We start from the raw sequence: 57,238 nt of genomic DNA on the forward strand, positions 1-57,238 counted from the left end.
TTGCAAGCAGCCGCTGTGAAGCACAAATGTCACTGGGAGGGCTGAGAGGCCCTTCTCTGTTACATGGGACTGAATTTCTTGAATCTCATTTTCTTTCTCTAGGTGAAACAGCTCCAACAGATTGAGGGTTGGCGGGGGGCCAGAGGAAGGTGACAATGTAGTAATTGACTAATCAGTAATTTGTAAGCATGGAGAAGTTTCTCCAACCTAGGTGTTTCTTGCCGGCAGCCTTGGCAGAACAGGGTCATCTAAAAGCACCAGAAAAGTGGGGACCAAAGGCAAATGGCCAAGAAAGTGTTGAAGGGCAGGAAAAGTGGAGAAAACACAACAAGGTAGTAAAAATGTAAATGTGTGTACCCTATCACTGCTCTAAACGGTTTATGTACATCAAAACTGGTTTTCAAAGTCTGCCCCATGGATCCCTCGGGGTCCTGGGTCTTTTCAAGGGGGCTGTGAGGTCAAATGTATTTTCCTACACTAAAGTTACTGCCTTTTTCACTGTGTTGACTTTTGCACTGATGGTGCAAAAGCAGTGACCATTAAAACCACATCTTAGTGTGAGTCAGGTAGCGGCACCATACACTTTCAAAAAGAAAATCATTTTTTTGGCCAGGTGCAGTGGCTCGCGCCTGTAATCCCAGCACTTTGGGAGGCTGAGGCAAGAGCATCGCTCTAGCCCAGGAGTCAGAGACCAGCCTGGGCAACACAGACCCTCTTCTCTCTACCAAAAATAAGTTAGTTGGGCCTGGTGGCATGCTTGTGTGGTCCCAGCTACGTGGGAGGCTGAAGTGGGAAGATCCTTTTGAGCCCAGGAGGTTGAGGGTGCAGTGCGCCATGGTCACACCACTGCAATCCAGCCTGGATGACAGAGCGAGACTCTTTCTCAATAACAAAGGATGAATCTTTGACATTGCATAATGAAATGTGTCAACAACTGGAAGATCTGCTCACTAGACCAATATTTGCCAAATATGCATATGATGTAACAGCATCATGCACAGGTACCAGACCTTTTCAAGATGCAAGATGGACCAGTGTGACAGAAGAAAGTGTATTCAGTCTATCACTTGTTGGGCTTTGGTGCAATATCGAAGAATATCCAGTTTTTTGTGAAAGGCAATTAAAATACTTCTCCCTTGTCCAATTACATATCTGTATGTGGCCAGATCTTCATATTCCAGAACATGCTGTGGCCAGGCACAGTGGTTCATGCCTGTAACCCCAGCACTTTGGGAGGCTGAGGCAGGAGTATCGCTTGAGCCTACGAGTGCGAGACCAGCCTGGGCAACAAAGACTCTGTCTCTACAAAAAAAAAAAAAAAATTGTTTAATTAGCAGGGTGTGGTGATGTGTGCCTATAGTCTTACCTACTTGGGAAGCTGAGAAAGGAGGATCCCTTGAGCCCAGGGGGTTAAGGCTGCAGTGAGCCACGACCATGCTGTTACTGGCGTTGAATCTGTACAGGTCTGCAACAGCCTCAGTTCTCACCTCCTCAGAAGAAAGAATTCGACTGAGGGGCATAAAGCAGGAGAGACCAAGGCAAGTTTTAGAGCAGGAGTGAAAGTTTGTTAAACAGCTTTAGGCCAGGCGCAGTGGCTCACGCCTGTAATCCTAGCACTTTGGGAGGCCAAGGTGGGCAGATCACTTGAGGTCAGAAGTTTGAAACCAGCCTGGCCAACATGGTGAAACCCCGTCTCTACTAAAAACGCAAAATAATTAGCCGGGCATAGTGGCAGGAGCCTGTAACCCCAGCTACTCAGGAGGCTGAGGCAAGAGAATCGCTTGAACCAGGGAGGCGGAGGTTGCAGTGAGCCAAGATAACGTCACTACACCCCAGCCTGGGTGACACAGCAAGACTCCATCTCAAAAACCAATAATAAAAATAAAAAGCTTTAGAGCAGGAATGAAAGAAAAATACACTTGGAAGAGGGCCAAGCAGGCAAAGAGAGATCCATTGCAGGGTTGGGCCTTTCAACTTGGGGTTTTATATGTTGGCATACTTCCAGGATCTTGTGTTACTTCTCCCCTGATTACGCCCCTGGCATGGGCTGTCACATACACAGTGGCCTGCCAGCACTTGGGAGAGGAGCAGGGCAGTGTGTTTACTGGAGTTCTACACATGCTCACTTGAGGACTTCTTCCCTTACCAGTCTAGCATTCCAGTTAGATGACGCCATTTTGCCTCTTAATGCGCATGCTTGAGCCCACCTGTCCAACTTCTGAGATGTTGTCGGGAAGCTGCTCATCACCAGTTTCAGGTGTTTTCTCTCTATTGGGAGACTGCCCGTCCCTGGCACCAGCTGTGACCAATTATTATTTTAGGGAGACAGTTAACAACTGCCTGACCATCACCTGAGGGTCAGCTGGCATCACCTGAGGGGGCAAAGGTTACGGGCCGGTCTTTCTGACCTGCTCATGCCTGACTAGCTACCTACTGTTAACAGTGTCACTGCATTCCAGCCTGGTCAACAGAGTGAGACCCTGACTCAAAAAAAAAAAAAAAAAGTGTAAAAGAATCCTGAAACCGAAACATTTGATCCTCATAATCTTAGTCATTGACAAGTCCAAGAGACACTGCATAATTTGAATGGACCACTCCCTTATGGAAATAAACTTTTTAACTTTATATAGTTTTCAGTATAAGCAGCTGAAAATGTGCACTTAGCAGGAGGTCTTATTTATCACACGATCTTGACGCCTACTGCAAAGACACAACTGAAGCCAGCAGTGTGGTCTTTCAGCTCCTCGGCTCCCACTTCGTTTGCAGCAGCTCATCCTCCCTCACCTCCTGTGAGGGGCAGAATTCTAAAGCTGTGCTCCCAAGAGCCCATCTGGTTATTCCTTCAGGCACTGATCTAGATACTGTGAGAAGGCACTTCGTGGATTTCATTAAGGTTACCAATCAGCCGACCTTAAAAGAGGACAATTATCCAGGTGGGTCCAGTGCAGTCACACGAGCCCACAGGGGCTCATGGATAAAGGTGAAAGATACAGCAGGAGACTCAAGAGAGGGCGGCCTTGGCCAGGTGCGGGGGCCCACCCCTGTAATCCCAGCACTTAGGAAGGCCGAGGCAAGTTGATCACTTGAGGACAAGAGTTCAAGACCAGCCTGGCCAACATGGCGAAACCCCGGCTCTACTCAAAGTACAAAAATTATCCGGGCATGGTGGCAAGTGCCTGTAATCCCAGTTACTCAGAGGCTGAGGCAGGAGCATCACTTGAACCCAGGAGGCGGAGGTTGCTGTGAGCTGAGATCACACCACTGTACTCCAGCTTGGGTGACAGAGGGAGACTCTGTCTCAAAAAAAAAAAAAAAAGAACACCCTGAGGATTCCACATGCCATTGCTAGCTCTGAGATACAGGGAGCATGTGCAAGGACTGAAAGCTCTGGGAACTAAGTGTGGCCTCCAGCTGACAGCCAGAGAGAAAACAGGAACCCTGATACTACAGTCACAAGAAACTGAATTCTGCCAAAAACTCAAATACACCTGGAAGTGGCTTTTTCCCAGAGCCTCCCGACAGGAACCCAGTGAGCCAAGACCTTGATTTTGGCCTTGTGGATCCCACAGCAGAGCAACCAGCCAAGGCTTCTGATCTACAGAACCGTAAAGATAATAAATTTGTGTGGTTTAAGTTGCTATGTTTGTGAAAATTTGTCACAGCAGCGATCAGAAACTCATACGCTTCTGTCTTGCCTCAGTGGGGGAGAGGAGAGGGAAGGGTACCCTCCTCCTGCCCAAAACAATTCCAGTGTCCCACTGATTCCATCTCTCAGAGCTTGTTTCCTCATTTCTGCATCTGAGATTGTCTTTAGTGCTCCTCAGGATGCATTCTGGACTTACAGTAGGATTGCACTGCCCAGAGTCCTTGTGGTTGGATGGGGTTCTGTGACTAGTGAGGGTCTCAGAATACAACACCCCAAAATGAAGGCTTCAGAAGCAGCTCTCTCTGACCTCCTTCCCTCCTGTTTCTGGCCCTTCATTCTGCCTTGAAGCTGAAAACCAGAATCCCTCTTCCCCTAGGTGGTCACAGAAACCAGAACCTCTTTCCCCCAAAGCCAGCCACAAAACCTAAAAGTATTACTCCAAAACCACCCCCTGTTGCCACTTCCCTGTAAAAACTGGCCATAAAGAAATTATCTGACCTATCTTGTTTGCCTGTAATTCATAACACCTCCATTCCAGAGACGGTCCTGTCTGATAACCAGAAGGAAGAAATGCTGCCCTGAGAGGCCAAGAAGAGTCTCACCAGGCCTTGCTGGGGCCCCTACTCAGTCCACTGGCATTAGATCAGACCCTTTTTCTCCAACCATATTTCCACATGCTGCCCACATTTTGTTGAACCTAAGCATAAAAATGGACAGTTTTGTGGCTCATGACTGTAATTCCAGCACTTTGGGAGGCTGAGGTGGAAGGATCACTGGAGCCCAGGAACTCCAGCCAATCTTGGTAACATAGTAAGAGTTCATCTCTACAAAAAACTTAACCAGGTGTGGTGGCACGCACTTGCAGTCCCAGCAACTTGAAAGGCTGAGGCTGGAGGATTGCTTGAGCCCAGGAGTTGGAGGCTGCAGTGACCCATGATCACACCACTGCACTGCAGCCTGGGTGACAGAGCGAGACCCTGTCTCTAAAACAACCAATCAGTAAAAGACAATTTCCCCTGTGCCTTTGGGTCATCGGTCATCGTTCTGATGGCTCCCATGTCACATAAAACTATGATCAAATAAATTTGTATGCCTTTTTTCCTATTAATCTGCCTCTTGTCAGTGACTTTCAGAGGGTGATACGGAAGTTTTCCCTTAACCCCTACACTAGTACAGTCCAGTGTCCTGTGGCAGCAGTATGATTTCCAGGTTAGAGCATGTACATGTCAAGGCAAGACCCTCCAAGGCTTGCTCTTCTGAGCACACAGCACAGTGCACTATTCAAGGCAGTGGCTGCCCCATCCGCTGAGGCTCTCCGGAGGTGAAGATGATCTAAGTCCTCTGCCAACATGCAAGGGACATGGAGCATGGTAAGAATCCAGCTCTTTGCTGGTTTAGACCCTGAGAATAGGCTCCTCCTGTCTGTAAATCTCTCTTACCTGCACACACAGCCTCCCCTCCTCTGTTAGCACTTTCCAGCATGCATCTCACCTTAAAAAGCAAAAACCAGCCAAGCACAGTGGCTCACACCTGTAATCCTAGCACTTTGAGAGACTGAGGGAGGAGGATCACTTGAGTTCAGGAGTTCAATACCAGCCTGGACAACACAGTGAGACTCTGTCTCTTTAAAAAAAAAAAAAAAAAAAAAAAAAGCCAGGTGTGGTGGTATGTACCTGTAGTCCCTGCTACTCAGGAGCCTGAGGAGGGAGGTTTGCTTGGGCCTGGGAGACAGAGGTTGCAGTGAGCGGTAATTGGACTACAGCACTCTAGCCTGGGCAACACAGTGAGATCCTGTCTCAACAAAAAAAAAAAAAGAAAAAGAAAAAAGAAAAAACCAAAGCATAGGAAAACAAAACCCTTCAATTGTGTCCCCTGGAGCCATTCCCTTCCTGTTCACTCTGTTTCTCTGCAGCACTGTTGTCAGTCCCCCTTCCTCTCCTGCCTTCCACCTTCTGCTCCCTCCACCCACAGCGATGGCCTGTGCACCCCGCCCTTCATAGAAGCCACCCGTGCTGCAATCACTGTGTTCTGCTGCTGCAAATCCCCGGGGTGCTCTCTGAGTTGCAGTCCTCTTTCTCACACACACAACCTTTTCCTGTCTTTTTTTAAAAAAAAAATTTCTCTTCCTTTTTGAAGCTCCTTTGGTGACTTTCCTGGAGCTCTGCCCTCAGTTGCTCCTACATCTCTGGCTGCTCCCCACCTCTGGCCATCCCCCTCTGCGGTTGCCACTTAATATGCCTTCAGGGAGAACCACCCTGGGTCCACCAGCATTTACTCAAGGGTGAGGCATGCTGATGACACTTCACCTACTGTTACCAGTGTGAATCTGAAGGGTCTACATCAAATCAAATCCTTGCCTCCTCGAATGAAAGAATTCAGCTGAGGGTCATAAGGCAGAGGGACAGACTGAGGCAAGTTTTAAAAGAGGAGTGAGAGTTTATCAAAAAGTTTTAGAGCAAGAACGAAAGGAAGCAAAGTACACTCGGAAGAGGGCCAAGTGCCCCATTCGGTCCGTGACTTGGGGTTTTATACACTGGCATGGTTCCCAGGTTTGCATTTCTTTTCCCTTCCAAGGGAAGACTCAAACTCTTCCCTTGGAGCAGGCTGTCCACCATCTTGCATCTTAGGGTGCATGCTTGGGTCTGCTTGCCCAAATCCTGAGATCTTATCAGGAAGCTACTGATCACCAGCTTCAGATGTTTCTCTCTATAGGGAGACTGCCTTTCCCTGGTGCTGGCTGTGACCAAGTATTATTTTAGAGAGACAGTTTAACAACCACCTGACCATCGCCTGATGGCCACCTGACATTCTTGGGGAGGTAGACCTCTCCTGCACTGCTTTTGTCTTCCTGACTACCTACTCTAACACTGCACCCCTGCAGAGTTATGTTGTTTTACTGAGTTTACAGCTTTTACATTGAGAAAAACTGAGGGTCAGAGAAGTACATTGCCCAAATCCACAGCAAGCTAAACATGAAGCATGGACACATCCAGCTCTTCCCTCCTGAGCCTCCTCTTCTCACCCTCGTCTTCCTCACACTCTCCCTCTGCCATACCTGCCACAGCCACCTCATGGATGACTCCCAACGTTATAGAGCCACACGGGGCTCATACAACTGCCCCCCACAACAAGCCTCCACACTCCTCTTCGTAGGCCACCAAAGCCCAGCTCTGTCCAGAGGCAGCGCACCCATCCCTGGCTAAGTGAGTCAGGGTCTAATCCAATCTGGTCACCAATTCCCCTTCAGCTGATGCCCAGGTCCTCGGCCTCTCCCACGACACAGGGGGCACACAGCTGGGGGATTCCCCTCCCTTGCTAAAACAGAGGCGCAGGAAAGAGCTCCTTCCTTCCCTTCCTGTTGTGCCTGGGATTTGTAAGGCCCTAGGGCCCAGAGAATGCAGGCACCAACCCGGGTCCTGACACCAGGAAACCCCCAAACCACCTTGGATCCCTGGAGGACTGTGTGGGAGATACTTAAATGTTACCCTCTTAGCCACTGTCAGTCGGGTTTTCTGTTATTTGCAGCCCAAGAAAACTCAACTGATATTCTAGGCTGAACCAAAATTAAATTGTTTCCTCACAGCCCGCTTCTCTTCAGGATTCTGTGCTGGATAATCTGTGCTGAATAATCTCTAAGCCAACCTCAGGGTCTTGCTTCTTGGTGTCCTCTCAGTCTCTGCAGTAAAAGCAGTTGCATCTTTCAGCAACTCTCCACTCTGCTGCCTCGGTCAGTGTATTAGTCTGTTCTCACGCTGCTACTAAAGACATACCTGAGACTGGGTAATTTATAAAGAAAAGAAGTTTAATTGACTCACACTTCAGCATGGCTGGGGAGGCCTCAGGAAACTCACAATCATGGTGGAAAGGGAAGCAGGCACATCCTTCTTCACATGGCAGCAGCAAGGAGAAGTACAGCACCAAGTGCGAGGAAAGCCCCTTATGAAACCATCAGATCTCGTGAGAACTCACTCACTTTCATGAGAACAGAAGGGAGATAACTGCCCCCATGATACAATTACCTCCCACCAGGTCCCTCCCATGACACGTGGGGATTACGGGAACTACAATTCAAGATGAGATTTGAGTGAGGACACAGCCAAACCATATCAGTCAGGCTCACATCTCTGCTTCCTGCTGCTGTACTCTTTCCTTCTCCAGAGGGGCCCAACTTTAATCTTTCTAAAATGCAAATACCATTGATAACTTCTGCTGCTCTCATCTAAAGGCCTGAAAAGCACATCCCCACCTTGGGACTCAGAGAGGCCAGCCCTAACAAGACTGGCTGCCCTTTTACAGAAGAAGGGGTGGGGTGGTCCTGAGGCCACAGGCATGCTTCTTGCTTGGTCTTCCAGAACAGGAATGCACTGAGTTTGCAGGTTGCTGGCGCCCCAGGACTGATAAGACTTTGCCCACGCTGGCCAGGCATTGGGATGAAAACAGCCCCAATCTGGAACTCAAGGAGAATTAAGGTCTCACCTGATGGAAGGAGCGGCCTGCAGGACCCAGCCCTGCATGGGACGGGAAAGAAATGGCCTTTTTGGTGTCTGCAGACATGGAGAGGGGCTAAGCGAAGGCACAGATCTAGGCTTGAGGAGTTTGCCAAGTAAATAAATTATCCGGCTGTAATTGAGAAAAACCATATTAACCAAGCGACCAAGGCAGCTGTCAGTCCACAGAGGTTTATTTCGCCAAGGTTGAGAACACGCCCACGAAAACAACCACAAGCCACAGAAACATCTGTGAGCTGTGCTTTTTCCAAAGGGGGTCTGGGGCACGGCAATATTTAAAAAGGCAAGGCCAAGCAGGAGGGAAAAGACGGGGGAGGGAGGCAGTGAGGCAGATGCTCGCATTCTTGTGAGGCTCTGAGTCTCAGTAAATCTACATTTTACACATGAAAAAAGAAAGCACAGGAAAAGTCAATTATGCATTTGTCTCTGGGATGATTTCTGGTCTTTGTCCTCTCTGTGAGGATCAGCTGGTAACTGACATCGTCAGGGTGAGATCCAAAACACTTGTTTCAGGGCTAGTTTATGGTGGCGGGGGGGGGTGGATATAGCCTGAAAGATCTAGCTGCTCACAAGGAATTTCTGTGTGAGCGCTTTGGGAGGGAGGCCATCTGGGGAGATGTGTGGCCTTCCATGGTTGTGGGATCCTGGCTTATGGATGAGGCTGTAACACGGGGTTGTGACATTGCAGCTGTCTGTTTGGGAAGGAAAGGAAGGCAGTATTGCGCAGTTCCCAGGATGAACTTTCCCTCTGGCATAGTGACTTTCGGGTCCTGAGCGTCTATTTTCTTTCACAACCAGCTGCAGGGCTGCCATAAGGCAGACAAACAGGATTAATGGAAAGTCAACAGGATGCAGTTGGGGATGCGAATCTTCCTCGCCAATGTAGACTTGCAGGTGTGGCCAGTGACTACCCTGCTATAGGGTTAGCGCTCCTGGGGAGGTCAACTTTTCATTTCATTTATAATTCACTTAAATTAAAAAACTGAAGCAGTGTAAAATATTTCTCCTGGGCTGGGCGCGGTGGCTCATGCCTGTAATCCCAGCACTTGGGGAGGCCAAGGTGGGCGGATCACTTGAGGTCCACTTGAGACCAGCCTGGCCAACATGGTGAAACCCTGTCTTTACTCAAAATACAAAAATTAGCTGGGCGTGGTGGTGGGCACCTGTAATCCCAGCTACTCCGGAGGCTGAGGCAGAAGAATCACTTGAACCCGGGGGGCGGAGATTGTAGTGAGCCAAGATCACACCACTGCCCTCCAGCCTGAGTGACAGAGCAAGACTCTGTCTCAAAACAAACAAACAAACAAAAAACTTCTCCTGAAAAAATGACAAGAAAAAATATTGTGGAAAGCTCTGTTGATCCCACCACACTCGGATCTCTGTTCAGTGTGTGCTAGACCCTCTGACCTCGATGCTGTCAGCACTGAGATGACAGTGACACAAAAGCCAGTGAATTCACTTAATTTAGATTGACGTCATTTTGAAACACATACACTTTTGCTTCAAAGTCAAATCAGTTATTCTAAAACAAATGAAGCAGTTTTGTCAATGTGGGAGGTGAACTGTAAAGGAAATGACTTTTGATGCTAGACTCAGTTATCGGAAAACTTAAATATGTAAATCTACTTTTCTCAACTGTAAATTTTGTGAAATCTAAACACAAATCAAGTACTTTTTTTTTTTTTTTTTTTGAGACAGGGTCTTACTCTGTGGCCCAGGCTGGAGTAAAATGGCACCATCTCAGCTCACTGCAACCTCCACCTCTGGGTTTAAGCGATTCTCCTGCCTCAGCTTCCCAAGTAGCTGAGATTACAGGTGCCCACCACCATGCCCGGCTAATTTTTGAATTTTTAGTGGAGATGGGGTTTCACTATGTTGGCCAGGCTGATCTTGAACTCCTGACCTCAAATGATCAGTCCACCTCAGACTCCCAAAGTGCTGGGATTACAGGCATGAGCCACTGTGCCTGGCCAAATCAAGTACTTCTGATGGAAAGTTAGCATCCAGATTGAGATATGTGTAAGCAGAAAATACACACCAGATGTCAAAGATAGAGGACCAAAAAAAAAAAATACAAAATATCTCACTCATGATTCGTTATATTGATTACACACTGATGGAACATTTGTGATAAATTGGGCTAAAATGCCTTATTAAAATTAATTTCACTTGTGTCTCTTTCCTTTTTTTAATGGGGCTATGAGAAAATTTAAAATTACATACATGGGGAAAAAAGCTAAAGTTGCCATTTTTTCCCCTTACCTTCATTTGTCTGTTTGTCTAATAGTCACTGAAGAACAAATCTTTTTAAAGAAGTATGTGTGTGACTTACATTATACTTCTATCTGCAGTGCTGGTTCAGAACACCATTTGACCAAAGGACTCAGCAGAGGGAGGGCTGCCCAGGCCCCAAGCTCACCATGAAGGATACAGCCACACCCTTGGTTCATTCTCCCACGAATTTTAGACCCTCCCATCTATGTTGAAGACTCTGGCTACTGACTACATGCTCACCGATACCGTTCCAGGGCAAAAGCCCAGCACATCTCAGGGGTTTCCTAGGAGGCCGGATGAATGTGTGAGGCCTCCTGGGAGCAGCCCTCAGCAGGCAAGGGCTTTGGCTTGTTGGGGTCCACAACTAAGTGTCCACAGTAGACCAGCCCTGCTCAGGCTTGGATTCTCTCAACATTAGGCAAAGGGTCTCCCCATACCCATTTGACAGATGCAAAAACTGAGGCTCAGGAAGCTCAAGTTTGGGAATTCTTTGAATTTTATGTTTCCTGACCATGTATTTGAATATAAGTTGGACTTTCTCATACTAGAAGCAGGGATTAGTAACACAGTTTCCAGTTATCCAACTTCTACCAGTTCCCCAAGGTGGTCAATCCAGACATCTGCCTTACAAAACCGCCTCCTGGGACCACCTCCCCATGGACAGCTGGATACCACCTGCTTGACTTGTCCCACTGACCCCCACACCCACATGGGCCGTGCTGATATCCTACCCACACTGACCCCTCTCAGTCACAGCGTGAGTCCCCAGGGCTCATGCCTGCTTGCTCTAAACCCCCCAGTTAGAACCTCCAGGGGAAACCTGCTTAGATGACACCCTGGGCCCCAATAAATGCTTTGGCTCACAGCTCCCTCTCTCTCTCTTGTTCTCCACCTTCTGGTTGAGCCCATGTGTCCTGGATGGCTCCCCCTTTTTGCTGGCCCTGCGAAGCGTGCTGCCCTCTGTTCTCTGGATCTGTAAGCAATAAACTGCTTCTGTCATTTCTTGGGTTCTGATGAGTTGCCTCCTCTACCCCATCCTAACTTCTTTCCTGGTCAGGGCTCTCCGGGAGAGTGGCTGTCTCCGTAGGAATAAACTGGACACAGGTCAGAAGAGAGCCACAAGGGCATGTGTCAGGATAAACAAGCTTCCCGTGAGAGGGACACCTGGCCACAGGTTGGACACTTAGGAATCAGATTGTCTGCCAGGACAAAGAAGGATCCCATGAAAGGCACATGGGAAACACCCACGACCACATCCCCAGGATCCCCGTCAGGGCAGGGCTAGAGTTTACAGCCACTCTCTCCTGAGAAGGACGTCAAGACAAAATTAGGGAAAAAACTACAACATCAAGTCACTTGCCCAAAGTCACACGTACGCACCCCGCAGGTGCAGGTGCAGAGTTTCTCACCGGCTCTCCCCTTTACGCCACCACCAGAAACACAGGAGATATTTCTGAGGTAGCCTCAGGCCCTGGGACCCAAAAATGCCAGTGCTTGGAAATCCACTGCTTAGGAGACAACAGCTGGGTGACAACTCTAGCCCACCATTTTCTGCTATCTTTTTAAAGAAGCTGCAAATTCAAAAATTGAAAAAATTAGTTTATTAGCTTAATATAATTAGGTCAATGGAATCCTGTTTTGATCTCAATACTTCCCATATTGCAATATATACATGTGACAAATTCAGCTGTTTTGTGGCATAGATAAGTGTCTAAGCTGCGCAGTTAGTCTACCCCAGTTTATAGTTCATGTTCTTCATGGCTTTGCAGCATTTGTCACTTTCTATGATGTGTTCAAAGACCAGAAAAGGCCACACTTGACCTGTCAGCTGGTCCTTGAACAGCTGTAGGTTTTTTTTTTTGAGACAGAGTCTCCCTCTGTTGCCCAGTCTGGAGTGCAGTAGCGTAATCTCGACTCACTGCAACCTCTGCCTCCGGGTTCAAGTGGTTCTCCTGCCTCAGACTCCTGAGTAGGTGGGATTACAGGCACATGTCACCATGCCCGGCTGATTTTTGTATTTTTAGTAGAGATGGGGTTTCACCATGTTGGCCAGGCTGGTCTTGAACTCCTGACCTCAAGTGATCCACCCGCCTCGGCCTCCCAAAGTGATGGGATTACAGGCATGAGCCACCGCACCCGGCCTGTAAGTTTTAACTAATAGTTAGGGTATTACTCTATCATTCTCTATCATTCAAATTCTCCAGGTACTGACCTGGTTTTTATTTTATTTATTTATTTATTTATTTATTTATTTATTTATTTTTGAGACAGGGTCTCACTCTGTGGTCCAGGCTGGAGTACAGTGGTGGCACAATCTTGGCTCACTGCAGTCTCCACCTCCTGGGTTCTACTGATTCTTGTGCCTCAGCCTCCCAAGTAGCTGGGACTACAGGCATGCACCACCACACCAGGCTAATTTTTGTATTTTTTGTAGAGATGGGGTCTCACCATGTTGCTGGTCTCAAACTCCTGACCTCAGGGGATCCACCCACTTTGGCCTCCCAAAGTGCTGGAATTATAGGCATGAGGCACTACACCCGGTCAGACCTTGTTTTTAAATTATGATTCGATGTATGTGTTAAAAATTAAATTATTTCATGCATTACTTCTTACTGAATTTGTGTTTCAAATGAAATAATGAATTTTAGTATTCCTACACTTATTTTATAAAAGTGAAAATTAAATCAAATGATCTAAGTATTTCCAAGCAAATTCTGGGATGAAAGCTATTCTAGGAAGGCTTGCCCTTGATTCTTGCTACATGTACTTGTTCAGCCACTCAATTAAATTCCTTCTCGCCTCATCAATGTAGGGCTTGTCTGCAGGTGAGCAATCTTCTCTCTTCCGATGCACGAACCCATGAGTCTGCCCAGAAAATGTTTTAATTTGATATTCAACTTTGCAGTGTTCTTTCAACTTCTGAGTCAGCAAAGATACCTGGTGTGCAAAAGATTTCATGATTTTAACCCTTTAGTGATACTTTCCATTCTCCAAATCTTTAGTGAGTGTTCATAACAGAAATTTAACGTCAATGCTTTAAATTAGAAACAAATTCCACAGTTACACTGAATTCTTTCCCACTAATTTTTTTCTTTTTAGACAGGGTCTCACTCTGTTGCCCAGGTTGGAGTTCAGTGGCGCCATCTCGGCTCACTGCAACCTCTGCCTCCCATGTTCAAGTGATTCTCCTGCCTCAGCCTCCAGAGAAGCCAGGATGACAGGCACCTGCCACCATGCCCAGCTAATTTTTGTACTTTTAGTAGAGACAGGGTCTCACCATGTTGACCAGGCTAGTCTCAAACTCCTGACCTCAAGCGATCTGCCTGCCTCCGCCTCCCAACATGTTGGAATTACAGGCGTGAGCCACTGCGCCCGGCCTTGATTGCTAATTTTATAACTAACACAGTTCTTATGTCTGGCAAAGGAGAGATTTCAGGGCAATGTAAAAATGATACATCTATTATTTGAAATAATTTGCATTAATATATTAGTCACTAATATTATAACACTAATTTCTAAATGACTGCTTTTTTTTCTTAAGAGTCAGGGTCTCACTCTGTCACCCAGGCTGGAGTCCAGTGGCACAATCGTGGCTCACTGCAGCCTCCAACTCCTGTGCTCAAGCAATCTTCCTGCCTCAGGCTCCCAAATAGCTGGGACTACAGATGTGTGCCACCATCCCAGCTAATTTTTTTATATTTTTGTAGAGAAGGGATCTAGCTAGACTGCCTAGCCTGGTCTCAAACTCTCAGCCTCAATCAATCCTCCCACCTCAGCCTCCTGAGTTTCTGGAATTACAGGCATGAGCCACCACGCCCAGCTAAATGACCGCTTTTGAACCATACTTTTCTTCTGCTTTTTCCTTATCAACTGACTTTGTTTAATAAATTCTTGTCTTTAAGGTCACAGACTTTATTGTAATTTGTGGGTTAGCATGGAGGTGGGACAAGAGGTCCTGTTTCTCCACCAGGTAACCAGGCCATGCTGAGAATACTTCCCTCAGACATTTCCTTAGGCATGTTTTGGGAAGGTTATACTTCCACAGTGGAATTATATAAGTGGAATTGAATAAAATCCATCTTTAAAATGTTAATGTTGGAAATATTTGGAGCAATAAATGCATCCTTCAAGACTTCCCACTCGCCGCAGAATGTCAAATCGTGCTATTAAATATATAAATGAGGCCAGGCGCGGTGGCTTACGCCTATAATCCCAGCACTTTGGGAGGCCAAGGCAGGCAGATCACCTGAAGTCAGGAGTTCAAGACCAGCCTGGTCAACATGGTGAAACCCCGTCTCTACTAAAAATACAAAAATTAGCCGGGCGTGGTGGCATGCGCCTATAGTCCCAGCTACTCGGGAGGCTGAGGCACAAGAATGGCTTGAACCTGGGAGGTGGAGGTTGCAGTGAGCCGAGATCGAGCCACTGCACTCCAGCCTGGGCGACAGAGCGAGACTCCATCTCAAATAAATAAATACGAAGAGAAAAGATGCCAACTTACGTCCTTGAGTGGAATCACAACATCATTTTCAGCAAAAATGAACAAGGTGGGGTTCTTTAAATTGTAAATGTCTTCAGAATCCTTGACGATGCCTGAAAAATGAGCACAGAGGCATGATGTCTGATCCCCACACTCATGCCACAGAAAACTGCAACATTTGGGCTTGATTTTTCAAAGTAAAATCTCTGCTTTGTGGGCTTTATTTTCTTTTTTAGCCATTCCACAGAAGTGGCCCTACTTGTAAGATTAGCATAAAAGAAGGCCGGGTGCAGTGGCTCACGCCTGCAATCCCAGCCCTTCGGGAGGCTGAGGCAGGTGGGTGGCTTGGGCTCAGGAGTTTGAGAGCAGCCTGGGTAACATCGCAAAACCCTGTCTCTACAAAAAATACAAAAATAAGCCGGGCGTGGTGATGCGTGCCTGTAGTCTCAGCTACTTGGGGGGGACTAAGGTGGGCGGATCGCTTGAGCCTGGAAAGTTGAGGCTGTAGTAAGACATGTTTGTGCCACTGCACTCCAGCTTGGGCAACAAAGTGAGACCCTGTCAAAAAAAAAAAAAAAAAAAAAACCCAAAGCCTGGGCGCAGTGACTCAAGCCTGTAATCCCAGCATTTTGGGAGGTCGAGGAGGGCGGATCATGAGGTCAGGAGTCCGAGACTAGCCTGGCCAACATGGTGAAACCCTGTCTCTACTAAAAATACAAAAATTAGCCAGGTGTGGTGGCACGCGCCTGCAATCTCAGCTACTCGGGAGGCTGAGGCAGGAGAACTGCTTGAACCCGGGAGGTGGAGGTTGCAGTGAGCTGAGATCATGCCGTTGCACTCCAGCTCTGGGCGACAAAGCAAGACTCCGTCTCGGGAAAAAAAAAAAAAAAAAAGAGGATTATAAGAGTAAAAGAGAAATTTATTTGGTCAGATCTTCCTACTCTCTACCTCCCCACTTTATGGACTGGGAATCAGGCAATTAAATAATTGAATGAGACCTCGTCCACTGCTTAGTATGGAAAGATGCAGAGCAGCCTGAGGAATGTCCCGCTGGGATGTACCTTCATTTACAAAGAGGATCAATTTTAAACCTTCGCTTGAGAAGTTTCTCAGGTCTACACAAGTCCCACACGTTCTGGCTTAAATGCACTGAGTAGTTCTGTTTGTAAGAGGAGCTGTCTTTTGAATGGGTATTTAGACTTGCACCAGACCACGAGTGTGGAAGTGTGGAAGTGCGAAACTGCCTAGGCCTAGCAGGTCAGTCTATAAAAATCAGTTTTTGGCCGGGCGAGGTGGCTCACACCTGTAATCCCAGCACTTTGGGAGGCCAAGGAGGGTGGATGACTTGAGGTCAGGAGTTCGAGACCAGCCTGGCCACCAATGCAAAACCTTGTCTCTACTAAAAATACAAAATTAGCTGGGTGTGGTAGCCCCAGCTACTCAGGAGGCTGAGGCAGGAGAATTGCTTGGACCCAGGAGGTGGAGGTTCAGTGAGCCAAGATCGTGCCACTGCACTCCAGCCTGGGTGACAGAACAAGATGCTGTCTCAAAAAATAATAATAATAGTTTTCATCTTTCATCTCAGCATTCATTCGAGATTAATTCTGAAATTAGAAGCATGCTCTGCCTGACCCAGATTGTCTGAAAACAACCTGTGGGTGTGTCCACTTCTATGGGAAAATAAGCAAGTAAAAGATTTGCAGCAAGTTACCATTTTAAGATAAGAAGAGGTAAATAACAACTTTTTTTCCACTTCCTGCTGGCAGCAGAAGAGCTAAGTAACAGAGAGAGCCTCCTTCACCTGTAACTCCTCTTTAGGAGGCAGGGAGCCACGGGAAAGGTGGTCACGCTCCCGTCCCCACTCTAGCAAAGCTACTTCATGTGGACGGGCCTCTTTTGATATGCCTGGGCCTGAGCCCGGCCACGCTCTGCAGCTCACGCACTGCACGACAGCGGCCAGAAGGTGGCGCCGGGGAGGCATCCACTTCTGACCGCCTTTTGCTAAATCGCGCAAAAGCATGGTCTGGACAAAGCATCTCTCAGCTCCATTGTTCCCAGAGGCAGCTGGCCACTGCCTTTTGATTTATGTCCTTTTGCGTTGTCCTAAGTCAATATTTAAAGGGGTTTTTAACTCTAAAAGTAGTTGAAAATACCACAGTGAGGAACCATTAAGCCAAGAAAGAATCATTAGTGTAACTTTATGATCCACTTCAGATGGTCCCAGGCCTAACGATGGTTCCACTTGTCATTTTTTGACTTTACAATGGTGCACAAGCGACACTCATTCAGTAGAAACTGTTCCCCAAGTATCCAGACAACCATTCTGTTTTTCACTTTCAGTACAGAATTCAATAAACTGCATGAGATATTCAAGACTTTATTATAAAATAGGCCTTGTGTTAGATGATTTTGCCCAACTGTAGCCTGATGCAGGTATTTCGGGTCGGCCAGGTGAGGCTATGATGTTTGGTAGGTCAGGTGGATTAAATGCATTTTGGACTTGGGATATTTTCCATTTATGATGGGTTTATCAAGACTTAGCCCCATTGTAAGTAGAGAAGCATCTGCATTATTTTAAAGGCTGTATTTCCTATGTCTTTTTTGTTTTCGTTTATCTATTGGTCTGAATGCTTCTATATCATGAATTTAGCAAGCAGTTTCTATACAGATATAATGTTATTTCATTGCTGTAGTAACTTTGGTTTGTTTTGGCCAAAAATGTATAAATTGCTCTTTACATTTTAGAGTGTGTTTTCCTTGGCTTTCTTTCCTCTTTTTTTTTTTTTTTTTTTATTTTAAGAGACAAGGTCTCACTCCCTGTCACCCAGGTTGGAGTGCAGTGGTGCATTCATAGCTCACTGCAGCCTCAAACCTCTGGGCTCAAGTGATTCTCCTGCCTCAGCCTCCTGAGAGGCTGGGACCACAGGCACGTGCCAGTATACCCAAGTAATTTTTTTCTTTTTCTTTTGACAGAATCTCACTCCGTTGCCTGGGTTGGAGTGCAGTGGCACGATCTTGGTTCACTGCACCCTCCACCTCCCGGGTTCAAGAGATTCTCCTGCCTCAGCCTCCTGAATATCTGGGACTACAGGCACCCGCCACCATGCCCAGCTAATTTCTGTATTGTTAGTAGAGACGGGGTTTCACCATATTGGCCAGGCTGGTCTCGAACTCTTGACCTCACGATCCACCCACCTCGGCCTCCCAAAGTGCTAGGATTACAAGCATGAGCCACCACGCCCAGCCTTAAAATTTTTTATAGAGACAAGGTCTCTCTATGTTGCCTAGGCTGGTCTCGAACTCCTGGGCTCAAGCCATCTGCCCATCTTGGACTCCCAAAGTGCTAAGATTACAGGTGTGAGCCACACCGCACCTGGCTGCCTTTGCTTTCTTTCTGTCTTTAGCGTGTGTGCATGTTTGTGTACAGTTAGAGCAATTTGTATCTTGGAAAAAATCAATCTTTGTCTTTCTTTCTCTCTTTTCTTTTCTTTTTTTTTTTTTTTTTTTTTTTTTTTGAGACAGGGTCTTGCTCTGTCGCCCAGGCTGGAGTGCAGCGGCATGATCATAGCTCACTGCAGCCTTGACCTTCTTGGGCTCAAGCGATTTTGCCACCTCAGCCTCCTGAGTAGCTAGGACTACAGGTGCACGTGACCACACCCAGCTAATTTTTGTATTTTTTGTAGAGACAGGGTTTTGCCATGTTGCCCAGGCTGGTCTTGAACTCCTGAGCTCAAGTGATCTGCCCGCCTAAGCCTCCCAAAGTGTTGGGATTACAGGCATTAGCCACCACCAGAAAAATATTTTCATAGATGTTGCTCATAAAAATCTTGTGTGATACTGATCATCACTACATAAAAAAAAAAAAAAAATGCTATCCCCTTCATCCTAGGTGAAGAAATGGAGAGTTCAGATTAGGTGGCTTTCCCAAAGTCACACCATTGGGACCCAGGCCTCTTGACTCCCGGTGACATCCTCTGGTTAACTGCATGACAAACCTCCACCTCTATTTTCAGATTCTTAAAGCCCATTTCCATAAGATGGGCAGTCTTCACATTATTGGGGGTTGTGTTACACTGGATGGGGAGGCTTGTGATTGCTGTCACTCTTCCACACCTCCCTTTTGCATGGAATAAAAATGCACAAGGCAGATTTACCATAGACAGACACCCCTGCCCTGAATTCTGAGTATTTCATCATCAAATGATGGACAGCAATTCCACCCCAGCAGAATCCCACGATGCCAATTTTCTGGGCATGACACTGTTGTTTCAGATACTTCAAGATAGCACTGATCTCTCTAGAACAGAAAGAAAAAATATTCAAGAATAAAGCTTATTTTGTGAACCCCTCAAAGAGCTGTGCTGATGATAACAGGGCTGTATCAGCAACTGTTTTTGAAGTTGCCAAGGATTCTTCTTTTGGGAGCTCCATCCTCACTACCTCTGGCCCAACTGATGCATCATCCCAGCACGTCTTCCTGCCAAGCCCAGCCCTCCTCCAACTGCCTGACAGCTACAGGCAAGCTGGGCTCTTCCCAAAACACAGATCCAACCACCTCACTCCCAGCTGAGAGCTGAGCAGTCTTCCACAGCCTCGGGATGAAGGCCACAGCCCACAGCATGGTTCGTAAGACCCGAGTCCACGATCTGCTCCCTGCAGAGTGCCCCAATCTCCTCTGTCCCCTAAGTCTCCCAGGAGAAGAGTCTCCTCTCTCCTGTCTCCCATGACCAGCCATAACTACAGGCAGACGCCCAGACACTCTCTGATTTCACACGTTCACTCTCTCCCCAAAACTCCCCACTCTGCATTGCTCGTCTCCTCCCCCCGCCGCCCAGTGAAGCCAAATTTGGAAAGCCATCAGGACTATTTCAGCCATGAGGGGACCAAGAATAGTGGCCCTTGTCTGGCAAATGATTCATGTGCAAACTGATTGTTTGCAACTCAGAACACATTTTCAACTAGAAGCAATGTACCAAAGCGGAGGTGGGCTGCACGCACATGTTTATTGCAGCACAATTGCAAAGATATGCAACCGAAGCACCCATTGACCAATGAGTGGATAAAGAAAATGTGGCATATATACACTATGGACTATTACTCAGACATGAGAAAGAACAAAATGATATCTTTTGCAGCAACTTGGATGGAGCTGGAGGCCATTTTTCTACGGGAAGTAACTCAGGAATGGAAAACCAAATACTGTATGTTCTCACTTATAAGTGGGAGCTAAGCTATGAGTAGGTTCACAGAGGCACATAGAGTGATATAATGGACTATGGAGACTCAGAAGGGGGAGGGTGGGAGGGGGCGAGGGCTAAAAACGTATATATTAGGTAAACTGTACACTACTCAGGTGACAGATGCACTAAAATCTCTATTTTCATAGATGGTGCTCATAAAAATATTGTTTGATATTAATCGTCATCACATAATGAATGCTATCCCAGCTGGGTGTGGTGGTTCACACCTAGGGTGAGACCCCATCTCTATTTTATTTTAAAATTTTTAAATAATTTTTTTCCTTTTTTTTTTTTTTTTTGAGACGGAGTCTCGCTCTGTCCCCCAGGCTGGAGTGCAGTGGTGCCATCTCGGCTCACTGCAACCTCCGTCTCCCAGGTTCAAGCGATTCTCACGCTTCAGCCTCCCAAGTAGCTGGGACTACAGGCGTGCGTCATGACACTCAGCTAAGTTTTTTGTTTGTTTGTTTGTTTTTTGTATTTTTAGTAGAGACAGTGTTTCACCATGTTGGCTAGCTGGTCTCAAACTCCTGATCTCAAGTGATCAGCCAGCCTCAGCCTGCCAAAGTGCTGGGATTACGGGTGTGAGCCACCACGCCCGGCCTAAAAATTTTAATTTAAAAAAAATCCTAGCACTTGAGACCAGCCTGGCCAACGTGGTGAAACCCTGTCTCTACTAAAAATACAAAAATTAGCCAGGCGTGGTGGCAGGCACCTGTAATCCCAGCTACTCGGGAGGCTGAGGCAGGAGAATTGTTTGAACCTGGGAGGCGGAGGTTGGAGGGAGCCGAGATCATGCCACTGCTCTCCAGCCTGGGCTCCGACAGAGCAAAAACAAACAAAAAAAATTTCTCCTTTGTGCCATAGAAGGGATTCTATTGACCATGGAGAAGTCCTACCCCGAGGTAAGGAGTAGTGTCTGAAAGGTGAAGCCCACCCAGCTCTCACCTCCCTGGCCCACGCCGCACACATGGCCACATCTGCAGATAACTCACCTATCGATCTTCTGGGCATTTCTTGTTTTCAGCCACTCAGGGAAGATGGACCAGTCGCCAGAGGGGTCCCAAGGCTCTTGCCCTACAAAGAAGTCTGGAACAATGGTTCTGCAAAATATGGACATGAATTGATCTTAGTTTCAGAGTTGCTTGACTCAGTATTTTGCGTGCATTTATTTAAAAACTTGCTACGTTGGCGATTCTGGCTCAGAGAAAAAGAAAAGTAGTGGGTGTGAAGGCCAACTTTGATCGCAGCAAAGCAGCCACCTGGCACCGGGCCAAGCCATCTTAGGTTTCACAACCGCAGGTGCACAGCGTCTGGCAGCCTGCTGGTAACCCAGCCCTGGCAATGAGAAGGCTATCCACCGGGCACACTCCCATGGGATAGGCTGGCATGGGATGTGGGGGCACCTGGGGGAGTGGGCCTGATGCGGGTGGCTTTGAGGGCCCCTCCTGCCCCTCTCAGCCAGCCTGGGGGGACTCCTGGCCTTTCACATGACCCTCAGGCGGGAGGGCACACCTGGCTAACTTGTCCAGTCAGTATGACCAGGCAATGTTCCCAGCCTCCACCAAGACGCCGACGAAGCACAGTTTACTATCCAGAGGGTATGTTCTAAGACGGGCAGCAGAGCGCAGACAAGCCTGGCCCCAGTCCAGGTCGCTCTTCCATTGCAAGTCAACCCAGAGGGATAGAGCCAACCGCTGGGGTCGAGTCCTGTTTCCCAAAATAGAACTGCCACCTGGTTGGAGGAACAGGGCTCCTCCTACAGGGGTAGAAGAACACTGAAACTGGAGTGAGAAAATCCAAGTTCGAGGCTCAGTACACCCCACGCTGCTGTGTGGCCTTCACATGTCACCACTTCTAGCCTCATTTTCTCATCTGACAAATAAACAGCACGCTTGCACTGCCTAACCCCAGAGGATCCTCTCGAGGGCAAAAAAAAGCTGTATATATGTGAAAGGGCTTTGTAAAACAGGGGTCTTTCCTCATCTTTTACGTCCCGACCCCTGCTAAAGGACCCGCCGTGAAACAACAGAAACAGCAGTGCCATTTGATCCGCGGCTTGGGCCAGTGATCTGGGGCAGCCGCAAAGCGCTCTCTTTATGGCCTGGTTCCCTAATCTGCAAAATGAGAGCAATAACAGCTCCTCCCTCAAGGGGCTGCCAGGAGGATTAAGGACAATGAGCCCAGTCATGCCCTTAGCACTGCGTCTAGCTGAGCAACTGAAACTAGCTATTTATTTACTTATTTATTTTTACTGGGCTTGCCCCTAGAAAGTTAAGTCCCCTCACATGGGGACGTGAAAAAGGAAAACTTCAAGGAAGGTCTTTTCATTCAGCACCGACTCTGCATCCAGCCAGGTGGGCAGGATTCCTTTAAGCCAGTTTCTCTTCCTAGAAAAACAAGGTAGGCTCACCCTCGGGTTTCCAGCTTCTGTTTCTGTGAAAACAAAGGAAATGCAGCCGTGCACCAAGCTCAGGGCTTGCTGGGTTGACGCTTTCCGATGCTGGAGAGGAAGGAAGGTTCTGGCCCTCCTCTGCGCTTTACACCGAAGCAAATAAGAAGCAATCGGGTATCAGCCTTGGCCAAAGGTGGCCACAGCCACTTGGCCAGACAAAGAGGTAAACTTGGGGAGGGGAGCAAGGTCTCACTGTGCCACTTCTGAACCCCAGTCTAATTCAGATGGCGCCATGACCGTACGTGTATGGACCAGGAGGAGCCTTGGACACCCCGCTCTCCAAATGGGCCTGTGAAATCTGACACGAGGCTGAGCTGCTTGAAGGACCAAGTCACGAGTCCATTTGAGAGCTGGTGAGGTCAGCCCAAGATGTCCAGTGCCTGTGTCTGGCCGAGGCCCCACACGGGAAAAGAATTCTCAATGTCCAGCAAGTCTAGAGGCCAGGTACTCCTAGGAGGACTGGAAGCCCAGGGATGGGGTTAGGAACACCAGGTGGGTGTTGAATTTCCCAAGACATTTCTCATCTATCTTCACCGCAGTGAGATAAGTTTCTAACGTACAGTAGATACTGTAGAGTCAGACCGGTGTGGTTTTATTTATTTTGTTTTATTTTTATTTTTTTTGAGACGGAGTCTCGCTCTGTCGCCCAGGCTGGAGTGCAGTGGCGCGATCTCGGCTCACTGCAAGCTCCGCCTCCCGGGTTCACGCCATTCTCCTGCCTCAGCCTCCCGAGTGGCTGGGACTACATGCGCATGCCACCACGCCCGGCTAATTTTTTGTATTTTTTAATAGAGACAGGGTTTCACCATGTTAGCCAGGATGGTCTCGATCTCCTGACCTCGTGATCCACCCGCCTCGGCCTCCCAAAGTGCTGGGATTACAGGCGTGAGTCACCCCACCCGGCCAATTTTTTGGTATTTTTAGTAGAGACGGGGTTTCACCGTGTTAGCCAGGATGGTCTCGATCTCCTGACCTCGTGATCCGCCCGCCTCAGCCTCCCAAGGTTTTATTTTTTAAAGGGAACAAAATAAGCCACTGAAATTTATACGAATTTAAACAAAGAAACACAACTTTATACATACGTGTATCCATTTCCTGAGATCATGTCAGCCATATATCTGGTATTGGGCAACTGCCAGCCAAATATATCTTGAATGACAATCACAGCTTTGCCTGCATCAACGGGGGATTTGGTGACATAAGCCTTGATGTGCTCGACTTGAACTTCACGGCCTAGCCCTCCATACTCAAGTCTGTGGCCGATGTCACACGGACAAGGATAAGCTTCGTTAGCCATTGCAGAGATTTAAGTCGGGCTATGGAGAGAGAAACATGCGTTATATTCTGAATGCTGCAAATCTAAAGGCTGTAAATGGTAAGTAAACCTCAAATCAAGGTTATAGAAAAAAATGCATTTTAACTACATCTATGGTATTATGTAAGAAATCAGTGGTAACTTCTGGTTCTGGCGACACTGCAGAGTAAAGCTATAAACACTAGAAATGCCAGATTGAATAACAACAACAACAACAACAACAAATAGCGATGAAAGAACTCATAGGGAAAAGGGACTCTTCAGGGGCCAGGATTGGAGAGGAAACAGAAAGCCAGAGTGAGGGTGACACCCACAGATGCTGACGGGGCCCTGTGATGCTGCGGGACAGGGCCCGACCCAGGAGCACACCCTAACAGTCAGGTGCTTAGGATTTTGTGTCGAAGTGTAGAAAAAGGCATTGAAGCACATGAGACGGGAATTTGTAAGAGACCCACACCTGCAATGTCGAGCCGCAAAGGTTCATGTCTCAGGGAAGGGGGCCAAAGCAAAAGGAGAAGAGCTCCATCCGCCAGGCTCAGGGGTGTGCGAAGAAACCCTCTCCGTCTAGATTCTGAGTGGAAGAAAAAAAGGAAAGCAATCCTCGGCCAGGCGCGCTGGCTCACGCCTGTAATCCCAGCACTCTGGGAGGCTGAGGCGGGTGGATCACGAGGTCAGGAGATGGAGACCATCCTGGCTAACAAAGTGAAACCCCGTCTCTACTAAAAAACAAAAAATTAGCCGGGCGTGGTGGCGGGCGCCTGTAGTCCCAGCTACTCGGGAGGCTGAGGCAGGAGAATGGTGTGAACCTGGGAGGTGGAGCTTGCAGTGCTGAGATAGCACCACTGCAGTCCGGCCTGGGCGAAAGGGCGAGACGCCGTCTCAAAAAAAAAAAAAAAAAGAAAGAAAGAAAGCAATCCTCAAATGTACACCATGCTGCAAAGTAGGAATACCTGGCTGAGAAATTAATACAATTGACCCCGGGCCAGTGAACCGCCTGGAACACCAGGCAGAGGCAAATGCAAATCCACTTTACCACAAGACTTCCACAATCCAGGCCAAAAATACGACCCGCTGAAGAGCAGCTCATCAGCAAAACCTATACACAAGAAGGCAATCCAAATAAACAAGAATCAGCAGACACAACATCCGGGAGGAATTTACAATGGGAATGGGGTTTGAAATTCACCTAGAAACACTTGGTGAATCAAAATAGAAAACAGGAAGGAATTAGGAAATTAAAAACCTGTTCATTAAAAAGCAGGAAATGAGGCGGTGAAAGTGGGAGAAGAGTAGAACAAGGGATTTGATTTGTAAATGACTGAACAATCAACTGAGATAACTCACCGCCATCAGGCCTGCCTAAATTTAAATAAATGGAAACAGATTAAACTCACTAGCTGAGACAGATTCTCAACTTGGATTTTTTTGTTTTGTTTTTTGAAACAGGATCTCGCCCCGGCTGGAGTGCAGTGTCACAAACACAGCTCACTGCAACCTCGACCTCCTCCCTGGGCTCACATAATCCCCCCACCTTAGCCTCCTAAGTAGCTGGGACTATGGCGCACACCACCACAATCAGATCCTTTTTTTAGAATAAAAATTTTATATAGACAAGGTCTCATTATATTGTCCAGGTTAGTCTCAAACTCCTAGGCTCAAGCAATCATCCCACCTCATACTCCCAAAGTGCTAGGATTACAGGTGTGACTCATCATGCCTGGCTCAAATTAGACTTTTTAAAAATTAAGATTCTGGACCAGGCATGGTGGCTCATGCCTGTAATCCCAGCACTTTGTGAGGCCGAGGCAGGCGGATCACAAGGTCAGGAGTTCGAGACCAGCTGGCCAACATGGTGAAACCCCTGTGTCTACTAAAAATACAAAAATTAGCCGGGTGTGGTAGGCAGGCGCCTGTAGTCCCAGCTACTTGGGAGGCTAAGGCAGGAGAATCGCTCGAACTCGGGAGGTGGAGGTTGCAGTGAGCCGAGATTACGCAACTGCACTCCAGCCTGGGCAACAAGAGCGAGACTCTGTCTCACCAAAAAAAAAAAAAAAAAATTAAGGTTCCATCAAAAAAGAGGAACTAGGAACACTAAACCCAAAGACATATGTAATTCCCTTCATGAACAACTGGAGAACAGAGTCTTTACAAGCAGATGTGAACTGCCTGCATATTAACCCACAATCAAAGTTTCAGTAAAGATTTTATATAACAAATGCTATACAAATACAATGAAGAAATTATAATAAAACCCAAAAGATTTAGAACTGGATTACCACGTTACCATGAAAACACTATATAGCAAAACTTGATACAATCAATACAGCAGTACTTAGAGACATCTTTACAGCCGAGACTACATATACTTGAACAAGAGGAAAGAATAAAAGTAAGCTAAATGTCAAGAAGTTAGAAGAAAAAAATAGAATGAAGCCTTAGTCCATTCAGACTGTTATAACAAAATACAGTAAACTGGGTAGCTCATAAATGCAGAGGTTTATTTCTTACAGTCCTAGAGGCTGGGAAGTCGCCGGTCAAGGGACTGGCAGATGCAATGTTGAGTGAGGGTCCCCTTTCTGGTTCATAGATGGTGCCCTCTCCTTGTATCCTCACGGGGTAGAAGGAACTAGCTGGCTCTCTGGGGTCTCCATTATAAGGACATTCCCTATAGTAAGAGGTCTGCCCTCAGACCTAATCACTTCCCAAAGACCCGACCTCCTGATACCATCACCTTGAGGGTTAGGATTTCAACATATGTTAAAACTAAAAAAAAGAGGTAAGAAACAAGAATAGCCACGATAACTGAAAGAAAATGAAGAAGGAGAAATTAATTTACCAAACAACAAAACCTATTAAAACAGTATGGTATTGCTGGATAGATGAATACATCAATAGAACAGACCAAAGGCTCTAGAACCAGACTCATGTATATTCATCCAGTCATCCACAGAATGTTTACTGAGGCACCACTCTGTGACAAACACTGTCGAAGGTTCTGGGGAAACAGCAGAGCATGAAACAAATAAAAATCCCTGGCCTCAGGAAGCACATTCTAGTGGGATGAAATATACAAAAACAATATGCTTTTCAGATGGTAATCAATGCTAAGAAGAAAAACAGAGCAGAGAAGGAAAGAAGACAATGTTGGTTGAGGATGTGGGTTGCAATTTACAATGGTGTATTGTCAGCTTGTTGGAAAGGCACCATTTGGACAAAGGAGGCGAGGGGTGGTGCCCTGCAGATATCTGGAGGAAGAGCGGTCAAGACAGAACAAACAGCAAGTGCAAAGGCCCTGAGGTAGAAGCATGTCTGACACGTCTGAGGAACAGCGAGATCAGTGTGGCTGCAACAGAAAGAGCAAGGGGAGACAACGGCAGAGAATAGTGTGAGTTCCCAGAGCTTTACTGGAAGAATTTAGCTTTTCCTCAGTGTGAGACAGAAGCCACTGGAGAATTTTGGGGAAATGAGTGGCTTTATTTGACTTGATTTACAGTATCATTGGCCTGACACAGTGGCTCATGCCTGTAATCTCAATACTTTGGGAGGCTGAGGTGGGAGGATTGTTTGAGACCAGCCTGGACAACACAGCAAGACCCCATGTCTGCAAAAAAAATTCAAAACTTAACTGGGCATGGTGGCACATGCCTGTATTCCCAGCTACTTGAGAGGCTGAGGTAGGGGGATCCCTTGAGCCTGGGAGGTCGAGGCTGCAGTGAGTCATGACTATGCCATGGCACTCCAGCCTGGATGACACAGACAGATCCTGTCTCCAAAAAAAAAAGGTATCATTGAAGATGCTGTTTTAAGAAGAGATCATCAAGTAGCAAAGGAAGAAAAGAAAGTCCAGTTGGATGGCTCCAGCAACAATCCAGCCAAGAGATGAAGCAGCTCACACCAGGATGGTGATGGTGAGAGGGAGGGAATGGTCCAGTGTGGACAGATTGTACAGCAGAGCCACTCAGTTCTGCTGACAGATTGTATGTGTGGGGACATCAGACAAGAGGAGGAGTCAGTGATGACTACAAGGGTTCGTGCCTAAGAAATTGGAGGGTAGAGTGTGTTTAAATGAGAAGGGATGCGGGAAGAGCTGGTTTGAGGAAATAAGGACTTCAGTTTGGGGCATATTAAGGCTGAGGTATCTATTACACATCCCAGAGAAAAGTTGGGTAACATGATAGAAGTCCAAGGGCCAGGGGCCCAAGCTAAAACTACAACTTTGAGAGTGATGTGAGTATACAGTTGACCCTCATTGTTTGCAATTGTGTATTGATGAATTCATCTACTTGCTGATTTTTTTTTTTTTTTTTTTGAGACAGAGACTTGCTCTGGTTGCCCAGGCTGGAGCGTAGTGGCATGATCTCGGCTCACTGCAACCTCCACCTTCTGGGTTCAAGTGATTCTCCTGCCTCAGCCTCCCTAGTAGCTAGGATTACAGGCGCCTGCCACCATGCCTGGTTAATTTTTGTATTTTTAATAGAGACGGGGTTTCACCACGTTGGCCAGGCTGGTCTCAAACTCCTGACCTCGGGTGATCCTGCCCACCTTGGCTTCCCAAAGTGCTGGGGTTACAGATGTGAGCCACTGTGCCTGGCCATACCTGCTGAATGTATTTTGTAACCTCACCGTCATTCACGGACATTCAAAAAATGTGAACTGTCAATGTCCACATTCCCAGTGAGGACACACACGGTGCAATAGGCTGAATGTGTCCCCAAAAAGTCAGATGTTGAAACCCTATTCCAGTGGAATGATATTTGGAGGTAGGGTCTTTGGGAGGCAAGTAGTTCACAAGTGCAGAGCCCTCAAGAATGGGATGAGTGCCTTTTATAAGGGGCCCAGAGAGCTGGCTTGCCTTCTTTCTGCCGGGTGAGAACACAGCCAGAAGGTGACCATCTGCAAACCAGAAACAGGCCCTCAGCAGCCACTGGATCTGCCAGCACCTCGATCTTGGACTTCCCAGCCTCCAGAACCGTGAGAAATGTTTGTTGTTGAAGCCACGTTTGTTAGAGCAGCCCAACTGTCCACAACACTCTGCTTCTCATTTCAGCTCTCACAGTGTAAACAAGTGTCCTTTGCACGGTCTTAGTGCACATTTTTTTGCTTTTTGAGGGGTTGATTTTGCTGTTTAAAAGGGCCCCGCACTTAGTGCTTACATGCTGTCTAGTGTTGCTAAGCACGGGAAGGCTGTGATGTGCCTTATGGAGAAAATGCGTGTATTGGAGAAGCTTTGTTCAGGCACGAGTTACAGTCCTGTTGGCCATGAGCTCCCTGTTAATGAGTCAACAATATATATTAGAGTGGTATCTTCCACAAAAACACACATAAAACCAGGGTTATGTATGGGTCAACTGAGGAAACCGCTGTGACCAGGCCAGAGGTTTACAGGAAGCTAACCCTGTATTTTCCCCAGGAGCAATGGTTTAGGATTTGCTAACTCAGTGTTTGTAGGGACTTTACCACTACAAATACCAAGAATGACTGTATGTGGGTTTGGTTTGTTTGTTTGTTTGAGACACAGTCTCACTCTGTCCCCTAGGCTGGAGTGCAGTGGCGCAATCTCGGCTCACTACAACCTCCACCTACCAGGTTCAAGCAATTCTCCTGCCTCAGCCTTCCGAGTAGCTGGTACTACAGGCGAGCACCACCATACCCGGCTAATTGTTGTATTTTTGGTAGAGATGGGGTTTCGCCATGTTGGCCAGGCTGGTCTCAAACTCCTGACCTCAGGTGATCCACTGCGCCGGGCCTGTAGGTGATATTTAAACTTTAAGAATGAATGATATCCTTCAGGGAATAATGGTGGATGAAGAAAAGAGAAATCTAGAAGACTGAGCCCTGGGGTCCTTCAACACTAACACTTCAGGGAGATCAGAAGGAATCAGCGAGTAAGGAATGAGCCTGAGAAGGAACAGCCAGTGACAGGGGAGGAAGACCCCAAGTGTGGTGTCCTGGACCCAAGTGAAGAATGGGTGTCGAGGGGAGAACAATGAATGCTGAGTGTTGCCCTCCGCACTTGGCAAAGTGAAGGTCATTGGTGACCTCCACAAGGACAGGCTTGCACGAGGGCGTGGGTGACAGCATAATCATAGTGGGCTTAAAGGAAACTGAGAGGAGACTGGGTGTGGTGGCTCATGCCTGTAATCCCAGCACTTTAAGAAGCCAAAGTGGGTGGGTTGCTTGAGGCCTGGAGTTCAAAACCAGCCTGGCCAACATGGTAAAATCCCATCTCTACTAAAAATACAAAAATTAGCCAGGCGTGGTGGCGCATGCCTATAATCCCAGCTATTTGGGAGGCTGAGGCAGGAGAACTGCTTGAACCTGGGAAGGGAGGTTGCAGTGAGCCGAGAACACACCATTGCACTGCAGCCTGGGCAACAGAGTGAGACTCCGTCTCAAAAAAAAAGAGAGAGAGAGAGAATGAGAGAGGAGAGAACTAAAGACAGTGAACACAGAAAACTCTTAGAAGACTTTTGACAGAAAAAGGAGCAAAGAGGCCGGGCGTGGTGGCTCACGCCTGTAATCCCAGCACTTTGGGAGTCGGAGGCAGGTGGATCACTTGAGGTCAGGAGTTCGAAACCAGCCTGACCAACATGGGGAAACCCCGTCTCTACTAAAAATACAAAAATTAGCCAGGCAGGGTGGCGGATGCCTATAATCCCAGCTACTTGGGAGGCTGAGGCAGGAGAATCGCTTGAACCAGGGAGGCAGAGGTTGCAGTGAGCTGAGATCGCACCATTGCACTCCAGCCTAGGCAACAAGATCGAAACTCCATCTCAAAAAAAAAAAAAAAAAAAGAGCAAAGAGACTGTGCAAAAGATGGAGGGAAGACACAGGGATGAGCCTTTGTTTTTTAAAGTGGAAGAAATCTCAGCCTATTTGTATGTGGATGAGAATGATACCATAGAAAGGAAAACAAACAAAACACAATCAATGACCCCGGGAGACAGGGAACAGGAGAGTGTGAGGGGAGGGTCTGGCGCATAGTGGAGGAGCTGCCTTCTTTGGCAGTGTAGACAGTCCTCACGCACCCAAGGGAGGCTGAGGACGTGGACACAGACAGGTGGTGGTGGGTGTGGTGCGGGAGAGCATGGATGCTCCCTGTTGGCATCTGTTTGCTCACAGAACTGAGAAGCAGAGTCAGCAGCTCAGGGTGAGAGGCGGGATGAGGGCTGGGGAGAGGATAAGCAGGAAAACGGGAGACTAGGGAGAAGTACTGTGCTCGGGGAAACGTGTGGCTCTTTCCTCCAGCCAGGTCCAGCAGCGGGAACAGGCGCAGAGCAGGCACAGAGCAGGCAGAGAGAGGGGGTCAGATACAATGGGGCTCTGTAGTCATGAGAGCGGGCAGGAGGGACCTGTGGGGGGAGGAGGGACTGGCCATCAACAGGGCAAGGCTGCAGCACTGAGCTACCCAGGTGAGAAAACAAATCACCATGGATCCCCACCTACCCCAATGCGTGGCTAGAAATCTAAGTAGGAAAGGCGAAATTCAACGATCCGAGGGAAATACTGAATACTTTTTTCTTGTACTTTGGAATAAGGCAGAATTTCTTAAATTTGACCCAAAAAACATAAACCATAAAGAAAAGGATTATAAATCCCATTTCATTGTAATCAATTTTTAAAAAAAGGAAAGACAACTGCAGAAAACTGAATACTAAGTGGATATTTGATGCTATTGCAAATGATTGTGAATTTTGGCAGGGGAAGTTGATGGCATTGCAGCCATGTGTTTTTGAGTCCTTGTCTTTCATAGATGCATCATGATATCATGATGTACACACAGATGACATGACCAGAGGTCTGGGATTTACTTCAAAATAGCCCCATTTGGGCTGAGTGCGGTGGCTCACACCTGTAATCCCAGCACTCTGGGAGGCCAAGGCTGGTGGATCACCTGAGGTCAGGAGTTCGAGAGCAGCCTGGCCAACGTGGCAAAACCCCGTTTCTACTAAAAATACAAAAATTAGCCAGGCATGGTGGTGAGCACCTGTAATCCCAGCTACTCGGGAGGCTGAAGCATGAGAATCGCTTGAATCCGGGAGGCAAAGTTTGCAGTGAGACGAGATCACGCCACTGCACTCCAGCCTGGGTGACAGAGCAAGACTCCATCTCAAAAAACAAACAAACAAAATCCCAAAATAGCTCCATGTGGGGTAGGGTGGACAGGGTGTCCACGTGCTGATGGTGGTGCAGCTGGAGTGTCCTGTGTACTAATCTCTCTACTTTTATATATGCCTGAGATTTTCCATGACAAAAAGCTTTTAAAATTGCATTAATAAGATAGTAACTAGGATGAAAGATTAATAAGATAATGATTAACATTAATATCAAGATAAAAGTCTCCATAAACAAAGTAAGAAAACAAGATAGACTAGGAGAAGGTATTATTTTAGGAACAGAGGACTTAGTATCTAGATAAAATATATAAAGAATTCTTATAAGTCACCAAGAAAAAGACAACCCAATAGAAAAATTCATATGAATGGGCAATTTACAAAAAAGTACACGTGAATGGCCCGTAAACATATGAAGAGATATTCAACCTCACTGTTCTTAAGGAAACTATAATAAAAACAAGAATGAAATACTATTTTCCATCTTGCAGATTGGCAAAAGTCTGTTAACACAGAGATGATGGTACACTTGTAGAGAAATGGGAGGGCATGTGAAATGATACAAACCCTGGAAGGGGTCTAGCAAAGTTAAAGAAGCAGATGCCCTGCACCCCAGATATCCTACCACTAGATGTTTCCCTAGAGAAATTCATGTCACGTGTGGTGGGACACGGTGGCTCATGCCTGTAATCCCAGCACTTTGGGAGGCCAAGGTAGGGGGATCACTTGATCCCAGGAGTTCAAGACCATCCTGGGCAACATGGCAAAACCCCATCTCTCCAAAAAAAAAGGAAAAATTAGCCAGGCATGGTGGTGTGCACCTGTGGTCCCAGCTACTCAGGAGGCTGAGGTGGGAGGATTGCTTGAGCCCTGGAGGTCAAAACTGCACCACTGCACTCCAGGCTTGGTGTTAAGAGTGAGACCCTATCTAAAAAAAAAAAAAGAGAGAGAGAGAGACAGAAATTTGCACATGCCCACACAGGCACATGCAGTGATTATGGAAAAATGTTCTTGGCACCACTAATATGATGACAACACCTGGAACCAATCTAATTGACCACCAACAGGAGAATGAATAAACTGTAATTTATTGATTGATGTAGGTTGAATTGTGTTCCCCCAAAATACATGTTTAAGTCCTATCCCCCACTCCCCGTGCATGTGACCTTAACTAGACACAGGGTCCTTGCAGATGTCCTGTAGTTAAGATGAGGTCATACTGGAGTACAGTAGACCATAAATCCAATGACTGGTGTCCTTTAAGAAGGGGATAATGTGGACAAAGACACAACAGACACACAGAAGAGAACGCCATGTGAAGATGGAGGTGGAGACGGGAAGGATGCACCTGCAAGCCAAGGATTGCTGGCCCCCACCAGACGCTGGAATAGACAAGGAAGGGTTCTCCTCTACAGGTTTCAGAAAGAGCAGAGCCCTGCTGACACTTTCAATTTGGACACCTGGCCTCCAGAACTATGAGGCACTATATTGCTTTAAGTCACCCAGTATCTGGTAATGTTATGGCAGCCCTAGAAAACAAATACATTCATAAAAAGTATATTACACAACAGTTCAATGAACAGGCTGCACCTGTAATTTATCAATACAATAAATCTCCAGACCCGCACGGTGGCTCACGCCTGTAATCCCAGCACTTTGGGAGGTCAAGGCATGGTCATAGCTTGAGGCCAGGAGTATGAGACCAGCCTGAGCAACATAGGGAGACTCCATCTCTACAAAAAAAAATTTTTAATTAGCTGGACATGGTGGCATGCACCCGTAGTCCCAGCTACTCAGAAGACAGAGGAGGATCACCTGAACCCAGGAATTCAAGGCTGCAGTAAGCTATGATCATGCCACTACACTCCCAGTCTGTGCAACAGAGCGAGACCCTGCCTCTAAAAATAAAAATACAAAACTTAAAAAATCTCAAAAACATAATGCTATGTAAAAAGACATAGCATTTTGATTCTAAATAACAACCAAAAACCATACATGTTGATGCTAAATAAATAACAACCAAAAATACACATTTTATTAATAAATAGAATGTAGGAAAAGTATCATGCATGGGAATGAATTATCACCGTTAGGACAATGGTTTTTGGGAAGAGAGGGGAGAAAAAATGGAGATCATGGGCTTTATTACGTTTTATTTCCTTAAAAAGTTTTGATTTGAAGGTATATAGGGCAAAATGGTATTATCTTTTAAATACGGGTGATTGAAAGGGTGGCTGTTATATAATTTCCTTCACATTACTGAATATTCTTAGTGTTTCATAATTAGAAATAAAGTAATTAGATTTTGAGAAGAAAGAAATTAATAACTAGTTATCCAATCAAGGACAACTGGACTCTAGTTTTCTTGGTTTGGTTTTCATAAGCTACATTATAGAACTATAATTAGTAAGACTCAATAATTCAACATTGTCATTTGACACCGTTTCAGAAAAACTCTCAAGCCATGTTTCCCTCTGCTCTCACAATACAGTGATCATCAACACTATGACCAAAGGTAAGGGGGTGGGGCGGGGGGGCCAGTGAGGGCTCAGTTCCCAAGACTGCCCCATTCCTCAGGCACAAGCAGCAAGTCCAGGCCTGTAGAGCTTTCTTTTTTTCTTTTTCTTTTCAGTTTTTTTTTGGAGACAGAGTCTTGCTCTCTCACCCAGGCTGGAGTGCAGTGCACGATCTCTGCTTACTGCAAACTCTGCCTCCCGGGTTCAAGCGATTCTCCTGCCTCAGCCTCCCAAGTAGCTGGGACTACAGGTGCCCGCCACTACACCCGGCTAATTTTTATATTTTTAGTAGAAACGGGGTTTCACCATGTTGGCCAGGCTGGTCTGGGCTGACTTCTTATCTGGCCTGTTTGTTCTATGAGGACCTAGGGATCCCAGAAAATCCTGGCCATTCCAGGAAGCCTCTAATCTGAATGTTTTTACTTTATGTTCAGTTGACATCCATTTTGCAAAAGGAATGCTTACAGCCAGGCAAGCAGCCCTCTAGGCTGATCCTGCAAGGTTATTCTCCTACAGGAGAGGCCCGTGTGTGTCGAAGGCTGGACTCCTGCCCAGACCCTCCATGTGGGCACAGCAGCCAGGCCACACCTTGTGCCAGGGGCCAAGTCCACAATGGGCAGGGCGAACAGTTTCTACCCTGGCAAGTCTCAGGGAACATACCCTTGACCCTCAACTAACTGTACTATATTTTCTGTAAATATCTTTCAGGATTTTAGTTTCCTCCTGCAAATGCACTCTAAACCAAAAATAAAATTCCAAGCCTCCCAACTAACTAAATGGACCTCTCCTCTTGGCCAAGGCGATTCCAAAGAAACCTGCAAAACTAATTCAGGCCATGACAGGAAGGAGGGGCTGGGCTCAGTGGCTCATGCCTATAATCCCAGCACATTGGAAGGCCAAGGCTGGTGGATCACTTGAGGCAAGGAGTCCAAGACCAGCCTGGCCAACATGGTGAAACTCTGTCTTTACTAAAAAAAAAAAAAAAAAATTAGTCGGGCATGGTGGTGCATACCTGTAATCCCAGCTACTTGGGCGGCTAAGGCAGGAGAATCACTTGAACCCAGGAGGTTGCGGCAAGACTCCGTCTCAAAAAAAAAAAAAAAGACAGGAAGGAGGAGTCCAACATACCTCATTATTCCCTCCTCCATTGAAGTTCAGGCACAAATGACCAGCATTAACATTCAAACAGAGGTCTCAAGACTGACGAAACAGACTTTTTGTAGAAATAAGGTATGAAATTCCAACCTGACTCAAATACAACATCCAAGGATACAGACAGCAGGCCCTGAAACAAATCAAGTATTTTACCCCAAAATATTTTTGATGTATTTTGAAACGGCCCTGCAAAGCTATCTCTTGTAAGGGAAACTTACATTCTGTAGAGAATCCTCTTCCCTTTCCAGGTCTCTTTCTGATCCTGAAAAGATTACCCAAGAGGCTGGCAGCTTTTAAAGGTCTGAACAGAAAACATTTGCTATCTATTGCCTCTAAGGGTAGCCATCTATGAGACTTCACCTACATAATAAGAACTTTGGTCTCCCAAACCTCTTATCTTAAACCAGACCCTCCTTTCTATTGATTCCAGGTCTTTCATTATTAATTTAACTCTTTCAACCAAGCACCAATCAGAAAACCTTTGAATTCCCCTGTGACCTGTAAGCTACCACTCTGACCCTGCCATCCCCGACCTTTGAGTTGTCCCACCTTTCCAGACTGAACCAATGTATACCTCACATGTATTGATTGAGTTCCTGTGTCTCCCTAAATGTATAAAACCAAGCTGTAACTCAACCACCTTGGGCACAGTTCTCAGGCCCTCTGGGGGCTGTGTCATGGGGCATGGTCCTCGCATTTGGCTCAGAATAAACCTCTTCAAACATTTTACAGAGTTTGACTTCCTTCTGTCAACAACACATGTATTTATTAAAAGATAATTTTCAGAAAGAAGTAAAACCATCACTCTTCAAAAGATATAAAAACAAACAACATTAAGGATTGCATTCTACTTGAACGATAGGAAAAATCTAACGGATGTTCTAACAGGCTTGAAGGAAAATCAAAAGAGCACAAATGCATGTGCTGGAAAGTGTAAACTAAAAACTCTAAGCCCCCAACCAACTGACTGGATCATCTCTTCACCAAGGAGACCCCAGAATAACCTTAAAAACTCAGTCATTGGCCATATAACTCAGTTATATAGTTACGGGTTGGGGGATCACACACCTCTCATTATCCGCCCCCGACTCACTAACCATGAGGCTTTCTTTTCTAAAGGCTAAACAGAAACTAGCCTCTTCAAACGACCCCACACTGATATCACCCAGCCGCATGACGCTGCCCTCCTTTTTGCTGATAACAAAACACCAACCATGACATGGTTCTGGCCTGTCTACAGAGGGTGCACAGTAAGGATTTTTGTGTCCTCTGCTTCAGCTTTTAACAAGAGAGGGCCAAAAATACCACCCTTGGATCACGCTAACGCAGTCATTTTTTGAACATGGGTCCCATGAAGAGGCAAAAAGCTCAATTGCCCACGTACACAGTTCTCCTTCAAAAATATTCATGGCTGGGAACAGTGGCTCATGCCTATACTCCCAAAACTTTGGGAGGCCAAGACAGGAGGATCACTTGAGTCTAGGAGTTCAAGACCTGCCTGGGCAACACAGGGAGACCCCATCTCTACAAAAAAGAAAAAATTAGAAAATTAGCCAGGCTTGGTGGCACACACCTGTGGTCCCAGCCTTTTAGGAGGCTGAGCTAGGAGGATCACTTGGGCCCAGGAAGTCAAGACTGCAGTGAGCCAATGATCATGCCACTGCACTCCAGCCTGGGGGACAGAATGAACCCCTGTCTCAAAAATATTAGCTAACTAATTATTTTAAAAATTCATAACCCCTCCTATAGCTTATTGAATCTGTGTATTTGGCCACACTGTTCAGCACAGATCCCTGTACTATTCTTCCCGCACTGGAAGGGTCTGTTTCCAGCTTCTGGCCAGAGACTACACTTCCCAGCCTGTCAGAATGGCCGCTTTGCAGGCTGCAACACTTTATGAGAAATAAAGCTCTCTTTTTCCAAATGTATGAAACTCATCATTCTTTAGTTGACAAAAGAAATGTTGAGATGAATTGCAAATGAAGACAGAATATCTTTTTGGCCAAACGCAGTGGCTCACACCTGTAATCCCAGCACTTTGGGAGGCTGAGGCAAGAGGATTGCTTGAGACTGGGAGTTAGAGACCAGCTTGGACAACATGTTAGTTTTTTTTTAACTTTTTTCCACAGGAGGGGAAAGAGTCCATTAATTCTGCATAGAGACAGGACAGAATTTACAGATCTATCAGATCTGCCACTTACTCCTAAAAATGGCTCAAGTACAATGAATGGAGCTGGAATCAGACAGCCCAGAGGGTTTGCTGTAGACACGGGTACTTTTCCACTGAGGCACTTTTTACGCATGATGAGGTCCTTTGTTATGAGTAAGAAGGATTCCTTTTCCTCCTGTGCTGGGGCAGGACTGTGTGTCTGAGATGCATGACAGAGTCCTCGTTATACATGTTGTCAATAAAGGCTTTTCTGTAACATGGTAGATGTGTTTGGGACCACCTTCTGGTCATCCCCAGGTCAGTTCTGTGGTCTGCACTGGTGAGGTCTCTGGAAATCAGGACGCTCTTCCTAGCTCTGGGGAGTGCCCTGCAGGACACCCTGGTGGCCATGTTCTTCGGCAATGCCCACACTGGCCACCAGCACAAATGCACAATTCCCCATAGACATTGCTGCAAGGTGCTGCATATGTGTGAATGACTTCTATGTGATGGTACGCACAGGAGAGGAGCATATGGAATTGGAATTTGCAGATCAAATACTCAACAGTGATCCCCATGGGTTTTGACGTGCAATTTTCCAGAGAGACTTGCTTGTGTGAGGCAGAGCTGCAGGGGCCACAAGAGTCACTCTGTAGGGGTGAAGGAGCCTCACTCTGCCTCACACAAGCATGTCCCTCTGGAAAATTACACATCAAAACCCATGGGGATCACTGTTGAGTGTTTTTTGTTTTTTGTTTTTTTCTTTTTTTGAGACGGAGTCTCACTCTGTTGCCCAGGCTGGAGTGCAATGGTGCAATCTCTGCTCACTGCAACCTCTGCCCCACTGGTTCAGGCGATATTCCTGCCACAGCCTCCTGAGTAGCTGGGATTAAGGCACATGCCACCACGCCTGGCTAATTTTTGTATTTCAGTAGAGACGGGGTTTCACCATGTTGGCCAGGCTGGTCTCAAACTCCTGACCTCAGGATCCATCCACCTCGGCCTCCCAAAGTGCTAGGATTACAGGCATGAGCCACTGTGCCCGACCTTACAGTTGAGTGTTTGATCTGCAAATTCCAAGGGTATGCTCCTCTCCTGCGTGTACCTTCACGAGGCATTCCTTTACTCCGTATACATTGGCACTTCTTGACTTCTTTTTTGAACCAGTTACAACATCTGCCTATTTCTCTCTTTAATGAATAAAATAAAATATTTATCACTTTTATATCTGTATAAAAGTCATGATTTCACCTTTGGCTGAAAATTATCTTTTAACAATGTAATCAAACATTCCCTTTCTAACACTGGCAGTCAGAGAGGCAGGAGAGGTGGTAAAGTATGGTGAGGGTGTGGTTTTCCTGATTTCACGCCCTAAGGATTCAAATAACTCACAAGTCAGACTTCCAGGCACAACGCAGTTCTCCAACAGAAATAGAGAAAACAGATTTTGACAAGCAAAAGGGACTGGTGCAGTTGGGATTAGAACAAGCAGGGAAGTCTAGGAATACATCTGCAGCCTCCTGGGAGAGCCGGAGCCGGGGCAGAGAGGAGGAGGAAGAAGGTCTGGGGGAAGAGAGGTCTGCAAAGTAGGGGAAGGGAAGGCCAGGAGGGAGGGAGGCGCAGTGGGGAGGAGAGGAGAGAAGGGAGGAATACATTTCTGGAAGCTTTAGAAATTTAGAAATAGAAACCACGTGGAAGTGCATCCAGGGCTCAGGGTTACAGAGGACCCCAAGACAACACAGGAAGGTGGGGTCTAACGGGAAAGGCACGAGGTTTCTCCTTTACTGCTTAAACATTGTAGGAACTTGCATGGCAAGTGATTTTCAATCTTGCAGCAGGGAAGACAGGGCCAGTACTTATCCTTAGATGATTCTACAAACATCAAACTTCTCCAAATATTTATTTTTCAGCAGCCATGCTTGTATTTTCCAAGTGTCTATGGTTGAGATAGCATGAATTAGGAAGCTACCTGGATGAGCACACACTGGCCCTCTTAGACATGCCAACGACGCCCCTGCAGAATCTGCTTTTTCTCTGGCTGTTCCCAGGCCTGGATAGGGTTCCCAGGCCTGGACAGGATTCCCCGGATACCCGCGAGGCTCATTACTAACCACTTTATTTTAAATGGGCTTTGAAAACAACAGGTGGCATCTTCCATCAGCAAGTGGACATAAATCTCAGTGCACAGTGTTTCCAAGGCCTGCCCGACCCACATGGCTGTGGGGTGTAAACTGTCCAGTCGTTCTTGGCACTCATACCCAGCATTTAGGATGTCCCACTCTTAGATCCACAGACCCAGCACCTCTCTTCTTAATACCCACCCTAAAGAAAAGCTGCCGAATGTGGACACTGATTTAGATGCAAATATGCTCAGTTTTTTTATAGTTTTATATTAGTAAAAACGCTACAACCAGAATGTCTCACTGCAGGAAGATAGTTACAAGGAGTATTTAACGGCGTGGAGGAAAGGCTCCTCCGTGCTAAATGGCCAAAATGAACGCAAGTTTGCAGACGGTGTGATTTCCACTATGTCTTTAAAATGTATGGCGACACACCTACATGAAAAATACCAAAATGTAAACAGCAGCTGCTTCGGACGCATGGGATCGTGGGGGCTGCTGTTCTGCAAGGACAACGTATCACTTTTGTGAAAGTCAGCTTCTGAAAACGGACTATGGGAAGTTCCTTACCCGTGCACGCGGCAAAGACCTTCTTTGCCATAGTCAGAACACACGCGCGAGTTCAGAGAAGCGGGGCCCGGGCTTGTGTGGGCTTGTGTGCCCCGGGGACGCGCACGTACCTTGTCCCGCGGCCTGAGACTGCGCTGCACCGCGCGGAGGCCGAACCCAGAGGAGGCGGCGTGGGGCCGGGCGGGGACGCGAGAGGGACGTGGACGCGGCGACCGAGGACGCGGGGATCCCTGCGGGACCAGTGGCTCCACCCGGAGTCGTAGCCTCCTGGGAGAGCCGAGCCCGGAGGGGGCGGAGAGGAGGAGGAGGCCTGGGGGAAGAGAGGTCTGCAAAGTCGGGGAAGGGAAGGAAGGCAAGGAGGGAGGGAGGCGCAGTGGGGAGGAGACGAGAGAAGGGAGGGAGGGAAGTATGAGGGGAGGGGAAGAAGTGGGGTGCTCGGAGGGTGGGGTAGGGAGGAAGAGGGAGGGAGAGATGGGAGAGGCTCCGAGATAAAGAAAGGTGCAGGGAGAGGGGGACGGAGGGAGGGAAGCGCAGAGAGGAAGGGAGAAGAGAATCAGGAAGCCTGGAGGGAAGAGGCAGGGGGGCCAGGAGAAGGAAGACAGCCAGCCTTCTGTGAGATGTACGTGCGTGCCTGGCTTCCAAGACAAGTAACTTCTGCTGTAAATATAAATTAAGCTATTTTTTGTTTATTTTATTTTATTTTATTTTAGAGATAGGGTCTTATTCTGTCACCCAGGCTGGAGTGCAGTGACACAATCATAGATCACTGGAGCCTCGAACTCCTGGCTTCAAGTGATCCTCCCCCTCAGCCTCCCAAAGTGCTGGGATTACGGGTGTGAGCCACCATGCCCAGCCACAATTTTTTTTTTTTTTTTTTTTTTTTTGAGGTGGAGTCTCACCCTGTTGCCAAGGCTGGAGTGCAGTGGCAGGATCTCAACCTCAACCTCACTGCAACCTCCACCTCCCAGATTCAAGTGATTCTCCTGCCTCAGCCTCCCCAGTAGCTGGGATTATAGGCACGCGCCACCACGCCCAGCTAATTTTTGTGTTTTCAGTAGAGACGGAGTTTTACCGTGTTGGCCAGGCTGGTCTCGAACTCCTGACCTCAAGTGTTCCACCTGCTTCGGCCTCCCAAAGTGCCGAGATTACAGGCGTGAGCCGCCGCACCCAGCCCCAGCCCCAAATTAAACCTTTTCTAAAAAAAGAAATTAATACACGTTTCATACTTGCCTCCACCTTCCTGTTTTCTCTGGTCATCTGCTCAAGGTTATGACAACAGCTTCAACTTGGCTGCAGAAGCACACCCCTGTGGCTCGCTCAAACTGGAAACATACAGGAAAAGGCAATTCTAGGAATATAGCTCAGCCTGGACAAATGGGCACATTAAAAAGCCATTGCACCATGGTGGCCGCACTTCCTGCCTTCCCCACTGCAAAGGTGTTGTTATGGACTGAATGTTTGTGTCCCCTCCCAAATTTGTATGTTGAAATCCTAACCATGGTGGTATTTGGAGGCGGGGCCTTTGGGAGATGCTTAGATCATGAGGGTGGAGCCCCCAAGAATGGGATTTGTGCCATTACAAAAAGAGGCAAGGGAGCTTGCTTCCTCATCTGTATGCCAGGAAGAGGACACTCACCAAGAACCCAATCCTGCTAGCCCATCCCAGACTTCCAACTTCCAGAACTATAAGAAATAAATGTTGTTTAAGCTACCCAAGTCTATCTATGGTGTTTTTGTTGTTGTTGTTGCTGTTTTTGAGACAGAGTCTCACTGCGTCACCCAGGCTGGAGTGCAGTGGTGCCGTCTTGGCTCTCTGCAACCTCCGCCTCTCGGGTTCAAGCAATTCTCCTGCCTCAGCCTCCTGAGTAGCTGAGACTACAGACGTGTACCACCATGCCCAGCTACTTTTTGTATTTTTAGTAGAGACGGGGTTTCACCATGTTGGTAAGGATGGTCTCAAACACCTGACCTCAGGTGATCCACTGGCCTCGGCCTCCCAAAGTGCTGGGATTACAGGCGTGAGCCACCTCGCCCAGCCTGGTGTTTTTGTTATAGCAGCCCAAACGGACTAAAACAGTGTTTTCCTGCTAGAGATACACTAATTTTCTTTCAGACAGGATCTTTCAAAACCCAGTCTGAAGCATCTGCAGTTGAATTATTTTATGGGCTTGGAATTTCTCTAAAATAATGGTTAGGGATTTTTTAAACACCAGAATAATTTAAAAAGTTACCAAAGTGTTATTACCCAGAACAAATTCAGGGTCAGCCCCAAAGAAAAAAATTTATTTACTTTTTTTGAGGCAGGGTCTCACTCTGTCACCCAGACTGGAGAGCAGTGGAACAATCACAGCTCACTGCAGCCTCTACTTCCCTGGGCTCAGGTGATCCTCCCACCTCAGCCTCCTAAGTAGCTGGGACTACAGGCATGTCACCCAATTAAGTTTTTGTTTGTTTGTTTGTTTTTGTTTTTGTAGAGATGGGGTTTCGCCCTGTTACCCAGGCTGAAGAAAAATTCTTGTTTCCATCCTACAATGTGTAAATTGCTTGTGACACCTAAAAGGACAATTTTTCAACTTCACCAGTTTTAGTGCCAAACTCCATGGAAAATTAATCACACAAGTGATTATTTAACCTAGGATCTTAAAAAAATTAAGTGTCCTTCTTATAGAAACTCTCAGCAGAAATGAACTCTAAGATTTCATGGAGTTCCCTATAAATTAAAGAGCTATGACTCAGCGTTTGCTGCTCGTTACCCCTCCAAAGTTATCTTTAGTTTTCATTATAAAATAGGTAACTAAATTCCAGGGACAGAATGAGTCCAAGCTGAATTAACAAACAGGGCAAGGTCAAAGTTAAACAAAATTGCTGACTCTGCTCAAACTCCTGTGATTTACACTGACCTTGAAGGCAAGGTCAGGAAAAGCATTCCTTGGAGTTGCTCCTCTAAAGACGCTTGGAACAAAATCAGAAAAAGTGCTGCTGTGTTTCAGAACATCTCAAAATAATACCTGAGGGCAAACATATTCTGTGTCATCTGTTACCATTCCTGGCCGTGCTGCTGACTCAGCCTCCAGCACTCCTTGGTGGAGCTGCAGGGAGCCTGCTGGGAAAGCGCTGAATCCCGTGCACAGGGCAGGCACTGCTGGTGAAGACAGGTGAGAGGCTGGGTAGGTGATTTCTAGAAGGTTCTTGAGCACCAGTCGGCCATCTTGTCATCCCCAGATAGAAAGCTTAAATTTGCTTTTGTTTTCACTTTTTATTAATGAAAATGTACAAACATATAGAAAGGTAGAAAGAAGAATACAATTAATTCCCATATACCCCGGGCCTAAATATCTTTAGTATTTTGCTAAACTTGCTTCATCAATTTTTTTTCAAAAGCGTAGAAATTACAGACAACCTGACATTTTACCCCTTAATAATTTTGTAGTAGTCAGCCTCCAAGATGACTCATAACGTGCCCTGCCTCTGAGAAATCACAACCCTATGTAGTCTCCCAAACTTACCTTGGTTGGTCTGTGTGACCAATAGAGTACCGACATAGTGATGGTGTATTAGTCTGTTTTCATGCTGCCAGTAAAGACATACCCGAGACTGGGCAATTTACAAAAGAATGAGGTTTAATGGGCTTACAGTTCCACATGGCTGGGGAGGCCTCACAATCATGGCAGAAGGCAAGGAGGAGCAAGTGACATCTTATGTGGATGGTGGCAGGAAAAGAGAGCTGTGCAGGGTAACTCCTTCCTATAATACGATCAGATGTTGTGAAACTTACTCACTATCACGAGAACAGCATGGGAAAGACCTGACCCCAGGCCAGGTGCCATGGCTCACGCCTGTAATCCCAGCACTTTGGGAGGCCAACGCGGCCAGATCACCTGAGGTCAGGAGTTTGAGACCAACCTGGCCAACATGGTGAAACCCCGTCTCTACTAAAAATACAAACAATTAGCCAGGCATGGTGGTGGGCGCCTGTAATCCCAGCTACTCAGGAGGCTGAGGCACAAGAATCTCTTGAACCCAGGAGGGGGAAGTTGCAGTGAGCTGAGATTGCACCACTGCACTCCAGCCTGGGTAACAAGAGCAAAACTCCATCTAAAAAAAAAAAAGTCCTGCCCCTATGATTCATTACCTCCCACTGGGTCCCTCCCACAACACATAGGAATTCAAGGTGAGATTTGGGTGTGGACACAGCCAAACCATATCAGATGGTATGTCTCTTCCAACATTAGATTAGAGAAGACTCTGGGACTTCCACCTCTCCTCTCTCTCTCTCTGTCTCTCTCTTTCTGTGTGTCTGTGTGTGTGTGTGTGTCTAGCTTTCTCTCTCAGATCACATGCTGTAGGGGAAGTCAGCTCCCAGCCATGTCTTGAGTAGCCTCTGGAGCAAAGAAATCTGTGGCCCACAGCCATGTTCCTGGGCCATCCTGGACAAGAATCCTTCAGCCTCAACCAAGTGTCAGATGCTATAACCCCATGGTAACCTCCTGAGAGACCCTGAGCCAGAAACTCCAACTAAGCCATTCCCAGACTCCTGAACCTCAAACTGTGCAAGATAATGTTTATTGTTGTAAGCTGCTAAGTTTTGGGCTAAACTGTTACACAGCAATTGTTAGTTCACACAGATGTTGATACCTTTGATACCTGGAAGTGGGGTGCTGCTATGACAACACCTCATGTATGATAGTGACTTTGGAACTGTGGCTTTGGATTATCGAGAGTGTTAGTGAAAACCTTGATTTAGCTGAAAAAAGCTGTTGATAAAAGATTCAGGTCTTTTGTTTTTGTTTTGTTTTTTAGAGACAGGGCCTCACGCTGTTGCTCAGGCTGCAGTGGCATGGTCATAGCTCTTTGCAGCTTCAAACTCCTGAGCTCAAGGGATCCTCCTGAGTCAGCCTCCCAAAGTGCTGGATTACAGGCACATGCCACCACACTGGGCCTAAGACTTGGTTCTTTAAAGGTGGCAAGTGAGCACTTGTAGGAAAGTGAGGTCAATGAACTAGAACCTGGAGGAAGGGGGTCCTTATTATGCAGTGGCAGGAAGTTTGGCAATGCTGTTGACTGCAGTTATGTAGACAGAAGCAAATTAGCGGGGTAATCTGGCCAAGGAGATCTTCAATTGGTGTTGAAAGTACTACCTAGTTTTTTCTAGTTCCTTCTAGTAAGATCTTAGAGGAGAGGTCAACAAAAGGAAAGACAGTTAAATATAAATGAGTTAGAACTGGACAGTTCTGGAAATTCTCAGTCTGCCTAGATGGCAAATGTATTAGGCCGTTCTTGCACTACTATAGAGAAATACCTGGGCCAGGTGTGGTAGCTCACACCTGTAATCTCAACACTTTGAGAGGATCACAAACAAAACAGGAGGATCACTTGAGCCCAGGAGTTTAAGACCAGCCTGGGCAAGGTAGTGAGACTCTGTCTCTACGAAAAAGTGAAAAAATTAGCTGGGTGTGGTGGTGCATGCCTGTAGTCCCAGCTACTTGGAAGACTGAGGTGGGAGGATTGCTTGAGCAAAGGAGTTCAAGGCCGCAGTGAGCCAAGATCACACCACTGCACTGCAGCAACAGTCAGGCTCTGTCGCTCAAGATGGAGTGCAGTGGCATAATCTTGACTCACTGCAGCCTCAACCTCCCAGGCTCAAGTAATCCTCCCACTTTAGCCTCTCGAGGAGCTGGGAATACAGGTGCGACCACCACACTCAGCTATTTTTAAAATTTCCTTGTAGAGAGAGGGTTTCACCATGTTGCCCAGGCTGGTCTCGAACTCCTGGGCTCAAGCTATCTGCCCACCTCGGCCTATCGAAGTGTTGGGACCACAGCACCTGGCTGTCAGACACTTACACAAGCAGATCTCGTGGGAACTCAGAACAAGATCTCACTTATCACCAAGAGGATGACTCAAGCCATCCATGAGCTTCAGTTTTGAATCATCCCCATGATCCAAACTCTTCCCTCCTACCAGGCCCCACCTCAAACATTGAGGATTATATTTCAACATGAGATTTGGGTGGGGACAAATATCCAAACTATATTAGCAAATTATGAAACAGTTAAGAAATGGCTTCTAAGCAAAGATCGAATGCAGGTCCTGCCAGAAAAACTGTGGTCCAAGATGAACCCTTAGGTGTGACTGTAAGATTCCAAAGAGATATAAGGTGGCATCTCAGAGTACCACTGAGTCAGACAAAGGGCCTGCTCTATAGAGTAAAGGTGCACCCCACAGGCTCTCTCAATCAAAGGAGAGTGCTTCTAGGAAGCTTAAGGGCTTTGTCCCTCAGCTGTCTGCAGAAGCCAAAGGTAGAGAACAGATTTGTGGGTGTTGCATTTGTCTATGGAGTGAACCCCAATAAAATTCACAGAAACTCCATAGTTTAAGAGAATTGTATATATGGAAACGTTACCAGCTGGACTGAAAGGAACAGAGATAATACAACCTAAAAAGAAGACCTTATTTGTTACTTATTTTTGGGGGAGGGGACAGGGTCTTGCTCTATCAATCAGGCTGGAGTGCAGTGGCACGATCTTGGTTCACTGCAGCCTGGACCTCCTGGGCTAAAACAATCCTCCCACCTCAGCCTCCCCAGTAGCTGGAGACTACTGGCAGATGTCATCATGCCTAATTAGCCACGTCATCATGGCTAATTTTGTTTTTATTTTTTGTAGCAATGAGGGTTTCACTATGTTGCCCAGGCTGGTCTTGAACTCCTGGGCTCAAGTGATCCTTCCACCCCAGCCTCCCAAAGTGCTGGGATTACAGGAATGAGCTACAATGACTGGCCAAAAAGAAGACCCTAAAAATTCTACTGTCAAGCAGTGGACTGAGGCTGCTCCTCAGCCACACACATGACACCTTTTTTTCTCCCTTTGTGAACAGGGGCGTCTGGAGTAGTTATTCTGTGTTTTCTTATGTGTTCAATTGGTGAGGGAGAGACAGAGGTAGAGAGACAACCTATCGAGAAGAATTATAATGTAGAAACTGTATTTAAGGAAATAAAGTCCCACCTGGACCTGATTTAGATGATCTGGAGATGGAACTGATGCTACAACAGGATAAGCTTTTGGGGAACTTTGGAAGGAGTTGATGGTATTTTGCGTGTGGGAAGGATGTGAACCTTTGGAGACCAGAAGGTGGACTGTGGCTGTCTGCTGGCTGGCCCGTGCTGATTCTCACCTTCTAGCAGTCATAGCCTTCAGTAGTCCCCAACCCCGCTGTGCCTCATCACACCATAGTTGGTCTGTGAGACCAATGACATGCAACAGAAGTAATGTGCTGTGGTTTGAATGTTTGTCCCTGCCAAAGCTCACGTTGAAATTTAATCCCAAATGTGGCAGTGCTGAGAGGTGGGGCCTTTATGAGGTGACTGGGTCATGGGGGCAAAATGGATCAATCCATTCATGGATTCATGGATTCATGGGTTATCTTGGGAGTGGAACTGGTGGCTTTATAAGAAGAGGAAGATCTACCTGAGCTAGCACGCTCAGTCTCCCTGCTGCCTGATGCCCTGCGCTCCTTGGGACTCTGCAGGTTCCTCCAGCAAGAAGGCCCTCGCCAGATGCAGCCCCTCAACTCTGGACTGCTTGGCTGCCGTAACTGTAAGAAACAAGTTCTTTTCCTTTGCAAATTCCTCAGTTTTAAGTGTTCTGTTATAAGCTACAGAAAAACGGATAAAACGTAGTATGCTGTCACTTCTGATGTTAACTTATTTTTATAAGTGGCTTCATCTTGGCCTCTATTTTCCACTCTCGCTCCCTCTGTCAGATCGCTTGCTCTGAGAGGTGCCAGCAGCCCTGTGAGAAGGCCCACGTGGTGAAGAACAGAGGCTGCTGGCCAGAGCCAGCCATGAACGGAGGCTTCTTTCCAGGAGCCATGTGGCTGGGTCATCTTGGACACAAATCCTCCAGCCCCAGTGAAGTTTCAGATGACTGCAGCTCTGGCCAACATCTTGATGGTCACTTCCTGAGAGACCCTGTGCCAGACCCATGGGCTAAGCCACCCCCAGATTCCTGACCCTCAAAAACTGTATGAAATACTACATGTGTTTTACATCACTAAGTGTATTAAGCATGTTTCTTTTTCTTTTTCTTTTTCTTTTTTGAGATGAAGTCTCGCTCTGTCACCCAGGCTGGAGTGCAATAGCACGATCTCGGCTCACTGCAACCTCTGCTCCCTGGGTTCAGCAACTCTCCCACGTCAGCCTCCCAAGTAGCTGGGACTACAGGCACGCACCAGCACACCCGGCTAATTTTTTTGTATTTTTAGTAGAGACGGGGTTTCACCATGTTGGCCAAGCTGGTTTTGAACTCTTGATCTCAAGTGATCTGCCCGCCTCGGCCTCCCAAAGTGCTGGGATTACAGGCCTGAGCCACCACGCCTGGCCCAAGCATGTGTTTCTGATTTTTTTCACAGGTGAGACCTTGCTGACCCTGGAAAGGCTGCCCTTCCTGGGGCTGGCCAGTTCCTACTGGAGAGAGTGCCTGCCTTTCAAATGCCAACCAACCAATCCAGAGCCCCTACTGCACCACCTCCTTCACTGAGCTCTCACAGTGTTGCGGGACTTCTCCTTAGTTCAGCTAAAGATGGAGTCCTTATCACACAGCGATGAAAATTTAGGCTCGCAGACAATTGAAGAGTGAGAAAAATGGGGTTTATTGGGCAAAAAGAAAAAAATGGGAAAGAGAGACTTTTAGCAAAGCAAGAGAGTGTGCTTCCTGCCGGCTTCCCGCCTCGCAGATTGAATTCCAGCTTCCACACAGGAAGAGGAGGGGCCAGGTTCCTCCCCGCCGCAAACTGCGCGAACTAGGGTGTCTCCACTCCAGTGCGCAAGTAGGTCCGAGGCTCTGCCAGGGAGCCCTTCCCACCTGGCTGTCTCAACAGGGCTCTCAGGGCCACTATCCACCTGCACTAATGACTCTAGGGCCAGGTACCAGACAACTAGAGTTGGCCCTTATGCCCCGGAGCCTGCCGAAAGTATTCAGACTCAGCAATCCTACTCCTGCTTATCCTGCCTTGCCCATTCCTTCCTTCAAAAACCACAGTCAAGCCTCTTGTTCACATTTGCGCTGCTCCTTCTGCTTCTTGACCCACCACGGTGCTTCCCAGCGTAGCCACCTGTGGTGTGGTGTGTTTCTTTTTCTTTCTAACTTTTTTTTTTGTTTTTTTTTGAGACATAGTCTCCCTCTATGGCCCAGGCTGCCAGGCTGCAGTGCAGTGGCCGGATCTCAGCTCACTGCAACCTCCGCCTCCCGGATTCAAGCGATTCTCCTGCCTCAGCCTCCCGAGTAGCTGAGATTACAGGCGCCTGCCACCACGCCTGGCTAATTTTTGTATTTTTAGTAGAGACGGGGTTTCACCATGTTGGCCAGGCTGGTCTCGAACTCCTGATCTGAAGTCATCCACCTGCCTTGGCCTCCCAAAGTGCTGGGATTACAGGCATGAGCCACCAGGCCCAGCCGCTTTTGGTTCTTTTATCTCGGTAGTCTTTTTTAACCTAAATAACCCCATTGGTGATTTTAATTTTAAAATATGTCCACAATGCTTTTCCCTTCCTTCCTTCCTTTTCTTTTTTTTCTTTTTCTTTCTTTCCTTTTTTCTTTTTCTTTCTTTCTCTTTCTTTTTCTTTCTTTCTCTCGTCTCTCTTTCCCTTCTTCCCTTCCTCTCTCTCTTTCTCTTTCTTTCTTTCTCTTTCTCTCTCCTCTCTGTCTTTCCCTTCCTCCCTCTCTCTCTCTTTCTCTCTCTCTCCTCTCTCTCTTTCCCTTCCTCCCTTCCTCCCTCTCTCTCTCTTTCTCTCTCTCTCTCTCTCCCTCTCTCTCTCTCTCGTGACAGGGTCTCACTCTGTCGCCCAGGCCAGAGTTCAGTGGCATGTGCCATGATCTCAGCTTATGGCAACCTGTTCCTCCTGGGTTCAAATAATTCTCCTGCCTCAGCCTCCCGAGTAGCTGGGATTACAGGCACGCACCACCACACCTGGCTACCTGGCTGATTTTTATTATTTTAGTAGAGAGGGGTTTCACCATGCTGGCCAGGGTGGTCTGAAACTCCTGGCCTCAGGTGATCCACCTCAGCCTCCCAAAGTGCTGGGATTACAGGTGTGAGCCACCGCACCAGGCCCCACAAATGTTTTGACTGTCCGCATTCAAAAGACACAGCTTCCCCTTGAGTGTGGGCTGTACTTAGTGAGTCACTTCTAATAACTACAATCTGGCAAAAGTAAAAGCCTGTGACTTCCGGGACTAGGTCATAAAAAGCATGTGGCTTTCCCCTTGATTTCTCTTGGGCCACCTTGTGAGCTGTTGTTTACTGGTGTTTTAAGTGTTGGAGTAACTTATTACTCAGCAATAGATACCTGAGACGGTGTCCATTTAACTCACTCCTTTACCGTATTTCCTGTGAACCAGAAATTAAATTTAGAGGCTAGATTAGTTTCAGGTTAAACATTTTTGACAAGAGTATTTATAGACTGTCTTAAGAACTTCGTGTCACAATAAATCAGGAGGTACATGCTAGATACTCTACTATTAGTGGTGTTAAGTTTGATCACTTGGTTCCATTACTAAACATCTGATACCACGTGGTAGAGTAGATTATTGCCCAGAAATCCTCTCTGGCCCATCCAGTTCTCATAAGAGGGGTGTTTCTCCGATCTCACTGACTTGGCTCAGCCATGGGACTTGCTTTGGCCAATAGGATATTAGTATACATGATGCAAGTTGAGGCTTGAAGCATGTTAGTGTGCTTGGGCCTGCCTTCCTGTGTCTGCCATTACCACGAGAAGGGTTTCTCCCAGACAGCTGTCCTCCCCTGAACCTGAGCCCCAGCCAGAGTCATCCCTTGAAGCAGCACTGTCCAGCCAAGCCCATTCTGCATTAGCTGGCCTCCAGATCTGTGAAAATAAATAATGTTGTTTTCAGGCACTTCATTTTGGGTTGCTGTTTTTAGGCAGCACACACAGCCAAACGAGATTGCTGCTACATTCACCAGCCTGCTTTTCTCAGAGAATCAGCCTGCTGGTCCATAGGTGTGGGCATGCAGCTGCCATGTTTAGACAGCAAGATCCTGCCCCCGGGACCATGGTGGATCAGACTAGGGTGGGCACCTGATGTAAGTTAGGCCTTTGATTTAAGGTGACAGTAAACTAGCTAGTGTGCGGGAATAGTAACAGATAAATGCAGGAGCGTGGGTTGGCCATATTCTGCTAGGGAAGCAGGTCTAATGTGAGAAGAAACAATGAAGAAGATGAAAATTAGGGAGGGTCCTGCCAATGTTTTAGGTTCTGGTTCCCATCCCTTTCAGAGGCCCAGATCCACCCCGACCTTCAGTTCTAGCAAACTCCATCCTTAAAATTGTCCCTTTTACATTTCAGATAATGTCACTTGTCAACTGAGGAATGACGAGGTTCATAAACCTAGAAAGAAGAGCTTCCTTCTCATAAAGGGGCTGCAGCCTGCAGGGCAGCCATTGTGACAGGCTGAGAAGCAGAGCCTCCAGCCAGAAACAGACCCTTCCAGGGGCAGAAGAACAAGACAGGAATTTATGCTGAATGAGGTGGCCAAATACACACATTCGAAAAGCTATGGGCAGAGCATTGAATATTGATGAGAAGAGAAACGCGCACACGTGCAGTCGAGCTCCATGCCTCTCCCTAGGACCTGTGTTCAAAAAATGGCAGGGTTAGCATGATCCGAGAGTGGAGTTTTCAGGCCTCTGACATCAAAAGATGAGTCAGAGGACATGAAAATCCTCACTTTGCATCCTTTGGAGACCTGCCAGAATGACTTCATGGCCAGCAGTCTCTTATCTAACTACTCCGCAGCCAGTAGTCCTCTTACCAAGGATGCCGGTCAGTTATTTTGTCCAGACCACATGAGGGCAGGGCAGCATTAGGTGGCTGGTTGATACCAAGAGTGAAGCCTCTTTCCCAAGGGTTGGTTTCTGTTTACCCCCCTGGGAAGGAAAGCCTCATGGTCGTTATCCAGGGCATCGGGGTATAATGAGGCATGTCAACCTTCCATACCATCATGGTCAGGAACTCAGTTTTCAGGATTTCTCTGGGGTCCCCTTGGCCAAGAAGGAGTCTGGAGACCGTCAGTTGCTTGGGAGGCTTAGAATTTCATTTTTATTTCTCATACTGGATTTCTAGCAACTTTAAAAAATTTTTTTGAGACAGGCTCTCACTGTGTTACCCAGGCTGGAGTGCAGTGGCTCGGTCTCCAGTGATGCAAGCTCCCTGCAACCTCTGCCTCCCAAGTTCAAGCGATTCTTATGCCTCAGCCTCTCCAGTAGCTGGGATTACAGGCGTGTGTCACTATACCTGACTAATTTTTGTATTTTTTGGTAGAGACAGGGTTTCACCATGTTGGCCAGCCTGGTCTCAAACTCTTGACCTCAAGTGATCCACCCACCTTGGCCTCCCAGTGCTGGGATTACAGGCATGAGCCACCGTGCCCTGCCTATATTTGCAATTTAAGATTCTTAATACACATGCCTGAACCAACTTCACGCAGGTATGCCCCTGACCAGACCTATATTAGTTTCTTGTGACTGTCATAACAAATGACCAGAAACTTGGTGGATTAAAACAACAGAAGCGTATTCTTTCACAGTTCTGAAGACCGCAAGTCTGGCAGGGTGTGCCCCCTCTGAGGACTTTAGGGGAGTGTATTATTCCGATCTCACATTGCTATAAACAACTGCCTGTGGCTGAGTGCGGTGGCTCACACCTGTAATCCCAGCACTTTGGGAGGCCTAGGTGGGCGGATCACTTGAGGTCAGAAGTTCAAGACCAGCCTGGCCAACATGGTGAAACCCCGTCGCTACTAAAAATACAAAAAATAAAAATAAAAAAAAATTAGCCGGGTGCGGTGGTACATGCCTGTAATCCCAGCTACTCGGGAGGCTGAGGCAGGAGAATCGCTTGAACCCAGGAGGCAGAGGTTACAGTGAGCCAAGATCGTGCCGTTGCACTCCAGCCTGGACAGCAAGAGTGAAACTCTGTCTCAAAAGAAAAGAAAAGAACTACCTGAGACTGGGTAATTTATGAAGAAAAGAGGTTTCATTGACTCGCAGTTCCACAGGCTGTAGAGGAAGCATGGCTGGAAGGCCTCAGGAGACCTACAATCGTGGTGGGAGGGGAAGGGGAAGCTGGCACATCTTCACCTGGCTGGAGCAGGAGGAAGACAGAGGGAAGAGGGAGGTGCCACACACTCTTAACAACCAGATCTCATGAGAACTCATGATGAGGAGACCAGCAAAGGGGAAGTCCACCCCGCCACCTCCACGATCCAGTCACCTCCCACCAGGCCCCTCCTCCAACATTGAGGGTGACAATTCGACAGGAGATTTAGGTGGGGCACAGAACCAAACCATATCAAGGAGAATCCCTTCTTGCCTCTTCTGGCTTCTGGAGGATCCACGTGTTCCTTGGCTTTTGGCCGCATCGCTCCAATCTCTGTCCCCCTCCGTGGGCTGCATCATCTTCTGTCTTTTACAAGGACACTTCTTGAATTCAGGGCCCACCCAGATCATCCAGGAAGATCCCATCTCAAGATGCTTGACTTAATCACATCTGCAAAGACCCTTTTTCCTAATAAGCTCACATTAATGAATTCTGGGTATTAGGGCAAGCACCTCATACCTCAGGCAGGATTCTTGCCAGGCCTCAGTCAGAATGCCCTCAAAACTTGGTGCATCTACCAGCAGCGGTGGCTCACGCCTGTAATCCCAACACTTTGGGAGGCTGAGGCAGGCAGATCACTAGAGATTGGGAGTTCGAGACCAGCCTGGCCAACATAGTGAAACCCCGTCTCTACAAAAAAATACAAAAATTAGATGGGCATCATGGCATATGCCTATCATCCCAGCTACTCAGGAGTTTGAGGCACGAGAATGGCTTGAACCTGGAAGGCAGAGATTGCAGTGAGGCAAGATGTTGCCACTGCACTGCAGGCTGGGTGACAGGGTAAGACTCCGTCTCAAAAAAAAAAAAAAAGAAAAAAAAATTGGTGCATGTGTTATATCGATTCCAAACATATAGCATTTTAAATATCCACAAAAGTTGTGTGTGGTCTGAAAAATAAGAAAAAGCAAGATTCGAACAAGTTTTAAATTCGTTCATATTGAAAGGAACAAGGATTTACATATTTATGGATCCCTATTAAAGGTGTTTGAATTAAGCAAATTGTATAACTGGAGTGTAGCAACATAAGCCACACTAATGCTTCTTCAGGTTATGGGGGTGGGTCATTGACAAAGCAACTGTAGAAAGGGCTCTGTATGACCAATGGCAATGGGAAGAGTCATTCGAGATCCCTGCAGCACTGGGACTCACGTTTGCCTACAGTCCCTGACCTTAGTGGCCTCAATTAACCAGCATGGTAACTGTCCTTTTTTTTTCTTCCAGACTGAGCCTCGCTCTGTCACCCAGGCTGGAGTGCAGTGGTGTCATCTTGGCTCACTGCAGCCTCCACCTCCCAGGTTCAAGTGATTCTCCTTCCTCAGCCTCTGCAGCAGCTGGGGTTACAGGTGCGCACCACCACACCAGGCTAATTTTTGTATTTTTAGTAGAGATGGGGCTTCACCTTGTGGGCCAGGCTGGTCTCAAACTCCTGACCTCAGATGATCCACCTGCCATGGCCTCCCAAAATGCTGGGATTACCAGTATCATGAAATGCAGGTGAGCCACTGCGCCCAGCCATCTCTCTTTTTACTACTCAGCAACCTTGGCACACGCCACCATGCCTGAAGAATTGTTTTAAGTCATTTTTTGCAGAGATGGGTGGGGTCTAGCTATGTTTCCCAGGCTGGTTTCCAAGTCTTGGCCTCCAGTGATCCTTCCACCTCAGCCTCCCGAAGTGCTGGGATTACAGGCATGAACTGCCATAACCAGCCAGGTATGTATTTTTTGGTTGGAGATTTATAATTAAGTACTGAAAACTTGTGAGACTCAAAACCATACCATAGTATTAATCTGAAATGTGTTTAAATAGGTATATGTGCATATTTGGTATTTTATGTTCTTAATATAGTTAAGAGAATTTGGCCTGTTAAAAAGGTCAGACATGTAACACAAAGTTAAAAGGTATAAGTAAATAGTTAATTTAGACTTGTGATTTAAGGATGAAGTCTTAATTAGTTTATTTACCATATCGAAATGCTTAGAAGAGAATTTGTTTTTCTTCCTTTGCAAATTTAATGTATTAGATTTCCTATAATTATTTAGTACTCAGGAATTTTTGTTGTTGTTAATTCAGACAGCAAAAGTACTCTAAAAGGAAATCAGTTACATTAAATTTATAAATGTGGTTGAAAAGTTTTGAAGATGGTTAATTAACTAAGTTAGGCTGGGCGCAGTGGCTCACACTTATAATCCTAGCACTTTGGGAGGCTAAGGCGGGCAGATCGCTTGAGTTCAGGAGTTGGAGACCAGTCTGGGCAACATGGTGAAACCCCATCTCTACAGAAAATAAAAAAATTAGCCAGACATGGTGGTGAGTGCCTGTAGTCCCAGCTACTTAGGGGGCTGAGGTGAAAGGATCACTCAAGCCCGGGAGGTTGAGGCTGCAGTGAGCCAAGATCGCACCACTGACTCCAGCCTGGGTGACAAAGTGAGACCTTGTCTCAAACAAACAAAAAAAAAATCTTTTTTTTTAAATTAACTAAGTTAGTAAATAGGACCAAGTATTATCCAAAGACCTCTTAAAACGGATTCCTGAGTATCCTAGATGTATATGAAAAATGAGATCTATAACCTAAACTTTAATAACTAATGAAAGAATACACATTTAGGATTTGTACATTTAATATGTTGAAAATCAAAACATAAAGCCAAAATGAACATCTGCATAGTTCCTCTGTACCTACAGACTACCCTCAAGGATACCAAAAACCTCGTTTTAACAAATCCATGCCATCCCTTGTCCATTTCTGGCTGCCAATGTATTGAGTACTTTTTAAGGTCCAACTACAATGCACCAAGTTAAAATGTTTTTTTAATTCCTACCTTTCTGTAATTCAGATCACATGTTAAACTGCCCTGCTCTAAACCACCATTTTACGTGATTTAAAACTATTATGTGAACTTTAAGTGCTTTGCCTAAGTTGTCATGGTTTGTGAAATGTGTTAAGTCATGGTAGTTAAGCAGCAGAGCTCTGAGCTCTGGAGCAGACTGCTTGCGTGCAAATCACAGCTCTGCTGCTGTGCTTAACTCTCAATGCCTCTTTGCGCATCTGTAAAAGGGGGTAGAAATTGTGTCTACTGCACACAAGCTATTTTAAGGATTAAACTATATGATTAACAGATTAAATTGTATATTAAGTGCTTAGAACAATGTCTGGTACTTGGTAAACATTCAATCAATAAATAAGATACTATCATGTTTGTGAACCTCAATGCTCCTAAACTGTACCATGACAATGCAAGCTCGTTGTGCAAAGAGATCAGTCTTACTGAGTTGAATATAGAGGCAGGATTTCTCAATCTCTGCAGCAAGGTGGCTGGGTTCAAAGAAATGGATTCTGGATCCAATGCTTGTTCAAACAGCAGCCTTGGTGGGCTGACTAGAAAAACAATCCCCTTAGTCATCCATTAATTCTTCTATCTACAAAGCAAGATGACAAAGAGCAGCAATGTGGAGGAAGACATCTCTTATCTCTGTTCCAAATGAGAGCTTTCCTAAAATTTGATGGACAGTGTGATGGTTAA

The 57,238-nt window shown here is 46.8% G+C and overlaps 1 protein-coding gene and 1 long non-coding RNA gene across 3 annotated transcripts; one reads left to right on the forward strand and one right to left on the reverse strand.

Moving 5' to 3' along the window:
* Window positions 1-8,309: 8,309 nt before the first annotated feature.
* On the reverse strand, window positions 8,310-40,914 carry CMBL (carboxymethylenebutenolidase homolog). 2 transcript variants are annotated; one of them, XM_063723872.1, is made up of 6 exons: window positions 40,540-40,558; window positions 23,683-23,916; window positions 21,141-21,248; window positions 19,063-19,205; window positions 14,930-15,021; window positions 8,310-13,365 (listed from the first exon to the last, which is right to left on the reverse strand). In XM_063723872.1, exons 2-6 carry the CDS (start codon window positions 23,895-23,897, stop codon window positions 13,186-13,188), a joined length of 738 nt encoding a protein of 245 aa, XP_063579942.1. In that variant the 5' UTR covers window positions 23,898-23,916; window positions 40,540-40,558; the 3' UTR covers window positions 8,310-13,185.
* LOC129059330 (uncharacterized) lies at window positions 40,775-42,250 on the forward strand. The gene is made up of 2 exons (XR_008525136.1): window positions 40,775-40,863; window positions 41,806-42,250. It is a non-coding gene; the product is annotated as an uncharacterized LOC129059330 (long non-coding RNA).
* Window positions 42,251-57,238: the final 14,988 nt, after the last annotated feature.

The sequence above is a fragment of the Pongo abelii genome, chromosome 4 (assembly GCF_028885655.2).
Source record: "Pongo abelii isolate AG06213 chromosome 4, NHGRI_mPonAbe1-v2.0_pri, whole genome shotgun sequence".
Taxonomy (NCBI): Eukaryota; Metazoa; Chordata; class Mammalia; order Primates; family Hominidae; genus Pongo; species Pongo abelii.

Excerpts from the sequence above, each read along its gene's own strand:
- CMBL (XM_063723872.1), bottom strand. The coding sequence starts at position 23,897 with ATGGCTAACGAAGCTTATCCTTGTCCGTGTGACATCGGCCACAGACTT. Across the intron at positions 21,249-23,682 it reads ATCTCAGGAAATGGATACAC|AACCATTGTTCCAGACTTCT; the intron begins GTATGTATAAAG and ends CATATTTTGCAG. Across the intron at positions 19,206-21,140 it reads AATGCCCAGAAGATCGATAG|AGAGATCAGTGCTATCTTGA; the intron begins GTGAGTTATCTG and ends TTTCTGTTCTAG.